Source organism: Nyctereutes procyonoides, unplaced genomic scaffold (assembly GCF_905146905.1).
Source record: "Nyctereutes procyonoides isolate TBG_1078 unplaced genomic scaffold, NYPRO_anot_genome, whole genome shotgun sequence".
In the NCBI taxonomy this organism is placed as follows: domain Eukaryota; kingdom Metazoa; phylum Chordata; class Mammalia; order Carnivora; family Canidae; genus Nyctereutes; species Nyctereutes procyonoides.
Window position 1 is genome coordinate 61,258,014 of NW_026575142.1, and position 72,089 is coordinate 61,330,102.

Consider the following 72,089-nt stretch of genomic DNA (forward strand, 5'->3'; position numbering starts at 1 on the left):
TAATTATAATTTAATTAAGCTGGGCCATCAAAATTGTTGGTTCTCAACTATTTTTGACCCACAAAAGCTGTAAATCTTATATGCTTTTGCCTAATAAAACCATGGATAAATACTTGTCTACACAGTTGTTTTTTACAGATGTGTCTGTACCCAAAACTTTGTCTAGTTAGGCTGTTAATAGACATTTTTTGACAATAAGATCAGAAACTAAGTTAAGGTATTTCTTAAGAAAAATCACAGCAAAATTGCTTGGTGTATAGTAACTTCTAACATAATATTTTCTCTTTAAACCATACATATCATAACTTTCTCATCAGTTACTTGACAATAATAAAAATATGTCTGAATGAAAAACTAAGAAAAAATATCTTTAAGATATTTAAATGAGGAGATTCATTTTTCTAGGATCTATGACTATCAGGACTCCAATGCACACTGTGATTCAAGACATGTCATCATTACCATTAATACCAGCGTTGCTTTAAAGTTTACAAGTTCCCCATTTTGGAAATCCACAATACTAGAAAATAAGACCTGTAATGGATAGAAATGAAAAGAAGGCAATTATTCATTTCATCTTGATTATAAACTTTTTATCATCCCCAAAGAGAAATTCAGATAAGTATGTATATAAATGCACAATCAAATGCTAGAAGACTTTATTGGATACAAATTGTAAAAACTGTAAGAGCACATATCAACATTATAATAACTATAGGGGTAATAGAATTAAGAATGAAAAATTACTTAAATTATACAAAAAAAGTTTTAGTATGACCAAAAAAGGTATTTTTTTTAATATTGAAAATGAGATTTATGAAAAATAGGAAGTAAGATTCATATGCTGACTAGGTTCACAGGTTCAGTGTTGTTTAATCTAGTATTAAAATCAGTGAGAACCAAGAAAAGAGGCCTCGGTAACTAACTCCCTTGTCCGATATAGTTTATCTAGTTAATAAACTACCTCATCTCTTAATTGCCTATTTGGATATTTCATGATATTATTAAAACTCTAAATTGATTTTTATAGTGGTGATGTTCACAGAATTCAAATCATTTGTTGAACTTTAAATCTAGATGAGAACTGTATTTGTAGTAATTTATTAGGCAATTTTTAGAAACCCAGGCTTCAAAATTAATTATATTATGGTTTTATTTCATTATTATATTTTAAATAATTATAATGTAAAGAATATTTATTTTCCATATTTATTTAAAACCACTACTTATGGGATTCCTGGATGGCTCAGCAGTTTGGCGCCAGCCTTTGGCCCGGGGGCGACCAGGATCGGGTCCCACATAGGGCTCCCTGGTTGGAGCCTGCTTCTCCCTCCTCCTGTGTCTCTGCCTCTCTCTCTCAATCTCTCTCTCTCTCTCTGTGACTATCATAAAGTAAATAAAAAAATTTAAAAAAATCACTACTTATTGGTCAAATCACTTTATATTTGCATTTGCTGAGAAATATAGTAATAGTTCTCAGATGGTCTTTTAAAGTCACAAACTGAAGCTAAAAATCATTATTTAAAGGGATGATGAATACATCACTTCAGAAAATTTAGGTTTAAAAAAAGATACAAAACCTATTATCAGTTATGGTAGAATTTTTGCCAATTTTATCTTTGGATTAGCATTGGATTATTCCACATATTCCATGGCTCCAGAATGACTATCATAATTTTACTACCTGCTGACAATAGTATTATACTTTATCTTATTATGTTGCTAGTATTTTATTTACCAAATCTCAGGATTGCTTAAAAAGATAAAGTTAATTAGAGTTCACCAGTCCCTGCCTCTAAGAATTTGAGGTTGATGTTTGGACCTATATCCTTCTTCCTTTACACTATTTTCAGTATGACCATTGTCTTATCCATGAGGTGTTTTGTGATGTTTAATAAACATAACATTCTCTTCTTAAACATCTGGATTTCCCTTGGTTGTACAGTATTTGAGGATATCTCTAAACTTTAGAAACTTAGGGATCCCTGGGTGGCTCAGTGGTTTAGCGCTGCCTTCAGCCCGTGGCCTGATCCTGGAGTCCCAGCATGGAGCCTGCTTCTCCTTCTGCCTGTGTGTGTGTCTCTCTCTGTCTGTGCCTTTCTTGAATAAATAAGTAAAATCTTAAAAAAAAAATTACTTAAAATAGAAATTTGTTACATTCTACTTATTTACTATAGAGAGCTCTCAAACCAGGATATCATCTTTAGCTTTAATGCATATCTTCTAAAAGTGCTTGAGCAGTACTTGGACAATATACCAAAGTTAGGACTCATTGGTTGGGACTGCTTTTCAAAGACTAGTAAAGCTCAAAATAGAGAGGTATTAACATATGAAAACAACTAAAACAACTAAATTTATTCCTTTTCTTAGTATAGTGCCACATAACTTATTATGGAATATGGATTTTCATAGCCCTGAGAATGGTGACTAATTTGGTGGTGTTGTAAATGATAATTGGTAAGGGATTTGGACTATTTAAAATTAAGTACTGTTTTGTTAACAAAGCTTTAGAAGCCATAGGGGCTAACTCAGTGATGCTAGAAAATTTCAAGAAGTAAACACTTCAAATTCAGTTGACCATACTTGTTTTTATTGTCAGAGTATTACCTTCATAATCATTGCGTAGGCATAGGGATAACAAATCTTCTAACTAAGATAATCATGTAAGAATGAACTGTGAACGTTGTTTCCGATATGGCCTGAAAGGCTTCTATTATATCAAATCTCAGATAATAGCTATAAACTGATTTAAGTTTTTTAATTAGTTGAAGGTCCTGGAAAATAAACAGAAAGGGGTATTTTCTATTGATAATCCAACTTTGGAAGAATGAAATAAGATAGGGTGAGTTATCCATCTTGAGAAAAAGTCACAATTGGTATTGCCTAGAATAGCTAAAAAATGCGGGAAGAATCCAAGAGAAGGAACTGGAAAGACAGAGTTTCAAGCCCTCTGTATAAACTCTGTTAGAGTCTCTGGATGACAAATAGAATAAACATATCTGGATAACTCAAAGAAGACTAGATAAGCATAGAAAAATGAGCTGCAATTTGAGCTGCTGCCCAAGAGACAAAGTTTGCAGTTTGTGATTAATCGCTTGTTAAAACAAATGAACAACATATCAACATACTTCAAAGTAATATAGTAGAATCCAGAGTCTCAATAATATCACATTGTCAATGTCCAGGAGGGAACTAAAAAAAAAAAAAAAAAGAATTCACAACATAGGAAGAGCCAGGAAAATGTGACTTATTCTTAAGAGATAAAATACTCAACACAGACTAACCCCTAGATAACATAGACTCAGCAGATAAGAATCTTAAAGCCTACAGTATAAGTATTCGAAAATGAAAGAAAAACATGGTCACGATGATCATAAGGATTGAAAATGTTAGCAGAAAATTGGAAAATACAAAAACCACCAAATAGATATTTTAGAACAGCAAATTACAGTATCTGAAATAAAAAATACTCTGTATGGGCTGAAAAGTATGATGGAAGTGGCAGGAGAAAGAGTAAACATCAAAGGATTATTTATAGTAATTATCCAATTTAAAGTAGGGTGAACAAAACATTTAAAGGTATTTTAAGAAAATCAAACTCAGACAAGAAGTCTTCCTATTTGATGCTAAACATTGAAATAGCACTATTTCCTGGGTGTTGTGTGCAAGTGATGGATCGCTAAATTCTATACCTGAAACTAATATTATGCTGTATGTTAACTAACTGGAATTTAAATAAAAACTTAAATTCTCTCTCTCTCTCTCTCTCTCTCTCTGTCTCTCATGGATAAATAAATAAAAAACTTAATTAAAAAAAACAACTTGAACCTACAAAGCAAAACCAAACAAAACCTGCCTATACAAATAAAAATATATATGGTGCTATTTCATTAAAAAATAACTGGTTAAGCAATATTTATTTTCTGTGACATGTTCCTTAAATCGCTATTCAACAAAACCAATTATTTTATCAATCTTTATATATTTAAATGTTATAAAGATTGTAGGAAAATGTTCAAATATACCAAATAATTGCACTCTTTTTAATATGGAAAATGAAATAGTTTTGGCTGAAGCCAAGAAAAATATGTGGTAAATACTTCCAAGTGCCAAGTACTATTTCCAGATGTATGGAAAATATAATGAATACTAAATTTAATATGAAACTGGAATTTAATTAAGTACTTATTTGATCTTGCATTGCTCTTTTATGTTCTTGTAACCAATTCCTTTCCATTTCTTTTCTTTTTAAGATTTTATTTATTTATTCATGAGACACACAGAGAGAAAGGCACAGAGAGGCAGAGATACAGGCAGAGGGAGAAGCAGGCTCCATGCAGGGAGCCCAACATGGGACTCGAGCCTGGGTCTCCAGGATCACGCCCTGGGCTGAAGGTGGTGCTAAACTGCTGAGCCACCCGGGCTGCCCAACCTTTAAGTTTCTTTGTTTTTAACTGTTTATTTTGATTGATACAATACTATTTTATAACATTATTATTTAATATAATATTATGCTCTAATTAGATAGTCTATATGTAATTTAGAAGGATATTTTTAAGGAAAGCTTTGGTATTCTCTGAATCTCCTTCCATTCCATCCCTATGAAGAAAAGATATATTTTTACTTTCAGCTCAAGTCTTGGAAAGACGTTCTAATGTAGCAGTCTGAGAAAATTATTTGTATCTTGGAGCTTCTGATTTATGCTTATGAAATCTAAAGGATTGGGAACTGTGGCTGGCCATTGGTCTAATGATAAAGAGAGGTTGTTGAATTGGCAACCGCCAATGCTTTTTTTGTGGGCAATGGGGAGAAAAGGGAAAAAAGGATATATGTGTTGTTGTTGTTGTTGTTGTTATTTTCTGTGGATCATATGTGGAGCACTCCAGACAGAGCTGGCAGGAGGTTCTTTTGGATTCTGACCAAGCTGGCTACCCAGAGGTCAAGGAACTCCATAAAAAGAAGCTGGATGCCAGAGGAAGCAATTGTAAGTGACCAGATGGAGAAATTGTGTCTTTCCACATTAAAAACAAAACTGCAGGTGAGAAATGACCAGTGGCGGGATGTCTTCAAAGAACAGTTAGCAGCAGACATAAGAGAAAAAGGTTTAGCAGGAAACACTAGCTGAATCCAAGGAGCCAGAAATCAGCTTGAGATTGTATCAGTCAATAAACATACTTTCTACTTCCTTAGTGTCACACTACCTTATTGCTCCAAACTTAACACAGACAAAAGTGGCATATTAAGTGAGGGAGTGGGAGTAAAGACTCTTAATTTTACTGATTACACTTTCAAAAAAAGTTATTGGATCAAAGTTATGACTGTGGTAAAAAAAAATACATTCCCATAAATACTCCAGTTATAGCCCTCTCTCAGTATTTTCAAATCCTCTGAACAAAATAGTTCATTGGTTAATTCTCTGTCAAAGACCCATGAACCAAATTACTTATTCTGAGGCAACTGTCTTCTGAGTATATGGACCACTGGCAAGCCTTATCCTTTGTAGGATCTTTGCTTTTGCTGTAGATTACTCCAAATCCCATTAACCCTCCACACTTTTCTGCTTAGATCACACTCTCATTTTATAAGCACCTGAAAATTTCATTCCAATACATTAGAATTGTTGTGCTACAATGCCCCTTTGAAAAGATTTTTGTGCTTTTATAAAGTCAGTTTTCTTGACTTTTTTACCTTTTGCTTAACACTACGCTGATGTAGCATTCCAGCCATATAAGAAATTTGCTGAGGTGATTTCTTTTCATCAAGAACACTGTATGTCTTTGGCTTCAAAAACTGACCTACGGTGACCTTGGCCTTATCTTATTAAATTGTTACATCAAACTTTCATCTATACTATTTAAATCATAAGGCTTTAAGTACTGCTCTATTGAGTGCCCCCTCTGATATACTGAAGGTTGACCAGATAGTGTGTCATATTTCTAATGTGATGTTCAGTAATCAGGTCTGTACATTTTTCACAGCACAGTATGAGTCACTTGAGGGAGTCCATTATAAGGAAGTTGAATATATTGATATTGTTACTAATTATAATCAAGTTTCATTAACAAGAGTTAAGGACCAACTAAAAAACATCAAACACAAAAAATATCAAAGTAAAGTCACAATCAGTGATGCTCAATGTACCGCTCAATCAATTTTGCCTTGATTTCTAATGAATTACCCATTATATTTTCTGGGACTTATTTAATTCATTTTCCACTTTCCAACAGTCTTTGTTAAATTAAGAGGACAGTGGTTTACTACATTAATGGAATCAGGAAATTCATGTAAGTTCTCTCAATTTTTTCCCTACCACTTTAAAATTTCTTTTTCTTTTATTTTAAATTCATTTTGCCAACATATAGTATAACACCCAGCGCTCATCTCATCACATACCTTCCTTAATGCCTGTCAACCAGTTACCCCAGCCCCCACCTACTCCCCTTCAGCAACCCTTTGTTTGTTTCCCAGAGTTAGGAGTCTCTCATGGTTTGTCTTCCTCTCTAATTTTTCACCACTCAGTTTCCCCCCTTCCCTTATGGTCTCTTTCACTATTTCTTATACTCCACATATGAATGAGATCCTATAACAATAGTCTTTCTCCAAATGACTTATTTCACTCAGCATAATACCCTCCAGTTCTATCCACATTGATGTAAATGGTAGGTATTCATCGTTTGGGATGGCTGAGTAATATTTCATTTTATATATAGACCACATCTTTATCCATTCATCTGTTGAAGGACATTGCGGCTCCTTCCACAGTTTGGCTATTGTGGACATTGCTGCTATTAACATTGCGGCGCAGGTGTCCCACTGTTTTACTACATCAGTCAGTATCTTTGGGGTAAGTGCCCAGTAGTGCAATTGCTGGGTCATAAGGTAGCTGTATTTTTAACTTTTTAAGGAAACTCCACACTGTTTTCCAGAGTGGCTGCCCCAGCTTGTATTCTCACCAACAGTGCAAGAGGGTTCCCCTGACTCCATATCCTTGCCAATATTTGTTGTTTCCTGTCTTGTTAATTTTAGTCATTCTCACTGGCGTAAAGTAGTATCTTACTGTGGTTTTGATTTGTATTTCCCTGATGACAAGTGATTCTACTTCAAAATTTCTTTGCATCCTTCTTCTCACAAGAATGATTTTTCCCTCACTTTTTAGGAAGTGTGAATTCCATTTCTTCTGATTTTATTAATAATCTCCTTTTCCTTTTGCATGTTTTTTTTTATTCATCCACCAAATCCTCTCCAACTTACAATTTTTCTTTAAGTTTTGCCAACATAAATGAGTTATTGAGGTTTGTTGGCTAAAATTACTCAGTATCCATTTACTTCTAAAACCTTTGTTTCTTGGCTTCTGTCTCCTCCATTTTATTAAATGGTAACCAGGGATTTCTATTCTCAGGCCACTTTTTTTTTTTTGGACTACCAGGAGCCATTGACACTGCTGCTTATTTCCTTATAGTTTAGATCAGCAAATAGCAATTATCTGCTGGTTTTGTTCCTACAACTGATTTATCCATATGACCATTATTTTGTTTTGTTTTCTGGCATACATTCTCAAGTTGCTGTGGTAATTTAGGGTTTCAGATCAAATGAAACCTTAACTACTCATATTTAATTTCCTAAGGAGCAGGCTTCATCTTGTGCCTTCAAGGTTGATATCTATAAGAACACTTCCTATGGGGCCACCTGGGTGGCTCAGTGGTTGAGCACCTGCCTTTGGTTCAGAGTGTGATCCCGGGGTCCTGGGATCAGCCCTGCAGGGAGCCTACTTCTCAATCTGCCCATGTCTCTGCCTTTCTCTATGTGTGTCTCTCATGAATAAATAAATAAAATCTTAAAAAAAAAAAAAGAAATACTGTCTACAGTACTTTCATGGCAAGGGATTCACTTCTGGTGGGCATCTTTAATTCACATATCAGCTTTTCAATGAGGACAATTTAAGAGAGGAATGATTTCCACTACACTTGTGCTAATATTTATGGATCCCTAAGAATATATAAAACATTTTGATGTTATTTTCCAACACACTGATTTACATACTTTTAATTTGACTACTACCTCTGGCCTAAGGCCCAACTCTTGGAAGTTTTACTTTTTTTCTTAAAAAAAATGCCTCAAAAATATCTTTAAACCAACTCACTTGCCTGCTTCTTAAGGAGATATTGCATTTGAAAAATCTGTTTATCATGGAATTTACATAGAATCACTTAAGTTAATGTAAACCTAATAAGATTTCTAAAGGTTTTTTTTTATAGTATCCTTCACATAGGTCAATTAGATGATGTTAGCATATATTACCTAAAAGTTTAACTGATATTTAAAAAGTCAGACCCCTTCTTTCCTTTTACGATATAAAGATCTATAAAATAGCATGCCCAAGGGGAGGACTTTGCAAGTACTATTTATTGATTGTATAAATTTAATAAGTTTTAGATCTGCTTTAAGTTCTATGATAATTTTCAAAACTCACAATCATGAGCCACCAAGAGAGCACTTGCTCTCAAAAGAGTATTAGTGTAGAATCTTTTTCTATACCTGGCTCCTTTCCTTTTGCAGATTTAAATAAATGGGTTATTCAGACTTACAGCACATCACTGTATTTATCTAAACTTATGCTGACTGTGCAGGTGTCATTTGGAATTTTGAAATGCTGATGTGAAGACAAGAAACCTACATAATCAATTTAAAAATCATCCTTCATTATTCCGAGTTTAAATTAAGAAAATAATGCCTAAAGGGAATTCAGACTAAAATCTGCTTCTTGGTCATACTGTTTCCACAGGGAATTTATATTCTATCAATTTCTTTAGGGCATCATCGCCTTAATTTAAATTTGAAGAGATGAAGGGTGAGTTCTTAAAATTACACTGTGTGTTTGCAGAACTGGGCATTTATTATTTTGTCTTCATGGAATATAGGTAAAACGTCCCAAACACTGAAATTGTTTTTTATTCAAAATTAAGGATGAGAAGCCCAGCAAAGCCAATAAGCAACATTCTTTTGATCCATTTTAATATCATTTTACCCATTTTTGAGGCCTCTTCAGTAAGTTTATTAGTAGACACATATTATCTATTGTGATATGAGATAATGAGGTCACTTAGAAAGCTCTAAGACCCATAATTCCATATTTCCTGAGGGGCATATATTATTGGGAACTGGAATCATCTTGCTAGTTAGACATAACTCAATGTCTAGAAAGGATAGTGCCATAAAATGGGTGGAAATCCAGACAATAAGGGATGGCTAGCAAGACATGACAAATTCTTACGAGAGGCTAAGGGGTCCCAGCAACAGGAAGTCTAGAAGGAAGCAAGAAGCAGACTCAGTTGTTAGGCAGCAAGAGAGAAGAGGTACCACAGGATCTGAGCTCAGACACTTGATTCTAAATCAATAGGACAAAAGTGAGAGGTGAGAGAGTGATCCTCAATGATGGTATAGGGCAGAATGTGTAAATAGTGCCCCAGATGTAGGTAAATGAAGCATTGGAGTAACAAGCTGAAAGACAGGGCAAATTAATTATGTATCTTAAAACAGGCAAAATTCAGTTAGAAGCAGGACATGACAAAGAGAGTCACGAGTTTAATTTAAGTAGTCATTTGAATATTAAAATATTTTTTTCTTAAGATACTATTGTGCTCAGATACTTGACATAGATAAACTACTAGTTAGCTCTCAAATATGTATTGATAATGAAAGGTAAAGGTTTGAGGAATAAAGATCTGTATAAGCTATTTTAGTGAAAATGTTAGCATTTTAAATAGCACAACATGATATGAAATATATATGATGAAAAAATACATTATTATTTTTCTCTTAGTAATGGAATTTTATTTTTTTAGTAATGGAATTTTAATTTTTAACAAATTTTACAGTCCTATTTTTGACCTAGAATAAATTTCCCATGTTAAAAGGCAATATGATACATTTTAATAAATGTCTACCTCCATGAAAGCACCAAAATGAAGATAATGCATATATTCATTATGCCCCCAAAGTTTCTAAACCTTTTTTTAACTCCTCCTTCCTGACACTCATCCAATCGCCAAGCAAGCAACGATTTGCTTTCTGTTACTCTAGGTTTGTTTTCATCTTCTAGAATTTTATGTAAAGGACTGTATAGAGTACGTATTCTTTTTTTTATTTTTTTTGACTCCACATAATTATTTCAAGATTTATCCATGTTGTTGCTATGTCAGTAGTATATTCCTTTCAGTTGCTGAATTATGTGAATAATACCAAAAATGTTTTATCCATTTAGCTGTTAATGGACATTGAGGCTCTTTCCAGTTTTAATGTGTACCTATGCTGTGACCATGAGTGAAATACTGGGTCATATGGTATATGTATGTATAATATTTCATGAAACTGCCAAATTATTTTCCAAAGTGGTTGTGTCACTTCCCCATAAGCAGCATAAGATCATTCTAGTTGTTCTACATCATATCAATACTTGACAAAATGAATATATATGGATATATATTTTTTTCAGACATTCTTTTTTGTCTTATGGTATCTCATAATAATTTTAATTTGCATTTCCCTAATGAGTGACAACCTTGGAAATATTTGCATGTGCATATTCTCCATTTGTATATCTTTTTAGACAAAGTAGTTCAAAATTTTTCCCCATCTCTGAATTGGGTATTTTCAGGTGACTAATTTATTCTTAAATGAACTTTAGCAGCTTTGTCCTTCAGAGAATATGTTTGATTAATTGAAGTTGAATTTATTGACATGAAGTTATTTATATGACTCCCTTATTATCATTTTCCTGTCTGTGGAACCCGAAATGATTTCACCTCTGTCATCCCAAGTATTAGGATTCCCTTTTTTTTTCTTGATCATTGTGAAGTTTTCCAATTTTCTTTGTCTTTTCTAAAAACCTGTATTTTTATTTAATTGATTTTATTATTGCCTTTCTTCTACCTATTTCAGTTACTTCTGGTTTTATCTTTATCTTTTATCCTTTTTATACTTATTTTGAATATAAGTAGATCTTTCTGTAATTTTTCTTACCATTAAAGCTAGATCATTGATCTCTGGCTTCCCTCTCTACTAATACAGGTTTCCTTTGTTTTTCTTTTAAATATTTATTTATTTCAGAGATAGAATGTGAGCATGAGTGGGAGAGGGATCCAGAGGGAGAAGCAGACTTCCCACCCAGCAGGGAGCCAGATGTGCGACCCATCCCTAGACTCCTGGATCACGATCCAACCTGAAGGCATATGCAGATGCTTAACCCACTGAGTCACCCAGGGGCCCCCATATACAGGTTTCTGTGTGGCATGAACTATTTAAATTCCTTCCCGTGCATTTTGAAATAGTGTGTTTTAATTTTTATTAAGTTCATAATGCATTCTAATTTCTCATTTTATTTCTTCTTTAACCCGTGGGTTATTTAGTAGTGTAAAATTTGATCTGCAAATATTTTAATATGTCATGAATGTCGTTCTGTTATTGATTTTAATTTAATTACTGGTGATTGGAGAATGCACTTTGCTTGATTTTAATCTTTTTAGATGTGCTGAGGTTGTTTTACATCATGGAATATATTCCATCTTGGTAAATGTCCCATGAGAACTTTGACAATTGTATAATTTTTTATATTGACTTTTTTTAAATATCATTTTTAGAGCATATTTTTAGGGCAGTTAGAGTCACAGCAAAATTAAGAAGCTAGAGAGATTTTTTTTCCATGCACCCCCTGCCCACATATATGCATTACTTCCCCCATTATCAACATTACCCACCACAGGGGTACATGTGTTAGCATCAATAAACCTACATTAACACATCATAATCACCCAAATCCATATTTTTCATTCCAGTTTAGTCTTGGCATTGTACACTTTATAGGTTTGGATAAATGTATAATGACACGTACCCATCATTATTAGATCATACAGAGTATATTCTCTGCATTCTGCCTATTATCTGTCCCCCATTCCCCAACCCCAGAGAACCAGTGATTTTTTTTATCATCTCCATAGTTTTGTCTTTAACATGATGTCATAGAGTTGAAATCATGTAGTATGAAGGCTTTTCAAAATGGCTTCTTTCACTTAGTAATATGCATTTCAGGTTCCTCCATGTCTTTCATGGCTTCATAGCTCATTTCTTTTTAGTACCAATTAATATTCTTTGGTCTGGATGTAGCAGTTTATTTACCCATTTACCTACTGGAGTGCATCTTGGTTGTTTCCAGGTTTTGGCAATTATGAATAAAGTTATAAACAGCTGTGTGTAGCTTCTGTGGAGGCAGAAGTTTTTAACACTTTTGGCTAAATACTAAGGAGTACAGTTACTGGATCATATGGCAAGAATGTGTTTAGTTTTGTAAGAATCTGTCAAACTGTTTTTCAAAGTGGTTGTATCCATCACTTTGCATTTCCACCTAAAAAAAAAGGAAAGCTCCTGTTGCTCCATATCCTCACTAGTATTTGGTATTGTCAGTGTTTGTATTTTAATTATCTAATAGCTGTGTAAAGAGTATCTCGTTGCTTTAATTTGCATTTCCCTCATAATATGTAATGTGGAGCATCTCTCTATATGCTTATTTTGCATCTGTGTATCTTCTTTGATGAGGAATTTTTTAAGGTCTTTGGCCTAATTCCTTTTCTTTTTTTTTTTTTTTTTTTTTTGGCCTAATTCTTAAAGCATATCATTTTCTTGTTCTTGAGTTTTGAGAATTCTTTGTATATTTAGATAATCCCCTTATCAGATATATTTTTATTAATCTTTCCTTCCAGCCTTTGGCTTGTCTTTTTATTCTGTTGATCTTGTCTTTTATAGAGCAAAAGTTTTAATTTTAATTGAATCCAGTTCATCAATTATTTCTTTTGTTCATTGTGCTTCTTGTATCATATCTAAAAAGTCATCTCCATATCCAAGGTCATGTAGGTTTTCCCCTATGTTATCTTCTAAGAGTTTTATAGTTCTGCATTTTGTGTTTAGGTCTATGATCCTTTTTCCTTTTTTTTTTTTTTTTTTTTTTTTTGCCTATGGATGCCCAATTGTTTTAGCAGCATTTGGCTCCACTGTATTACTTTTGCTTTTTAATTTTTTTTTATTTTTATTTGTCACAGATCAGTTCACTATATTTCTGTGGTATATTTCTGGGCTCTCTAGTCTCTTCCATTCATTTGTTTGTCTATTCTTTTACCAAAGTGTCTTGATGACTGCAACTCTTTAGAAAGTCTTGAAGTTGGTTAGTATCAGTTTTCCAAGCTTTCTTTTTTTTTTTTCTATGTCAATATTGTGTTGTATTGTCTGTGGGGTCTGTAGAGATGTTTCCTCCTTGGTTTCTGTTTAAATAACTTGTGTTCTCTTATTTAATCAGGCTAGAAGCTTATTGATATTTTTCTTTTCAAAGAGTCACCTTTTGAAAAAAGAAAAAAAAAACAAAGAGTCACCTTTTGGTGTCATTGATTTTTAACATCTAAATATCAGGAATGCCTGGGTGACTCAGTGATTGTGCATCTGCCTTTGGCTCAGGTTGTGATCCTGGGGTCCTGGGATTGAGTAGAGCATTGGGCTCCCCACGGGGAGCCTGCTTCTCCCTCTGCCTATGTCTCTGCCTCTCTCTTTGTGTCTCTCATGAATAAATAAATAAAATCTTTAAAAAATAGAACATCTAAGTAATATTATTTATTTCAGAGGTTTTCACTATATCATTTGCTTTAACATTTCTGTGTCCCTAAAAGTTTTTTTTAACTCTATGTTCTCTCTCTTATTCATTCTTTCTCTCTGTTTTTCTCTGCAGTCATCATATATATTGATGACATATATAGATATATACATCATATATATATGTGTGTGTGTGTGTGTGTGTGTGTGTGTGTGTGTGTATCCATGTATATAGTAGAACTGATTGTTCTAAATCCATTCTTCTTCCTACACTAATTCCTGGCCTCTCTGCTGGGTTATAGCATTTCTTATTTTCAGCCTTGTTCAACTAGAAAAAGTTGATTAACCTTTATAATACTTATGTGTAATATTGATATGTTTAGATCATTTCACTCACTGAACCTAATGAACTACTAGTACTTGACCATGTGAGGGTTCTGTCCTTATCCAGGACAGCGAATTTAAATCACCTCTGTACCATTGCAATCCTCACCTTAGCATGGCCATGAATGTCGGATTAGGACTTTGGTAGACATCCCAAAGTCAACAACTCAGTCCCTGACCTACTCTCCTCAAATGTGTTCCTCCCACAGCTTGCTCATCCAAATAAATGCCAACTTCCCCTTTCCAGTTGCTCAGATCACAGATTTTGGGGACAAGCTCTTTCTTCCCTTTCTGTCCCCTCTTAGAGCCAATATACCAACCAAATGTGTTGGTTCTACTTTCAAAGTACATTCTTAAACTTTTGACTTCTCACAACTTTCATCTCTATACTTTGACTTAAACCTTCTTGATCTCTTATTGAAATGGTTGAATTAGCTTCCTAACTTGTCTCCATGGTTCTACTGTTATTCCTTTCCAGTGTCCAGTTATCCTTTGAAAGCATTTATGAAAACTAACCACCTTCCCACACCTCTGATCCCATCACCTTCTGTTCTTCTTCCTTATTCATTCTCTTCATCAGTCTGGAAATTTTTAATTTAGGTATTGGCACAGCTCAATCTCTTATTTTCTCCACATTTCTCCTCATATGTTACCTTATGACTGAGGCCTTCCTTAGAGATGATACATAACAATAATCCTATCCACACACATTCTTGGCACAAGTTCCTCTTACACAGTAAGTATGAGATGAATTGTTTGTTTTTTTTTCCAATTATTCACTCCAATTTGGTATAAGAGGATTATATGGCCCTACCTGCTGCCATGTGATTTATAGTATCGTCCTGCAGAAAGAATATGCTTTCGGCCTCATTGAAATCACACTTTGCTATATGACTTGTTTGACCAATGAAATGATAACAGATGTGGTAATATTCAAGTTTGATCAAAGGTTTTACTACCCAGCTTATAATTTTGTTTAGTTTCTTGCACTTTTTGGTCAGCCATGAGAATGCTTCATCCCAGATTGTTAGAGTAGGACTGCATCTGGCCTGAGTTGATATGAGGCACGGTGATTTCAAAATTATTATCACAACCTAACAGTTAAAGCTGATCATCTGGACATACAATATATTTCATATTTTATTTTATTTTCTTCCCTACAAAAATGTTACTAACATGGGGGCAAAGACTTGGTCTGCTTTGTTTTCTCTTATATCCCTGCAACTTAACTCAATGCTTGACACATGGTGACATTCAATAAATGTTTGTATAATGGATAATTAAATAAATAAGTGGATATATATATATGTATTTTCCATATATATAGAAAATGCTAAATCTATACATATGTCTATATAAATGGAAAACACTAAATTTTCAAATACAAAATTAGCATTGTTTAAAGTACCATGCTTTTCAAATTTTTATAGGGTCCATAATGTAGAGATGAGAGCTTTGCACATAGTATGTGTTTAATATAAATTTTCTAAATATAGGTAAATTGATATTTACCATCGGTTTGTGTTAGAGGATAAGAAATTTCAAACATGTTTTTGATTTATTAATGACTTTCTAAAGTAGTGTGAATTTTAATCTCTTTGCAGATTGTGAAAGATATGCTTTAATTGACTCAAGCTGTCTACTGATGATTTGAATACTAATAAGTCCCCTCTAGGCTCATTTTGGAAAGATCATGAACTTTCAGTCTTATTAGACTTTAACAATTAAGATCAGATTTGATTCAATATGTCAACAAAGATGTACTGAGTACTTATTATTTGCAGGCATCATTCAAGGAGCTGTGAAAATAATTTAAAAGGTGATTTTAGATGCATACATATTATCACTATATTGAGTATGCCAGTTGAAAGGTCCAGGATAAACTGAAAAATACCATTATATTTGCACTAATACATGCAGTGAAATTTTTCTTTTACTTCTTGACAGAGACAAGAAAAGAAATTACAGGAAGACTTTCAATTTTCTTTTGCATGGCATTTTTATTTACAGGATTCCAAAAGAGTTAATCATTAGTTCATTCAACATATATTCATTGAGTGTGTATTAAGTTCAAGGCAACCTGCTAGGATCCATGTATTAAGATGATGCAGAAAAAGTTCTTCTCTCAAGAAGTGCCAAAGCAGCTATTTCCTATACAGATATTGTTAAAAAACTAAAGAAAAATTCTGTTTAAAAATATAACTCTGAAACTATAAATCACCTAATTCTAGGCTAAGGAAAGTTAATTTATTTTTCTCCTAATGAAGAGGAAAGAACAATTTGTATAATCAGTGTACATAAATTGTGTATACAAATTCCCCCCAGGGAAGCCAAGCAGGTCCTGTGATGATCAAATGTCCCAGTATACTCACTACCAGCCCCAGGGAACCTCATTTGCTCCTGTACCATATAAATGTGATTATTTTCTACATTCACGATAATGTGAAAAAGTTTGGGAAATGCTGCTTTAGATACTTTTACACTGGAATTAGAACCCCCAAAGGTTTTGGCTAGGAAGTTACATCTATAGTTAATTTATCTCAGAAATGTTACTTATATTTATGGAGAAACAGTATAATAAGCAGCCAAAGACAGGCAACACTGAAATAGGCAACAGACTGCTCTGGGTTTCTCTAAGTCTTCACAAGCTTAAACCTTTGAATTCATGTACTTGCTTTTTACTTCCTTTCTATTTTTCTCTCTGACTTCAAAAGTTTGAATTTTTTGTTTAAAAATTTTAGATCATGAATAACAAATCTTTTACTTCATATCTAAGTACTTCTATGACCTTTAAAAATATACACACAGCCATTTTGAGCATTTATCATAGGAATAACATAAATTAATATATGAGTAAGGTTTTTCAAACTCTATTTCCAAGCTCCTAGTTCCTCCAGAAAAAAAAAAAAAAATATATATATATATATATATATATATATATATATATATATATATATTCCCTCCTGCAGGACCCAACTTCAGGAATGTTCCATTATGCTGGGTAAAACTGTTTTCCTTATTCTCACATAAACTTCCAAGATCTGTAATATCTTAATGTGCCTATAATATTTTATATACAGCATCCAGGATTTTTCACATTTGTTTTAGCATATTTATGTTTTTTGTTTCTTCCTTGAGCACTAGAGCATTTCACAAGAGTAATAATCTTTAGTGAAATACTGTTTGGGAAATATGGATATTAGCCAAAATTGTGAAATTTTCAGTGTTTTAATATTGTCAAAGATTAAATGCAATCCTAAACCCAATTTAGTGATTTTTTGTTTGTTTGTTTGGTGGAGACTGATAAGGTGAATCTAAAATTTATTTGGAAATGCAAAGGGTCAGGAACAGCTATGGTACATTAGTTATCAATTGTCACATTTACAAACTGCCACCAGAGCACCTGGGTGGCTCAGTGGTTGAGTGTCTGCCTTTAGCCCAGGTGGAGATACTGCAGTCCTGGATCAGGCCTGCAGGGAACCTGCTTCTCCCTCTGCCTAAATCTCTGCCTCTCTCTCTTTGTCTTTCATAAATAAATAAATAAATAAATAAACAAATAAATAAATAAATTCTTCAAAAAATTTTTAAGAAGACTTTTGGTGCATTAGTGCAAATACAGACAATTAGATCAAATGACCAGATTAAGAGTGTATAGAAAGATACCCTCACTCAATTTATGACAAAGATGAGACTGGAGTTCAGTGGGAGAAAGGTGCTGTGTATCTGGATTTATCCTTATTTTGGCTTTACTTTTATAAGATCTTTTCATTCAATATAAAATTCTGTTTGAAGTTTTTTTGAGGGGAAAGTTATTTTCTTTAAACTTTAAACACTTTCTATTTGTCTTTAGTCTTCAATATATTTACTAAGCTATGTCCAAGTATAGTTTTCTTTACATTTTTCTTCTTGGGAGTTCATAGCTAATGCGAAACCTGCAACAATCTTAGCTTCAAATTGAGGAAGGACAGTAACAAATTGTATGAAGACAGCAGTAAACAGGGGCAATAGTAAGTAGAAACTATAATTAGTTAATTCAAACTAATCAAGATAGTAATAGTTTTAATAGTAGTAGTCAATTATAACCCTGCAGTATAATAGCAATTCATAAGTCCACATTGATATTAAATAGATAGAAAATATAGAGAGATAAAGTATTAGTCACTACGGCTTCCAAAACATAATACCCCAAGCTGGGTGGCTTAGACAACAGAAATTAATTTTCTCATAGTTTTGGGGGCCAGATGTCTAAAATCAAGACCTAGACAGCTTCTTCTGAGGCCTCTCTTGTTGGCTTGTAAACAGCCATCTTCTTGATATGTGTTCACATGGACTTTTTCTCTGTGCATGTAAGGTCTTTGTGTCTCTTTTCTTATAAAGACAGCAGTCGTATTAGCTTTAGGTCCCACTCTTGGAACCTCATTTATCCTTAATTATCTCTTTAAAAGCTCTATATCTAAATATAGTCACATTGGGAGTTAGAATTTCAATATATGAATATTGGGGGAACATAACATATTGAAGTCCATAAGAAGCAGATGACAAATAAATACATACATATGTACATACGTTTAGATAGTTTACAACCATCAAAGTAAATTTAGGGAAAAACAATCAGTGGATGCTAAATCTCTGAGGGTTGAGATTTTCATGGATAGTAGGGTGTTTGCACGGTCTCCTAGTACATCCCTAGAAACTACTTATTAGTTAGGAGAAAAAGAGTAACTATACAATGAGGAAAACAACCACCTGACTGAGTGATCAGAATTAACATCACCAATGAAGAACAGGGTTGTGTTATGAGTGATACCCTGAAAAAGATATCATATGACTTTTTAAATTTTCTGGTTGAGGATATTTGACCAGAACCTAACCCTGAGGTGGAATCAGACAATTCCAGCCTAAAGAATATTCTATACCACAACTGGTCTGCATTCTTCAAAAGTGTCAGTGGTGAGAAAGACCAAAAAATAATTGTTCCTGTTCCAGATGAAAGAAAAATAAATAAAATGACACCCAGGTGCAACACATGATCCTGAATTTCATCAAAGGAAAAAAAAAACTATAAAAAGAATATTACTGAGATAATAGAAAAAGTTGGAATACAACTATAAATTAGATAAAACTATTATATCACTTTTAGGGGCAACTTGGTGGCTCAGTGGTTGAACATCTGCCTTCAGGTCAGGTTGTGATCCCGGAGTCCTGGGATCAAGTCCCACATCCAGCTCCCTGCATGGAGCCTGCTTCTCCCTCTGCCTCTCTCTCTGTGTCTCTCATGAATAAATAAATAAAATCTTCTAAAAAAAAAAAGAAGAAGACTATTGTATCACTTTTTAAATTCCTGAACTTGGTAAATATACTGTAGTTATGCAAATATTTTCCTTGTTTGTAGGAAATATGCACTGAAACATTTAAGGATCAAGGGGCACAACGCGTGGAACCTGAAGCTCTTCTTCAACTCAGCTAATCAGTCAGACTCACAAGAGCCTCACAGGCCACACTTGGCACCACTGTAATCAGAAGCCACAGGACAGGAATCACAGGCTGCTGGAAGGGGAGAGGCTGACATTGCTTTTTTTCCGGAGCTCCTCACTGCAGCCCAACATTGCAAAGGCTGAGACATACTCCAAATCAAGGTGGTTGCAGGAGCTGATCTAGCTTCAAAGCGTCTAGCTCCGCAGGCCCCTTATCTCTAATAAAAACTCCATTAGCAGTGATTCCAGGGGCCCTGGAAAGGATGTGCCAGTCATAAGAGTGAACACACTCAGGGAAACTTGAGATATGGCTTACTATCAAGGATGCATGCAGCGTATCAATTAGAAATCATTCTTTGCCGTAAACACCCAGTAACACTATTGACATTTCAACATTTATCAGGTAACCAGAAGAACAAGGCTAAGGAGTTCATGCAAGATCAAATTTTCATGCACAGAGAAATATTTTTGCTACAATTTTGATCATGGCAACAAGTGCTCACATGATTCTGAAGGAATAATGATTGTGTGTGTGTGTGTGTGTGTCGTGTGCGTGGTGTGTTCAGGAGAGATAAAATGTAACAACATGATAACAACTGATGAATCTAGATAAGGGTAGATGGGAGTTATCTGTATTATTCCTGAATCCTTTCTATAAGTTTGTATATTTTTAAGGTAAAAATGTCTTTTCACTAGTAGATTGTATTATCAAAAAAGAGGCAAAATCATTAATTTTTGAAACAGCGCAACTTTATTTTTTAAAGTTATCTTTGATAGTTTTTTTTTTTCCCAAGTAATCCAGATACAATATGTAATGTACATTTTCAGGGCAAAATAATCTCTCTTAACTTCTGTGGTTATCTATGCAATGTGCAATTTCTCTAGGATTATAAGAAAGTCCGTTTGCCTTTTTGAAAAATGCTGATAAAAGAGAAAGTATAATCTATTTAGACCATGTAGAATGATGACATTCAAAGAACATAACATGTGCTTTTTAAAAATCTGCTCCTTCTTTCTCTACACTGATTTGAGCATTGTAAATAGGAGTCAAATTTAATTATGCTGTTGACAAAATACAAGGCATACTCTGTCTCCCCAAACTGGTGCAGAAAGTTGCCTTTCAAGCTTTCCTGTCTACAATCTACAAATCATTTGGAATTCTAGACGCTTTCATGGAGTTCAAAAGTGCAGTCCACTTCATTTCTCATCCATGAATATTTGGATTGCCCTTAAAGCTATTAAGGAAAATGAGAATGAAAGCCTACATTCAAGTAGTGAGGTTGGTCGGGGGTGGGTAGTAATGAAATGAGATGAATCCATTTTACTTATGTTGTTCCTCTATCCTCATTACTGATGAAATGTAATGAAAATGTGGTGTATCAAAGAAATACATGTGGGAGTAAAAAAAAATGATGTTCTAAATTCATTTTATATAGTCCAATTATTTAATAATCCCACTTAAATATTTTTGATCATGGAGAATACATTAAGGATTACCACAATACATTAAAAGATAATGATATTTTACATTTTCTTAGTACGTTGAGGTCTTCCAACATTTCATCATAAATCCCTTCAGGAAGCATTCCTTGAACATGTATTACATTTTGCCATGTGAGAAATTATTTAGGAGAAATCAATCCTTCTGAGGTAGATGCTTCCATTCCAATTTTATAGATAAGTAAATCTAAGAGTAAATAGTAAAGTCTAATCAGATAGTACAATGATGATTTTTAATATAGAGAGCAATACTTCTAATTTTCATTGTTTTAATGCATGTCCATTTCCTTTTATATTGGCACTGTAGGACTGCATACTAACCGTATATAGCATAATGCGTGCTGTGGATACTTTGGATTATCTTCAATTACCTAGAAAAACCACCCCTAACTTTTTCAATGACACCTCCTTCTTCTGGCCCTTGTTTAGTGAGATGTGGATGTACATTTTTCATCATTTTGAGTGAGTCAGAGATAGATTCTGTTATTGTGTTATGTTAAAATGCATTTTTAAAAGATTTTGTTCATTTACTTGAGAGAGGGAGCATGAGAGAGAGAGAGAGAGATATCACAAGCAGTGGGGAGGGTTGGAGGGAGAAGCAGACTCCCTGCTGAACAAAGAGCCCACTTCAGGACTTGATTCTGGGACCCTGGGATCCTGACCTGAGCTGAAGGCGGATGCTTAACCGACTGAGCCACTACAATAATGCTATTTAATATACAGCATTCCTTCTTTGGAAAAAAAAAATTGAGTCAACACTATGTCAACATGAATATTATATAACCATAATAATGAAAACTTCCTACATTTCTATAAATTATCAACAAAGTGTTACCACAAATATTACTGTTTATTATCCCCAAATCCATCCTATATTGTAGATATTATTCCTTAATTAAAGGTGAGAAAACTAAGATTCATTCTTGCTCAGACATATACTTAGTAAGAAATAGACATAAAAGTCATATCATATCTAGTTTCAAGTCTAATATTCTTCTCATCTCACCAAAAATAAATAAATATTGTTTTACCTTGAAACTTTGTGAAGTAAGAAAGATGAGAAATTAACTGTCTTATTTCTTCAGGTTAAGGTCCTTAGGAGAGAATAAAAGTAGTCAAAGCTTGAAGACTTGAGAAATTTGACTTTTATCCCAAGATCTACTGGAAAGTTCTTACATATTTAAGGGCTATGTTTATGGCAATTGCGCCAACTTATCCTTGAGTGCTGCCAAGAATTGAAGGAGAGCAAGGAGCCAGATCTCAGAGACAGTTGAATCCTCCTAGACAGGGTGATGAGTGGCTGAAAACATATGCCATTACCACAGAGGATGCTGGCCTGAAAGCTGAGGTAAAGGCAATGACTGTTGGTGATTGGTCATTAAGTACCCCCAAAATTGTGATGAAAATGCTGGTTCTAAGCTTGGCATGTGGAGGAAGTGGATTCCTTGAGCCATGGAACCAGCTAATCCCAGATACACCACAAAGACCAAGCAGTGAGCAACTCAGCACTATCTTTCCTGGACTGGAGAACAACACACAACTTTAAAAATCAATCAAACGAGGTATGTCTTGGAGTCAGTGGGAGCCAGATTTCTTCAGGAAACACAGTTTGAAAGAACTTTAATATGAAATGTAATCCAGGGAGCAAAAGTGAGGAAGATATGTGGTATAAGAAAGGAGGGAGCCAGTACAAAGATGCACGATGCAGTTGGCCAATAATTGCTTGCTCATTCTAAAAGGACCTTCTCAAGAGCTATATAAAATGCATCTTAAGACTGACTCTCAGAGAAATAAAGGAGAAAATTATACACTGTTGGTCAACATTGTCCTCATGGGGCATAAACATCACCAGTGGAGGAAATCCAAGAGCTGCACAGCAAAGTCCCAGGGTGGAAGCAAGAGAAATTTTGCAACATGGATCATATCAACTGGTATGATATGGTATCAACAGGAGTGTTCTTTCTTCTTCCTGAAGAAAGAATACTGTGAGGCCAAGAGCATCTTAAATTGCTCACAAGAGAGCTTCCATATCAACTACTCTGACATAACTCAGACACACTCATATGCTCTATTAAGTCTAATTCTTCACAGGATTGCTGCAAAGGGAAAGGTCCAGGTCAGTTCCTGAAAAAATTTAAAGTTGTTATGGGAACAAATGTTCTTTGCTATATTTGTTTGTGAAGATATTCATCTTTCTTTCTTTTCCACCACCCATTTGTATTTGCTTACACCCTCAGCCAGCATCCCTACTGTCCCATGTTTCTTTGTCTTTATCTCCAAAGGATCTGGGTTTTTATGTGCTTTACCCTGTCAAATGGTGATTGCTTCAATTACACATTTGTCACTTATTCCTCTATGTTAGAACATAGTTTTCCAAGCTCTTGCTGTCTTTCAGCAATCCTGTCTCCTGATGGAAATCCTGCCAATATAGTAACTTTTTTCTGTGCCTGCTGGATTATCAGCATTAAGAACCTCAACATGACCAGGTGTTAGTTGTGGCTTCACATTCAGTAAAACCTTTATTGCACTCCCTTGAAGAGGAAGCTCTAATCCTGAACCTCATGTTCTACTAGATTAGCTGCATCTCGGTTTTGGAAAAAAAAAAAAAAAAAAGCAAATGGAGCCAATTATCACCTCCTTTGCCGTAAAACTATATCTTCTGGCAGGAGACAGTGTTGTGCATGGTACTATGTCAATATGTTAGACTCCCTTGTGACCTAGGAGAGCAAGATAGAGATGCTGGCAGAAATAGCACATTCAGAGAAGGCAAATCCATATCCAGAGTAGAGATCAACTCACAAACCCAGGAGTGAGACAGGCACGGGGCCTGGGCCTGAGACAAGCTGTCCTCAAGCTATACCTGCATCCAGCTAGTCCAAGTCCACGAGGAATGGGGCTTGTGGTTTTATGTGTGTGAATTAGTAAATATTATGAATTTAATGCAGGGTTCTAGGTATCAAGGGAGAGGAGAGAGGCTCTTAAAATCACCGCAATTTGATTTTAAGCCACCTAAAAGGCACTCAAGTCATTCAGTTTTATTTAGAAATACGTCCTTCCTTGCAGTAAAGTATCTTATAAAAATTCAGACTATATTCAGTAATGCTCATATCTATAGGAAGTAATCAAATGGATCAAAGAACCTTTTATTTCAAGGAATAAGGGAGAACATTGCTAGAATTTATATCCTAAACAATCCCCAAAGTAGCTAACAAAGGATTGATGGAGCCCTTCCATAGCTGCTTGGGTATCAGATTTCTGCCCCATTTGGTTATATTTGGACAAATGTATATCTTATGTGCCCATCCCCAGTGATAAGTTATAAAAATTCCCCTGTCAAAGACAGTACTCTGGAATACAGCAGTCACTGATCTTGGTCTCTAAGATGCTGCTCTCCCTATTAGCAAATCCTTCCTAACAGCCAAAGAAACAGGACAGCCTGAGGTGGACGCCCTGACCTTGTTAAGCTCTTGGTCACTCACTGTTGTAATTATGGTTTTCTCTCCGTATTTATCATAAAATCAAAACAACCGGACATTTCAGCAGCTGACATTTATTTTTCTCTACGTGGAGAGTCTTGCTCACAGTAAAAATCAGACCCCAAATGCTTCTCTCACCCTGCTCAAACTCCTTTCCTTAGTGGACCCATTGATGAGAGTGTTGTGGAGCTGAGATACTTATAAGGGTGAATTCACAACTGGAATGAATGAACCAAAGAAAATGCATATGCACCTTCAAACCCTTGAAATTTTCCTCTGTAATCTTAAGAACTGCACTTAATAATTATAGTCATCTGCTAGATGAGAATACATAGATTTATGACAAACACAAATAAAGCTCCATCTTGAATTAAATGTTTCCAGAGAGTCCTGTTTGAAATTGCCCATTTTACTGTTGCTAACGCCATGGTGAATCAAGATGCTTATCAGATGGTGTGAAAAAAAAAAAAGATAGTTTGAAAATAACCTGATTTTAAAATCTGCTGCCATGCATACTTGTTTTAATCCCTGATAGCTGCTTACCATAAGCCCACCATTTTACCTCAAGATTAATACATTTTCAATCAGAATCTTTATACTGTTGCTTTTGTTATTTGTTACTGTTGTTTTAACTTGATGAATTTATAATAAGATTAAAATAGAGTGATGGATGTTTAAAGTAGCCAAAGTGTTGAAAAAGAATACACACATGCTGTGTATTCCAATTAATTTTAAAATTCAATAGTCAGGAGCGTCTGGGTGGCTCAGGCGGTTATGTGTCCGACTCTTGATTTCTGCTCAGGTCATGATCTTGGGGTTGTGAGATAAAGCCCTGGGAAGAGCCTGCTCAAGATTCTTCCCCCTTCCTCTGTAGTTCTTCCTTCCTCCCTCTCAAATCAATCAATAAAATAAAATAAAATTTCAGTAGTTAAAGCAATTGATTTGGGAGCTACAGTGCAAGAATAGACTAAAAGACAAAAAAAAAAAAAATGGGGCTTCCAAAAGCTTGCGGTTGAAATGGGAGCTCTAACAGATGTATTTTACATGAGGATTAGCCTTTGTATTGGACACTTTTAAAATTACAAGTTTCGGCATTAAGAACTGCTTTATCAACTTCCAAATTATGTATGTGCCTTTTTGACATTCTGCTCAAGGAAAACTAAAGGGAAATATTACACTATGCGGTCCACTGCTGTCATTAACTATTGCATGGGGAAGGGAAGTCACTCACATATAAATTCATGCTTCAGCAGACAACATTGAAAGTGTAAAATTTGAACATTAAATGTTGGGCTTTATGTACTATGGGTTACGCAAACTTCCAAGTTCATGCAGCACATTGTGTGGTGCAATTTCGACTGAATAAATGAAATCTCGCAGTTTTAGGTCGGATTTTCAGAGAAGCTGATAATTATGTGAGTTCACACAATTGATCTGCAAAGTGACTCCTTGGAAGCACTAGTGGGATAGTGCCGAAGTGAGACAGAGAAGTGAAGGAAGGCAATACATGTGGTTCATGAACAGATTCTGCTGTGGGCAGCAAAGACTTAATCCCACTAGGGATTTCTGAGAAAGTGAGTATAATCTTACTTTGAGTTGTCCCACCCTCGGGCAAGGCATTTGAAGTATTTATCTAATAACGCCCATCTCTGATTTTTTGAGAGCATTTGAGAAATGCTCTTCATTAACACCTTAGTGCCTTTGGATAACTTTATACATGAGCTGAGAATATTGTAGATAGCAAAGAGGTGTTGGTGCTTTCAGTAGAAGCCATTGACCTGTAAAGAACATAATTTTACATGATATGTAAAGGACAAGATGTAAAAGATCAGTGTCTGCTAAAGAATATGAACAGGACATTGACAGCATCTATTATCCATATTATATAAGGTTATTTTGTTGATATTTACATTTCAAACAGTGTAGTCATATCTCGTCATTTTCAAGGTATCCAACAGATCAACAACATTCCCACCAAGGAGAACAACTTTTCTGACCTTGGGGAAAGAAGTCCAACACATAGAAATTTAGTCTTTGTGCTAAATGTCATTTCAAATCAGTGTTAGAAATGGTTCATTGCATTTTAAAAGGGTGAAAGGATAATTAGTTTCTGGTAGTGAATAATTATTTTTCTTGCTGTTCAAATTCATTTTCTTTTCTCTTGTAAAATTACTCAAAATTTCTCCCAACTTTAGTCTCATGCACTCTAGGGGTAGTGCATGCAGTTTTGAAGGGGGAGATGTCCACTCAGCAACATCTCCTGAGCCAGACCACGTTTGCTTTAAGAATAAGCTTTAGACTCAGTATGAGTCAATGAGAATTAATCCTGGGACTTTCGTTCAAGGTATAGAAATGATCATTTCTTTTCCTTTGGGTGTGAAACTAGAAGCTGTAAACTTAGGATTCATTAGCCAATTTGACGGGAGTCTGAAGTGAAGCCAAGGCAAAACTAAGACATGAAAATTCTATCTTATTTTTTTATGTAATTATTTAATGACACAGGAAAATAACATGTTGCAAAACAAGCTGCTTATAAGTAGGAGTGGAGGATGGCTTCACTTTTGATAAAAAAAAAATTATTTATAGAAAACATGAGACTGGTCATGCACCAAAATATCAATAGTATTTAATATCTGTTCAGTGATAAAATATTCTTTCCTTTGCTTTTGTGTATTTTTTGAAACATGGTTATTTCTAAAACAAAAAAGAAACAAGTTACTGGCTGTCTTATATGAACAGTTACTAAATGCCAGGAGTCCAGCCTTCAAGGCCTAAACCCCAGGGCGGGTCCAGTCGGGGTGACAATGGTCAAGCCCAGATGCAGAGTATCACTCTTTTTACTACTGGGCCACTATTTTTATCAGGCTGTTTCCTCCACATTTGATGTTCTCAGTGTACTTAAATTTAACAAGAGTCTATGAATTTTAATTGGCACAGCAGCCAAAGGATGCTAACAACTTCGGTTTCAAATTGATAAAAATGTAATAACCATTTTGTAGTTATAAAACGTACTAGAAATAAACAAGACACATGAAACATTCAAGTGATGAAAAATTTTAAAAAGACTTTTCTAACAGCATCATTTGAATCCTGAGAATGGAGGCCATTGAAACTCTGAGATGAAGGTCAAACTAGATGAGACCCATCACTGGACTCTTAAGTGTTATAAGTCAATGTTCTCTGTGTTATAAAAAGTTTAAATTGGGTTTTATTATTTATTTTTTTAAAGATTTATTTATTTATTCATGAGAGAGAGAGAGGCAGAGACATAGGCAGAGAGAGAAGCAGGCTCCTCGCAGGAAGCCTGATGTGGGACTTGATCTTTGGACATGAGATCAAGCCCTGAGCCAAAGGCAGATGCTCAGCCGCTGAGCCACCCATGTGTCCCATAAATTAGGTTTTAAATTAGTTAGATTCATAATATTACTATAGGAGAGAAAGGAAAATTAGATCCATTCTTTGCACCGTTATTTTTATTTCTTCAATTTCTAACTTGAAGAACACTGATTTTAATTTAGGCCTCTACTAATAACCAAAACAACTAACAAACAAAAATCCACCACAAAACAAACAAAAAGAGTTCTATGAAAAAAGGATAAGCAAGGCTATTTTTATGACTAGAATCATGGAAAGGTTTTCTTTGCTTCACTCTAGATTGAAACATAAAGGAAAATATTATATTTAAACATTTTTAAACTTTAAAAGAGGCTATGAATAAATTTGAAAGAGTTAACATATTGAGGAAAATATTTCAAAAAGACAAAATGCTAATTTTCTAGAAAAAAAAGAACTCCAAAAAATCAAGGAAAATTGAATGACTAGATATAAAAGTGGCCAATTTATATTTAAAAAAAATACAATAGTAAAGATATAGATACAAATCTAACTAAATAATCACAATTAAATAATTAAAATATATTATTTTAGCTGATCAGGTTTGTGAACATCAACAAAAAATTAAAAACAAGTGTGGCAGAGTTTGGCGAAAAAAAGCAATCTCATTTCTGGAGGATATGCAGTATGATATAACCATTTAGAACAATTTAGCAATTATATATCAAGATCTAAAGCATTCATAATCAAGTCAAGCATTTCTGCATTTAAAAAGTGTCACATGGAAGCACTTGCAATAATTACAAAATGTTCATTTCAATATTGTTGATAATAGCAAAATATTTAAAGGAAGCAAATGTTTACCAGTTGGGAATTTTGTCATGCATTAACAGTGATTTCAATAAACTACTCTTTAATACTTGGAGCCATAGAATTATAAATACTTTAAACTTTAGAAGTAAAATTTACCAAAGAATAGAAAATAAAACACAAAACCAACAACAAGGCATTATATTTAGTGTGGTACATTTGTAGCACACTTATACATGAACGTTTATATATGAATGTAAGTGTAAAAATATAAAGACAAATAAGAATGGTTGTGAAAAATTGAGAAATATACTATAAAATAAATCAATGATTATTTGGCAAGTTATGAAATTATAGCCCATTTTAATTTTACAAGTATGCATTATTATGATTTTATAAATTGTAAACAGCATTGGCATCATTTTTAATAACCAGAAATAGATTATTTAGTTAACTAAAAAGGGCAGTAAAGGGAATTTGCACCCTTACCTCTATGCCAAATGATAACAAATAAACAAGTATTTTCTTTTCAAAACAAAATAGCCCCCTAAGTGTTATATTAGAAAATTCTTAATATAACTAGTTAAACAGTGATTGATTGCCATGCTCCCCAAATGTTAAGCTCCTTGAAATATATTTATTTTTATCAAATAATTCACAAATATAATTTTAAAGGATGAACAGCATTACAGATTTATAAGAAAAACAAGACTGTACTACTTCACAGTGCTATTGTTCCAAAATTTATTATTTTAGTTACTTTGATGTGTTCTTTTTCATATTTATCTCTATTTTTAAAATTATACTATCAGAAAAATTTGTCAATTTAAAAAATGGTATCGATACTATTGTTTTATGGCTGAGGATTTAGTTTACACTAATCCCGTAACCTTCATATCATCTTCCCAGTGTGTGTGGCGGGGGGTGAGGGAGGGAGGACATGAGTGTGTGTGTGCGCATACGTGTGCATGTGTGCATGTGTATGTGTGTTCCCACTGATGGGATTTAGTGGGAGTGACATGGCCTATTTATGGAATTTGTAAGACATTACTCCATTGTCTTTCTGACACTGAGACTGAAGACACCACTGCAATTTCTTTTAATATGATCCATTAATTTTTGTTTATTTTGTTTATTGTATGACCTCTGAAATAGTTTAGGATATTTTCTTTATTTCAGATGGTTTAACATTTTTGATGCTGTGCCTTAGCCTGACTCCTTCCACTTTCCTTCCTTCCTTCCTTTCATCTTTGTTTCTTAAATGCTTGGAGGCTGGACAATTGGTAGGTACTTAAAATACGCAGGTTCTTTCATTAATTCTGGACATTTTAGAAATTATTTATTTACACACAAACTCCCACTGTTTACTTTTTTTTCCCTAAGAGCTCCTATAATCAGATTGGTAGTTGGTGTACACAGAGGGCAGATTTGGGAAAGACTTCCTCAGATACTGACTCTATAACAGATTGTGATGAATTGGAAGTGAAATCCTGGCAAGTGTTCAAGGGCTGATAATCTCCTGCACTCAAAGCTCAGATGGACTCCGCTGGGCAGCAGCCACCTCTGGTCTCTGCAGCGCTGACACATACTGATCCTTTAAACTCTCCACGGGTCCCCAAACTGCCAGTCATTGGACCAGCCTGAAACTTAGCTCAGGAGGATCTTTGACTCTGGCTGCCTTAAGGATCCACGGCCCAGTGACTTTTCCTTTCTTTTTCTGTTCTACATCTAGGGCACTTCCATCTCAATCCTTATGCCTAGAAGTAAAAAAGCCTCATGTAGCTCCTTTTCCCCACAATAGAGGTTGATTTCACATCAGAAAAAAATGTCCCAGAACTTATAAGGATAAAAGCCCCTTTAGCCTCCTCCACCTCCAACTTGACAGAGGTATGCTTTGCTTTCACTGTTAAGTAGAAGTTTAAAGAGTCAATTTCTATTTCAGCCAGAGGAAACAAGTCAGGTAGCATTGCTGGGACTTTTTTTTTTTCCCTATTTCAAATGTTCATTTGAGTGAACAAGAGAGCATGTATGCTTGAAGAGGAAAACTGTGAAGCAGGAAACCAGGGAATTACATATACTGAAATATTGGAACAGGAGAACAGTATAGAAATCAGAGTTGCTAGTACTTACAGAGAAAAAAAAGGCATTGAATTATGGAAGAATTTATAGCACAGTAAACATAAAGCAGCCCACAAATCTCTGAAAGTATTTAAAAATATTCCACGAGTGGAAGTTTTCTTTCTATCTGGTTATTTGCCACCTGAAGTAGATATATGTAACGTATTAACTATGAAAACAGCAAAAGAGCTTCTTTATTAGATATCAGTATATTTAAATTAAATCGAATACCTTCACCAGCATTTCCAAATTTGTAAATAGTATGAAGAGAGCTCTTATGCTCAATTTTGAATTAACAACTTAATGCACTTTTTAAAATGTCTACTTAAAGACACACCCAGTTGTTGAATTTGAAGCTGAGTTGTATCTGTAGTCATAGCCCCTGTCAAATAAGTAAGTTTAGTGGTAAAAACAGAAAGAGTAAATTATTCATTCATAAACCCATTCTTTATTAAATATTCATTAGGCATTTATTTTTGCTGGGCATTGTATTAACCAAAATTGATTTCTGCTCTTATGGAAGTTTAAGTTTTAGTCTAGAGACTTATAAACTCCAATTATGTATAATTTAGATTTTAAGTATATATAATCTACTTACATACATAAACATTAATATACATATAAATACCAATACACATATATGAGAATTTAACTGTAACACTATGAAGAAAAGATACATAGTCCTAAAATCTGTAAAGAGGGTTGCAAATTGGTGACATTTGGGCTGAAATTTGAATTCTAGATGGGCACTACTTAGGATAGGAATCTGTAAACATTTGCAGGATTCAAATTGAATAGAAGACACAAAGTAATTTTCTGTCTGATTCAAGTGTTCTGGTGCCCCAAAGGGGAAATGATTAAAAGACCTTTTACCACTGAGTAGTATCACTTTTTGAAGAAGGGAAGACCTCAGACTATTCAGCCACAATACACATCAAAATTAGACAGTCTCTCTTAACTTTACAAGCATTAGCTCAATGATTTAGAACTTTCTGGTAAAGTTGATTAGGGAAAACCTCCTGTGCTTACCTTGAGAGTAAAGATTCTGCAACAAAAATTCTGTGAAAATTCTAATAAACCACAGATCTCTTTAATATATTTTAAGGGTTATTTTTCAGTAAACATAATTAAAGTCTATGGTCTTTAAGATCCTTCTTTTATTCAGATTATTTGTTGATGACACAAAAACACTAACCAAGCAAATACAGACCGTAGTGTAGAAATTATTTTGTTCAGTAATGCCCACAGTTTGGCCAAATTCCTTTTAGTCCCTTTAATAATCTATTTTCTTTCATGAAGCATACTTTTAAAAATGAACAATGGTTTCTCAGTGTATTAAAAGTGGAGTTTCTAAGTTTGAAGTTTGCCATGTTTAAGCAACAGCTTTTGCAGCTGTATCAGCAAAATCACTGATTTAGAAACTTAGTGCTTCTGACCTGTGAGCTTTACAGTGACTTACAGGCAGTTGTAAAGTTTCTGGCAAAGCAGCCATAAATTTTTCATTGGATATTAAGTTTTCATTTTAAGTAGGTAAGCTTTTATTTAACTTTTCTTTCTGTTGCATTACAGACATCAAACTTACATTATGTGTGTGTGTGTGTGTGTATGTGTGTATTACATAATACGTATTTTAGGTATACGACCAATCACTAACATTATCAAATATGCAACATGAATAGGGATATCAGATAGATATGGCCAGATTTTTCAAAATTTGGGATTTTTAAAGCTAAAGGAGAGGCTATAGCCGATTTTAGTTTTTTCAAAGCTTCTTCAGATTCTAGATCTTCAGAATCTGGATCTCTAGATCCTCTCCAGAGGACGTGAAGGATTATCATGCAACTGTTCTGGCAGAAATTGTGTTTGTTAAGCTGGAATCCACCATCTATAATACTGTACTTTCCCTCAAATTGTCTGTTTTTGGTTTTAAACAGCTAAAGAAAATAGCAGCAGGGTCCCCAAGCCCTTGAAGTATTCTTTGCCATAAACACTGAACTCCTCATAAATAAAAGCAAAGAATTAAATAAAATTTGTCCTTTAGAGGAATTGGGAAGGTAAAAAAGGACAGGAAGGAAAGAAGGGAGGAAGAAAGGAAGGAATTACAGAACAAAGATCAAATACCCAGAGATAAATTTTGCAGATAATTATAGCAAAGTCAGAAGTTAGATCAATTTCAGAGTAGTTATAAGGTTAGGAACTACAGATGGCTAACATCTTACACAAATCTATATGGAGGTTGGCCATCTTGCAGGTTTTGTTGCCCTTAGGGCATTAATAAAAGGACAAAAACTGTAGCCCTTCCCCCTTGACATCGTGGCTTGTTTTTCAATAGTGGAAATAAGAGAGATGAGTTCAGAGCTGCCACTGTTTCTTTCCAGTCCAGCACCAGGTGGAAAAACTTTCTCATAATTCTCCCTAAACAAGATTCTTGTAACAGATTTTTTTTTTGTGATTGTCATTCTTCTATAACTTAAAAATGTTCATATATTTTTGATTTGAGGAAAACCAGAACACGTAGCACCATCACAATTTGAAGGTTTTATCACAACCTGTGGGCATTTGATTGTGCTTGTGAGAAGTCCCAAGACATTCAACAGAACAATGATCCATTGGTATGATAAGAGACGTACCCAAACATTTGGGAAATCTGTCGGCTGCTCAATAATCAATTCACTGAAGCATTGTGTTTCATTTATATAACTGCTTATGTACCCAGGATCTTATTCAGAATCTAGAGGTAAACCATTGTCTGCATCATCACTGGCATTTCTATGAGTAGCTTTAATCTAAGATCTTATTTGTTGCCACACATTTGCTTCCTTATTTTAATTCACACTTTCTTGCCTTTGGTGCTCATTGTAAAATATCCCTTCACATTTTCTCCTTTCATGAACCCGCTTTCATTAACTACAAGTATATACTTAAATAGCAATTATGTTTTATTCATTTCCTTGAGAAAGTCAAGTTAAATATAATTATAATTTGTAATTATATTTCTTCCTCTACATGATTGTTATATACCCTCAGGACTTGTTGATCTGCCCTAGTCCATCTGGCATTATTGGATGTCTCATCGTATATTAAATAATACTAATCTCATCAAAATATATGAGCATGATGTTATAGTATCTGATACTAGGAATCATAAGATGTTTCTTACTGGTTATTTTTAAGAGTAAACATGAGTGTAATTTAATTACGTGAATGCACATCATAACAAAAATCTAACTTGATAAAATATGATACACAAGCTATCCTGTAATATTAAATGTTGTTGGACTGTGTCATAATACGATGTGCTCACCATTCTGGGTAAATACATATTTGAGAGACTGAGTTTCAGAAAGAAATACAATTATTAATAAACTACTTTGGGAAGAAAATATTGCACCAAATTCTAAATTATTTGCTAAAATCTGCAAAACACATTTCAATCGCTGTTTTTACTTTCAATTCCTAATTAAAGTATGTAGCAATTACAGGAAGTTCCAGTTTGTAGTGCCGAATCCTTATTTATAGATAAATGTTTCCCTTTACTGCTGCAAATCTGGCCAGCTGCTATATAAGTATCTGGAAGTATCAGAAGTGATGCCATCTGTTCTTCTGGAAAAGGTATTTCCTTTTGTTGTTTCAGATCACTCTTGTTTTTACTTTACATTTTGTTCATCTGATATATAATCGTGTTAAAAATACTTCTGGAAAAGTAGAACTATTCACACACACATATACACAAACTAACAGCAATGCAGATGAAAAAAAAATGATTAATAGTATGAGTGTGTGTCTGTGTGTATATATATAAAATATAGATATTTTTTCAGTGCATGTGTTTTGGTTGCCTACCATGACATGCCATGTTGGACAGTGGGTATACAAAGATGATTACTGGTAGGGTCTCTCTTCAAGGATCTCAGAATGTAATGGGGCTATAGACAATTTTTCTTGGAGGAAAGCAGAAAATATCATGAAACTGAACTAACTAAACAAAAGGTTATATTTGCCATTATTAGTTTTGTCAGAATTCAGGAGCTATTATATGTCTTTCTTCTCTTCTAACAATTACAAAAAAAAAAAAAAAGAAAGAAAAAAAAAGAAAGTGAAATTACTAGGTATAATTTGGGTATAATGAACTGAAGCAAAGAAATGCAGTCACCTGAGGGAGTCCAAATACCTCCCAAGGGAACTGCAATGCCATTGAACTTCTAATTCATCTTTAGAAAGAATAGATTTATAAAAGGAGAGAGGAAGTGGACTACTAAAAGCAGGGTTGGAAAATTGAGATAAATAGCAGCTCTATCAGCGTTAGTAGGGAAGAGGACATCCTAGCCAGCTAGAAAAAAAAGAATCCCATTTCCATTAAAACGATTCTTATCATTCCCAATGTGGACTTTGATACTTCAGGCAATTTTTAACTGATACTATTATGAATTTCATTGACCTAATCTGTGTGTCCTTATTCTAAGATTACTAATCTGAGCACATTCTTAACAAAATAAAATCCAAACTAGTCACTGAGAACTTCCCTAGGAGAATGTGTCTTCATCTATTATGGGGCAAAATATCATATTGGCTATCACTTTACCAAATATTTGTATAAAACAGGAAGTTCCTGGACTCTCAGTAATAGACCAAGCAGTTTGAAGCTGAGTGATGACTTCACTTAATTTTGCTTATTGTTTCACCGCTGATTTTAGAATTGTGTATGATCCGAAAGGTTATAGATGCACAATTGAACAACGTGAGACATCAGCAACATGAGAGACAAACATAAAACTATGGGAAGACAATCTGGACCAGCCTGGGAGCAGACATTAACACCTTAATCATATTTATTATATGTGCAAAGTGCTTATTGTTATGTTCATGATATTTCAGATCAAGAAGGGAAAAGACTTTTCTAGGAGAGTGAGAACAACAATTGTGACATTGAATATAGCCATCACCTCACTAACTATACATTAGTAATTTTCAAAACTGAGAATTCTCAAATACTGAGTGGGAGAATTCTCAAATACTGATGGTATTTGTTGATTTTGTTTCCTTGAAATGAACTGTCATAATCTACATGCATTATTTTTGCCATTTATGTATCATGTAGGCTACCCCCTTTTCAATGATAACTAGATACCTTTGAGTCATTGGGATTTGCCGAAATTTCCATCTGTATAATTCACCAGTCCACAATTCCACCATTGCCTGATTTGTACTCATCATGTGTACAAATTCTGACCTATTATTTTATTTCCTAGACTTTTCTGTATTTCCCTGCTTGAAATTTCTCCTGTACTCTACCACTACTCAGAAATTAAATGTCACAGAAAGAAATAGCTGAGTCATTTATCCTTACTCCTGATATGAAAATTGTATTCAGTCTAGGATCAAAATATCTTGTTCCAACCACTAATTTTGCTACTTAGAAGCTGTAGGAACTGACATCGACTAAACTCCTGAAATTTAGTTCCTTCCCTAGTAAAATGAGATAAATAATACATTTTTCCACATTAATGTGTCATCATAAAAATAATTATATTCTTTGCAAATATAAAAAGCCCTGCTCAATCACAGGAACCAAATTAGTCAATGGCAAATTGACACCAAGCCACTTAAAAAACTAATAAAAAATTCCATCATCAGGAAGTTTTTCTCTACTTTCAGTTGTTTGTCATAATGTAGAAAACACTTCTACATAATTGACTTAATTTTTTATAAATCAAAGTAATTTATAATTCAAGGTAATATTTCTGTATAAATCAAGGTATTTGCTTATTTATATTCCATCTACCTTCAAAAAGCAAATGAGTGGAGGTACCATAAAAATGTAACACAATAAGATGAGATATTATTAATAAAACATAAAGGCAATTTGTAAAGGAAGAGAGAAGGAAATATATCAGATATTTTGATAGCAGAATTATGCAACAACCAAGCACAAATTATCTTTTAGTCATTCAGCAGTGGGATCAGCCCATGGAGTCATGGGCTCCATTTTTTAAATGCATATGAAAGGCTATTTAGCCAAAATTTAAAACTCTTATCTGCATTTAACTATGTGTATTTAATTTCCCTGGAATTTCAGTTCCAACTAGTGAAATGCTCAGTGCCAGGACAGAGGCACTTGTTTGGGAAGTTGCTGGTAGTAGTTCACGCAAGGGAAGGCTCAGAAGAGACTGGAACACAGTGGGTAAGGCCTGGATTTGCAGCAAGACTGCCAGGTTAAATATCAGAGTCTGCCCTTCCTTACCTCTACAACCTTGGGAAGTTATTAATATCTTAATGCCTGTATTTCCTTACCTGCAAAGATCCTCGGAAAGCCTACCTTAACAGTGTTGTTTTGAAGAATAAATGAGTCAACACAAGCACTTAGAGCCATGCCTGGTCATAGTTACTGTTCAGTTTCAGTGTTTGCTTTGTTTTAAAGTGACAGTTTCATGAAGCAGACTTGCTTTAGAAAAATCCTCTACATAAGTATCTCAATAAAAACAAATGTTTATTGCTTGCCTGCACAGTGCTCTGAGAAAAACCTGTGAAGTCATTTTAAATCTGGGTGCAGGTGCAGTGGGCTAGGTGTGCATGCTAATGAATCAGGATGCATGTATCACCCTGATTACAATTTAGAAAAAAGGGGAGAGAGTTTTCTTACCATAAAAAAGTAGTTTCTGTGGGGTGGGGGGGGGCATAGGGAGTAGTAAGGAGATAATAGTGTAAAATACCCCCCATTCCTGCTCCCGAACATGCAGTTTTTAAAAAATCGAATGATGGAGGCCATGTCTATTGAAGAATGTACTATGGACTAAACTGACTACCTTATCTGAACCATAATGTCTTTCATTAACTGTTATCCCAAGAAACCAAAATATTAGGTTTAATATAAGAGAATCTTCCTTGTATTAGGACTTGAGCCAGCTCTCATGCAACTGTCACAGTATTATTAAGCAGTACCATGTCCTGGACCAGTAGGCCTAAAATCTAGATGCAAATTTGAGTCACCTGGTGAGTTTTTAAATTAATTACTTTGGATTGAGTAAGAAAATACCAGAGATCCTTGGAAATGTATGGTGAAAATAACCCCCAAAGGACAATTCTCAAAGTGGTGACAAGTAATGTAATATCTTATTTGGTATTCCAAAGTTGTTAAGAACTATCAAACACATATGTCCATATCATATTTTATGCAACCCCAAGATTAGATTTTGTCTGAGTTAGCTAAATAATGGCTCAAAATTATAAATCTATATCTAGATAAATAGATAGGTAAGTAGATATAAAGTCAAATATTTTCTGCGTTAATGTGATTTTTCCTGGAATATCTTTATATTGATTTGAAAATAGAACTACATTTCCAATCATACCTATGACTCTTACCTTGATAAACAATGTTTTTAATAATAAAGGATGGGATATTTTATAAAATTAGAGGATTATATCAAATTCACCTTTGTATCATTGAAGGGCTTAGAAATTTATCCAATTTAAAAATTTTCCTTTTTGGAAAAGGAATATCCTTTTTGGATATTTTTTTCTCTTACAAAGTGAGTTGGCTTAAGTAAGAACCAAATGTCAAGGCCATGTTAAATAAGTTTTACCAAAGGAAAAGGAGCAATTAATACAACTGGCAAAGGAAGAATTCTCTCAGAGGTACACATTGCAGAGTAGCTATACATTGAAATTCTAACCACTAAAAAAAAATTACTTTTAAATAGAAATAATAACTTTGGTTGTAACGTGGATTGTCATCAAAAAACAAGAAAGCCTGAATACACTGTGTGCAAAATCGGCCTTTTATATCTTTTAATACTGTGCTTACTTTTTATGGTCAATTAAATTTTGGGTTTAATTTTCAGTTCCTCAAGAACCAATAAATGATGAAAAATAATGAAACAGATTATTTAATTTACTCAGATTTTGTCTACTTATCTTTTACAGTAATTGCCAACTATCTGCTGTTATTCTACATCAATCATGGGTTTTTTTAGGAAATCATTAGAAACAATTATAAAATATATAATATGTATTGAACTTTAAATTTGATCCAAAAATATGTATATTTTTGTATCTTGTCATCAAATTTGTCAATGGTGCTTTGACATTTTCTTACTGGAATAATATCACAGATTTTTATCCTGCATTCAGCCTTCCCCTAGGATTTTAGGCCTACAGTCTCTTCTTATATTGCCTAATCTGTGTGGCATCACTATCCAGTCAGGGTAGTGTTGGTTACTACATTTTCCTGAAGGCAGCCAGTGAGTGAAATCTATTCGCATCAATTTGTTCCTTCAAGTTCCTGGTTTTATTCTGTCTTGGTTAGTTAACCTTTGAAAGATATAATTACTCTGTTTGTGCCAATGTAATAGGATCAAACAGACTGTATCCCCTCCATAAATCTATTCTTTGTGGAAAATACTCACATAGAAATTACTGAGACAGGTAAAAAAGATTCAAGAAAACATTCATCTTCCATATGTGTTTCAATGTTTTGTTTTTTTGTGATTATAGCTATTAATAGTTTAAGTTGTGTAAATCAATAAATAAAATCTTTTTTAAAAATTTAGAACATACTGGGAAATTATAGTAGAAAATAAGTAAAATTTACATAATTATGTTTGTGAATATATTTTATTCATTAGATGTTTACAGAAATGGAGGTAAAACAAAAAGCTAAGTTCTTTTTTGAGTAAACATGAAAGATGAGATTTTTTTGTGTTGTTTTTTAGAGAGGGGCGTGGGCAGAGGAAGAGGGAGAGAAAGAATCCTTGCCAAGTGTGGAGGCTCCATCATACAACCTGAGCTGTAATCAAGAATCATAAATTTAACTGACTGAGCTACCCAGGTACCCCAAAAGATGAGATTTGTAAGCAAACATTAAGGAAAGGGAGAAATTCTGAATTCTGAAGGTTAGAGAGTGTATAAACTTACCATTCTATATCTCTCCTTCTCTGAAGTAGAAGAAGTAGACATTCATGATTATGAGGCTTTGGGTAGAGATCTTCCTCAGCTGCCTCTGCTGAAACCACAAGGAGGAGGGAGAAATCCTAAAGACATTTTTTTTTTTCCACTACAACTCCGTCTTCAGTCCTTTTACATTCTAAACTCTTCCCTCTCGCTCTCACCTCTACCCCAGAGCCTTTTTTCAGGGGTTCCTAAAGAGTAAAATGACCACTGAGCTGATTCAACTGCTCTTAGCCAATTTCATTGTTCCTGGGGGAAGATGGAACAGGGTGAGGGGTGGTGGTGGTCAGTGCTTCCTTCAGTGTTAGACTCTTGGCTTACCATCAGAGCAAGTAATGAAAGATTTAGCTTTCATTTTTGGTTTGTTGCTATAGTAATCACTCACATCTTACAGTTCAGCTTTCTCTCTCCCAGCTCAGCTGAGCTCCTAGCATATCCTTGAGAAAGATATGTATCTTCTACCAAAACATGAAAGTAATGGCAAGGCCAGATCCATTATTCTCTTTGTCAATAATTCTAATTTAAAAGCATTAGGAGCAAGTTAATAACTTCTTTTTAATGTTGATGATGACATTGGAAAACATTAAGCATTCCATAAATGATTAATTATTATCAGTGACTTAGATGGCATAATATTTAAGTCTAAGGAAAATCTAGCTGATGGGGAATTCTTACATTGTATCTTCAGTTTTCTGTTTGCTGTAGCTCTCACCTCCAACAACAAATTATAATTTTAGTAGCATAATTAAACAAAGTGGAAATAAGCCATAAAAATGTATTCAGATATCTAGTTAGTGTAAATACTCTGTAATTATAGAAAAGAAATTGTCACATGATTCTAAAATATTCCCATTTGTCCTTAAAAATGCCATAATATTAATTTCTATGCCATCTTATATTCCACTCTATAGTGAAAAGAAAAGTTAAATAAACAAAATAACAGTAGATGCCAATTCTCTAGATTGTTTAGGAAAGTACCCCATTGCCTAATTGACTCTACTGCTACAAAATAGTTTCCAAGTAGACTGATAATTTTTATTTTTCATATTAGTATCATTAATTCTTCAGGGACCAGTTTTGGCTGCTGTAAGATTCTCCCTTTTTTTTTCACCAATTTCTCTTCATTAATACTTCCCAGGCACAGAAATTGTGCATTGTTATTATCAATCATATTTTACTTTTCACCTGGCTGTACATATATTTCCATAGGTGCAACCACTTCCCATTCTCCAGAAGTGAGTTCCAAACCAAAAGTAGCTATTTCCATGCTTTAGCTTTTGGGATTCATCACTCTGGCAGATTCTTTAAATTTCCCCACTCTCTTCTCATTTAAGATTTTTAAGTTTCTAGGGATATTACTTAATGATAAAGGTATAACAACGCATATATAAAGTACATTTTTGTAAATAGACTAAAAAAAGGATGTTATATATGTTTCATAGGTCTTCCATTTTGGAGAGATCAGTGTCAGCTACAAAGCACTTCTGTGGCTCTATCTCTTCCACTTGTAGGAAAACCAGATCCTTAAAGTTCCTCCAAAGTAGTTTTGTCAATCTAGAGGGATTGGGCTCCAAAAATGAGTCCTCTAAAGATATGACTTCTACTTTAATATTCTATTGCCCTTGCTCTGGATTAGGAAGTTTCTGATTTCTACTGATATTAAAAGTAGAACATATGATGTCAGGATACCCTAAAGGCACCAATGAGTTTGTGCCTCTACCATCTATTCCAAATCTGTAGATGCCGAAGTCTTAAAAGAGTGGGTTAAGAGTATCAATTTCCAATGTTAAGGGGGTGAAAAATAGCTGTAATCACAGCCAGTGTTACTGTTTGGTTGTTAATACACTGACTACCATTCTGCTGAATCTGCTGCCAATCTTAGTCCCACCATTCATGCTGGGACTAATGTTCACACTTTGCACTTCTGGGGTCACACAGACGTTTTATAGACATGGTTTCTTTGGATTTTACAAAACTTTTTGCAAGTGTTCGTATGTTTGTTTTGCAGTTTCTACCACTGCACCCCTTCCCATGAGTACAGGCAATAATACGTCCTAATTATTAGACAGGTACAGCTCTTAGAATACAGATCTTTCTTGATTTGCCATGAGTTATGGCCCAAAAAGAAAGCATCATAAGTTGAAACTATCAAGTCGAAATGCATTTAATACATCTAAAATACTGAACATCATAGTTTAGCCTAGCCTACTTCAAACATGTGCAAGACACACATATTAGCCTATGGTTGAGCAAAATCAAACAACACAAAGCCTATTTGATAATAAAGTGTTAAGTTATCTCATATAATTTATTAAGCAAAGTAATGAAAGTAAAAAACAGAATGGTTGTATGGGTATAGAAAGTTGTTCAGTTCTTTATTGTCATGATTATATGGCTGACTGGGAACTGCTGCTCACTGTCCCTGCCCAGCATCAGAAGAGAGTATCATACCACATATCAGTAGCCTGGGGAAAGACCAAAATTCAACATTCAAAATTCAACGTACAGTTTTTTATTGAATGAGTCTTGCTTTCACATTTTGAAGTAAATGGTGTCAAACTATTACAAATCATGGACCATCTATAATTCCAACCTTCCAAGGTTTATGTAAATTTGTTCTGAAACAAATTTGAGATTTTTTTCATAGCAGAATCCTTGGAGCACACAGAAATAATTAACCATTAATTATTAGTTATTGATAATTATGAATCCCATGATTTTTGGCTTGCTACAGTAAATGCAGTTTTGACTTAAGCTGGGAAATGTGTTACAAAAATGTTCAGATTATTCTATACCCACACTCCCAACACACAAGTCAAATTGTACAATTTTTTTATAACTAGCATTTTGATTAATAAAGTCTCAAGTTTCAAGCTGGAAAATGGCAAAATTAATTCATGATATATTATTTGCTGTCATAAATTTCTTTAAAAGATTATTCTGAAATTTCTATTATTAAATGTCTCCATATGTTTTTAAAATTGAGTACTAGTTACTTAGTATACCTCTTACAGAAGACCATCATGTTTAGATTCATCAAGCATATTAATATATATAATAATATATTAATAATATATTGTCATCTGTGCCTCACATAATCTGTCCCCAATATCTGAAAATAACCTGGGAAAGGAGTAGGTCACTAATATTATTAAAAATTAAAAGCATAAACTAATATACACCATATGTGAATTAATTGATTTCAAATTAAAAAAAAATTAAAACCATAAAATAAATATCTTTTCCTTTCCCTGCTGAACTATAAACCTACTTATCTCTTAATTTGCTAGCCTAGAGACTTTCTAGTCAAAATATACTATCTACAAATAATATATAAACAATATATACAATACAAGCAATAAATAAATAAAAATTACTTCATTCATAAATACTATTCTTCAGCACACTCTATTTATGCATAACCCAAATTGATGGACTTTTTAATGAGCAATGCCAGTTTTAAATCTCATTATTTTACTTTAAATACATGGAAGTTCATTATGAACTCATATTTAACATAGTACCACATAGGTAATTTCCTTTTTTATTTCACTGTTGGCACTTTCCAATATCTTTCTGTTTCTTAAGTAATTTTGGAAATATAGCTGACCTTTGAACAACACTAGTCTGAACTGCGTCAGACTACTTATACACAGATTTTTTTAAAAGATTTATTTTTTCATTTATTTATGATAGACCTAGGGAGAGAGAGAGAGAGAGAGAGAGAGGCAGAGACACAGGAAGAGGGAGAAGCAGGCTCCATGCTGGGAGCCCGACACAGGACTCCATCTCAGGACTCCAGGATCATGCCCTGGGCCAAAGGAAGGCGCTAAACCACTGAGCCACCCAGGGATCCCCAACACAGATTTTTTTCAATAAAGAACTATACTATAAATGTATTTTCTCTTCTTTATGATTTTCTTCATAATATTTTCTTCTCTCTAGCATATTTTGTTATGAGAACACAGTATATTATACAAGTAACATACAAAATGTGTGTTAATTGACTGTTTATATTATCAGTAAGGCTTCAGGTCAACAGTGGTTATTAGAAAAGATTTTGGGAAGTCAAAAGTTATACATAGATTTTCGATTGTGTGGGATGGGGAAGTGGTCAGCCCCTGGAACCACTATGTTGTTCAAGGGTCAACTGTCTTATAGGTTGCATCTTGTTTACCAGAAGTCTTTAATCAAGAACATAATAATAAAATGATCAATGTAACTATACTTGTGTGTTTGAATCTGTATATATTGAACTCCGAAATGTCTTTATTTTTTACAGGGTTACTGAGTTCCCTAGGCCTGCAACATTCTCAGGATTCTTAGCAATGGTTATACATCAGAATCACATTCTGGTTCTAATTGCTAATAACTGCCCTCTACACCGAGATTTCAATCAGGTGGAAGTGCATCTAAAAGTACAAGCTTTGATGAGGCAGATCAAGGCTTATTGAATAGCTTCTTCAGTAGCTGGTTGAAGGCACACATCTACAAGCGTTTACCACTCATCTATAACTTGAGTAGTAACACAGCGTACACCTACAGAACCGCTTTCAAACGATTCGGTTCGACTGTGAAGGTAGTCCACTTTTGGGGAGGCCACGAAGCCATCGAACTACAAGTACAACCCCCAGACTGGCTCAGTTTTGGAGGACGGCTCCGGTTTGGCCAACCAGCTCCAGACATCCTTAACCTCTAGTAGAAAATCTACCAGCACAGCATCCTGCCTCTTTACAAAAGCTTCCTTCCGGAAGAACATGCATCAGGAAAAACATGCATCCCTGGGACACAGCATAAGTGAGCGACACCCTCTAAAAGCAAGAGTTGAGGATGATCATACACTCTGCATGATCGATACCTATTTCTAGAAATGCTCCCTTCTGTTTGTATGTGTTGTATTTAGGATGCCAAAGATACAGAAAACAAAACAAACAAACAAACAAAAAACACACTAAAACTTAGCTAGGTACTCCTATCAGTCTTGTTTTCTAGGCATGCACATTTTGAAGAAAGTGAGAGAGAAGGAAAGAGAATCTAAGGCTAAAGTGCAAATCAGCTAAGAACCAGTACTCCAAATTAGGGACTAATTGCAAAGGGCCCTTTCCATCAGCCCACCTTCTTTCATCATCCAGTTTTACCTCCAAATCAGAAAAGTCTTTTTCTATAGATAGGAATTAGACAGTGACTATCCAATTGGCTCAATGATTTCCATTGCTATACTTTGTGACTGATTTCCATATTGAACCTTTAGCCTCTCAAGACTGGATTTTTTTTTTTTTTTTTTTTTTTGCCCTAAACCACAACTTCTCAAATAAGCCCGTCCTATCCATCATGAGCTGTGGCCTCACTACACTTACCTCCTGCTTAGATTTTCACTGATAACTATTTTTCTCCCACTGTGATGGTCACTATAGTTTTGAGATTTAGCTTAAACTTTAGCGAATTACCTTGCATGCAAAACTTCTCATTTGGTACCATGATTTTCCATATTTTAATGATTTATTTTTAATTTTAAAACTTACTTCTGGTCTTTCTCCCAAAGGACAATCCATTCCTCTCAAACAACAGCTTCTTCTAAACCTCTCTTTGCATCTTTTGTTATTTAGATCCACATTATTGTCAAGCCATTAAACCCATCAATGAAAGAAATAAGAAGAGACATTACAGGAAGAGCATGCAAAAAGCCACATTTAAATGTGGCAGACTGACTGTAAGAAATATGACAAAAGTAATTATTCAACGTATCAGTTTTAAAGATGGTTTTATTTTTCTAAGAGAGGAAAGAATACACAGTAATAGTTCAATCAAAGGTAGTTGATACATTAATACATCAACACTCAACTGATTTCCGTTTGTTTCTCTTTGAATTTGCCATCACCTCTTCATTATTTGTCTGATGACCTGGAACATTCTATTGTTTTTGTTTTTTTTTTTTTTTTCCTCCATTTATCATCCATTCTATTGGAATAATAGTAAATATTATGAAGGTATCTTGTAAGGTTCAATCATAGTTTCCATAATTTCACATTCCATGAAACTATTGCACTTTCTCAAACCACTATCAACTCATGGAGGGTTTCTACATTCTTCCAAATAAGAGTGAAAGCAAACTCCACATCTATCACGTTCTATCATTTAATAAAATGAAATCATTTTAACACTAAGAAATTATATAAACTCAGCATTAAAAAAATAGGATCTTATAAACTTAAAACATATTTCACCTTTAAAAAACCCTCTAATGTACATGGTTCTCATTTAACCTTGGACTTTTGAATATTTTATCATGAACTGAACCATGTGCGTGCAGCATAATATAAACCATAGAGCAGGTGTTCAAGGCTGATTAGTTCTCCTCTCTAATGGTTCAATTAGCTAGAAAATTTCAGGAGAAAAATTATTTTACTTTGCTAAAGATTAAATGTTTTTACTCACTCTTTAGGCCAGTACAGATATAAGCACTTATTTTTATTCTTATTACATTTCCTATATCACATAATGAGACTCAAAGGTGAGTCCTTTGTTAATATTCAGCGTCTCCTCAGACAATTTTTGTTTGAGCAAATGCAATTTATTTTTGAATCTCTATCATATATAAGGAAAAACAATGAGGGTGGAAATCATGATACTCATATTTATGGGACTTTGAAATTTGGTAATTATTATACTTTAATAGAAATATTGAAACTATAAAACTATACAATAATATTGACTATAATTTTTAAGATCTCTTTGAATACAGTGCTTACAATTCTTGGGGCTTCTGGGTGGCTAAGTTGGTTGAGCCTCTGAACTCTTGGTTTCGGCTCAGTCATGATCTTGTGGTTGTGGGATTGGGTCCCGTGTTGGGCTCTGTGCTTGGCACAGAGTTTGCTTCACATTCTGTCTATCTCTCGCTCGAATAAATAAATAAATAATATATTTTTAAAAAAAGAGGAAGAAGAAAATGCATGGAATTATGCTAAATCGTTTAAACAGAAACATGTTAAATACTTCAAGGAAAGACTTACTTGATATTTTTCTTTACAAGAGGCAACCAACTATTCAATGTTGTAATTCAAAAATTCAGCCTCACTTTCAAAAAACAAACACTATAACATTTCCTAACAGGTCATGTTGAGTGATATCATAATGCACTTCTTTTGATTTATTTTTGTCCCTGGTTGTCAATTAGCTGAGTAGAAACTGTCACTCATTGCAGTATCTTAAATTCTATGACCAGAGGTTTTCTAGTATGTCATCTATCAAAACGTCAACAAGAAAAGGTAGAGTTTGTTTTTCTTTTAAACATTTTTAACATTTGGGAATGTGTCCAGAATTAGTATTTTATCTGGTATTCCTTTAAAGTAGGTTGTCCTCAAATAATTTGTTAAGCCATGAAACCATCAAAAGTTCACACAGAGATAGAAGATTTCAGAATATGCATTTCTTTTGCTAAATCAGGAAAGCATTTTTATTTAAACAATCAAAAATAAACCAGTCAAAGAAGACATGAACAAGTGGAAAGATATCCTGTATTTGCAGATTGGAAGAATTAATATTGTTAAAATGCCCAAAGTAATCTACAGATACAATGCAATCCCTACCAAAATTCTAATGGCATTTTTCACAGAAATCTTTTTTTTTTTTTTTTTTTTTTTTTTTAAATCTTAAAGGGGCACCTGGGTGGCTCAGTTAAGCGCCTCTTTTTTTTTTTTTAAATCTTTTATTTTTATTTTTATTTATTTATGATAGTCACACAGAGAAAGAGAGAGAGAGGCAGAGACACAGGCAGAGGGAGAAGCAGGCTCCATGCACCGGGAGCCCGACGTGGGATTTGATCCGGGATCCCCAGGATCACGCCCTGCGCCAAAGGCAGGCGCCAAACTGCTGCGCCACCCAGGGATCCCCAGAAATCTTTTTAAAATCCTAAAATTTGTATAGAATCACTAAAGACCTTGAAGAGTTAAAGCAATCTTGAGCAAGAAGAATTAATCTGGGAGAATTGTGTTTCCAAGATTTGATTACTAGTGATCTTAATGTGAATGACCTCACTGAAATAGAGGGGAATAAAGAAAAGTTATAAATGCTTAAAGAAACCAGAAGGTAGCTCTGCATGTAGCAGATAATTTAAGACTTTGAGAAGCAGAGGATTATAACTCAAAGTTCTTTTATCTGATTTCTCAAAGTATTCATTTGTCAGTTTAAAAGATGTCGTAGTTTGCATTACACTGGGATTCAGACATGAACATGTCCAGTAAATGTTGACCTGGGCTTTGAAAAAGAAGATTTCTCAAAATTCACTGGGTACTTTTTTTTTAGAAGTGATGGTCCTCTATTTTGGTTAGAAAGAAGAGTAAACTGAATAGTGGGTGTGTAATATAAGGAGAGGCAGATTAGGGCTGCCCATATTTAAAAAAATATATATTTTGTAAACAATCTACCAGCTTAAAACTTTAACTAAAGGGTTATGTACTATAATAGAATTTTCATATTGAGAGTTATTTTTTAATCCAAATTTGTTTAACCTTCAATATTCTATTTGTTACTGGATTAAACATAGATCGCTCAAAAATCAGCATGTACAAAACTAAATTCTGTAAGTATCTACTTACAAATTTACTTCTTATTCATCTTCTCTATTTTTAATAACACAGCTACCCAAACCAGGAAACCAAGACATCAAACTTTGGTCATCTTTTAATCAATCACCAACTCATGTCCTTTTTGTTTTCTAAAATTTCCCACAATCTACCCTCTTTGCCTTACTATCCAGCCACCATCTCATTTCAGCCTCATTATTTTTCCCATTGAGTTTCCTAGCTGGGATCCTTCCCTCCAATCTTTCTCTGCTACAATTTATTATCCACTTTGCATCTAAAGTGCTCCAAAAAGAAAATATAATTAGGACACGCCCATATAAAGCCCTTTAAGGGCTCTTTATTGCTTATTGGATAATGTCTTTTATTTAAAGCTATACATACCAGAATATTCAGAAACCTTAAAAATAAGAATTGAACATATTAGATTGTACTCACAATAATTATCAGAGTTAAATCCACAGGCTTTACAACCAAAACATAATGTAATAAATGGTATTAGTTTTGCTACTCTTTTCCTCAAATGTTATGGTCTAACCATATAAAATGAAATATTTTTAATCTTTGAATTCCTTATATTTTCTTACTTTAGAGTCTATTTCATAAATGTTTTTCTATCAGACTGAAAGAAGCATCTCAAATGTATAAATCCCATTCATGCTCAGGTCTCAGCCTAGATAACACTTCTTTCAGGGGATCAGGTTGGTATTCCTGACTAGAGACTCCAGAACTGGATTGTTCTGGAAAAAAAAATTAAAAACAAACAACAAACACTTCTCAGCACAATAAATATCCTCCATTATAGCCCTTCTATCTTTTTATTATAATTGTTCATGTATCTCTCTTAATCTTCCACTGGTCTCTTAACTCAGTGTTTTTCTTCACTATATCCCAGGACTTAACATATTTGCTGTTATGCAGAGGATACTCAAATGTATTTATTAAATAAGTAATTGCTTCAAGGATATTTTATCTTTCGACTATTGCATTTTCATGTCAACCTTTAAAAATATTATTCTTATTTAATTATTAATATATTCATGTTTCCCTTTTACTCATCCTTGAGTTTGATTTAAGCCTATTTTGGAATGGACTAGTTGGAAAAGCTTTTCCACAAATCTTGTTTTAACATTAGATATTTGCAGGTTCTTTGTTTTGGGGAACTTTTAAAAGTTAGTTCACCCTCAACTTTTCAATCAATATCTGGGAGATAATAGATACCTCTTCTGAGATCTAAAAACGGAAGACAAGAGAGCATGTGGCATTAATACCACATTGCCTTGCCCTTAGCTTGTCAATCAGCTAATGCTTATTCGTCTAGTAGGACCCATCTGCTCAAATGCCATATCAAATAGAAACTCAGCTAGTACATGGAGTTATGGACAATAAATCCCTTAAGAGTGGACTCGTGTTTCTGAATCAGAAGACAAAATTTGAAGTATGTTAGAAGTTAACTTTGATGACCCTTTTTCTATAACATTACCTGACTCAAAGTGCTTTTCAAGACATTTACCGGAAAAAGCTATGTTAGCTAGAGTAGAATTCCTTTCCTTTATGTATTAGTGCAGTCTGGTCAATGAACAATATATATTGATATGCTTGATCACACCATTCAGAGTGGCATAATTTTTAAGGTAGCAATTACCAGAGAATGGAAAGCCAAATAATGTATTTGATTATAATTTTTTTTCTTCCACGAACTACCTATGTAACTTTGGAACTGTTAGTCAAGCTCTCTATGCCACAATGTTGTAAGCTCTATAATAGAGTTAGTATGTCAGATTTTAGCCATGATATTACTTCTCATAGAAAAGTATCTGTTTTTAACTGAATTGTGTATTTCTAAATGCATATGTTGAAGCTCTAGTCCCTCAATGTGACTTACTTGGAAATAGGGCCTAAAAGGAGATAATTAAAGTTAAACAAGGGCATTAGGGTGGGGTCAAGATTCAGTAGGATTGGTATTCTGATAGAAGAGACACAGTGGAGCTCTTCCCTTCTCTTCCTGTGAGCACTCAGAAAAAAGCCCATCAGAGGGCACAAGAAGGAGCCCTCTGTATGCCAGGAAGGAAGCTCTCACCAGAAACTGAACTCTGCTAGACCTTGATCTGGGATTCCCAGCCTCCAGAAATGAGAGAAATACATTTTTTTTGCTAAAGCCACCAGGTCTACAATATTTCATTATGGCAGTTCAAACAGGTTAAGACAATAACCCTTTAGATAAGGAAAAGTCTCGTTTAATTGTCCCCACTCAGAGCTGTCAAAACAAACATTCTGTGTTGCAACCATTATTATCCTCACTTATTATTGAGAATAAATACAAGAAGTGTTTACACTTAGCCTAAGGTTTTGCTGTGCAACACTCTTTGAAATATGGAATTGATAGGTGATGCTGGGCAACTATGTATCTTCCCCTGTTATCAGGCTTTCCCAATTTAGTTGATTCATTTTCCTTCCACATTGAATTTAGAAAGTGGTGCTAATATAATAGACTCCTGACATTTGGGGCACATATCTGAAAATCTCATATCTTCAAATACGTTAATCCCAGATACTGTATACTTTCCTCCTATTTAAAAGAAAAGCTGCAATAATTTAAGATGATAGCAACAAGAATTGGTTTGAGAAGCAGACTCTGAACTCATTACTTGTCTCAATTTCTGCTACTAATTATAGCTCCACACCAGTTCCCCAATATCATATCTCCACAAAAAAATTACTACATTATCTCTTAAACTCACCTGTGACTACTCAAATTCATGAATGCTAAATCTGTAAATGCTAAGGATTTATGTAGAAAAGCATTTTGTACAGTCAACACTTTAGATTTTATTCATTGTTCCATCTCATCTCCAATCAGGGACTAAGAGTCTATCCATAGCCCATCTTATAAAAATCATCCAGCTATTTTTAAATTTTTATTTAAATGCAATTAATTGGAATATAATGTATTATTGGTTTCAGAAGTAAAGGTCAGTGATTCATCAGTCTTGTATAATACCCAGTACTGGGCAGCCCCAGTGGCTCAGCGGTTTAGCACCGCCTTCAGCCCAGGGTGTGATTCTGGAGACCTGGGATCGAGTCCCACATCGGGCTCCCTGCATGGAGCCTGCTTCTCCCTCTGCCTGTGTCTCTGCCTCTTTCTCTCTCTGTTATTCTCATGAATAAATAAATAAACAAATCTTTAAAAAAATACCCAGTACTTATTACATGACGTGCCCTCCTTAATGTCTATCACCCATTTACTCCATCCCCTCATCCTTCTCTTCGGTGATCCTCAGTTTGTTTCTTATGATTAAGACTGTCTTATGATTTGTCTCCCTCTCTGATTTTGTCTTATTTTTTCCTCTCTTCCCTTATGATCCTCTATTTTGTTTCTTAAATTCCCCATATGAGTGGGATCATATAATAATTCTCTGAATGATTTATTTCACTTAGCATAATATCCTCTAGTTCCATCCACCCATGTACTTGCAAATGGCAAGACTTCACTTTTTTTTAAATGGCTGAGTAGTATTCCATTGTGTGTGTGTGTGTGTGTGTGTGTGTGTGTGTGTGTGTGTATCTCACATCTTTTTTATCCATTCATCTGTCAATGGATATATATGCTCTTTCCATAATTTGGCTATTAAGGATGCAGATGCCTCTCTGGATCACTACATTTATATCTTTGGATAAATACCCAGTAGTCCAATTACTGGGTCATAGGATAACTCTATTTTCAACTTTTTGAGGAACCTCCATACTGTTTTCCAAAGTGGCTGTATCAGCTTGTATTCCCACCAACAGTGTACGAGAGTTCCCCTTTCTTCTTTTCCTCACCAACATCTGTTGTTTGCTGACTTGTTAATTTTAGCCATTCTGACCAGTGTGAGGTCATATTTCATTGTAGTTTTGATTTGTATTTCCCTAATGCCAAGTGATGTTGAACATTTTTCCTTGTGTCTTTTGGCCATTTGTATGTCTTCTCTGGAGAAATGTCTGTTTATGTCTTCTGCCCATTTCTTGGTTGGATTATTTGCTCTTTGGATGTTGAGTTTGATAAATTCTTTATAGATTTTGGATACAAGCCCTTTACTGATATGCCATTTGCAAATATCTTCTCCCATTCTGTCAGTTTTTTGGTTTTGTCAACTGTTTCCTTTGCTGTGCAAAAGTTTTTTTTTTTTTTTTTATCTTGCTGAAGTCCTAATGGTTCATTCATGCCTTTGTTTCCCTTGCCTTCGGAGACGTGTCTAGTAAGAAGTTATCATGGCTGAGGTCACAAAAGTTGCTGCCTATGTTCTAATCTGGTATTTTGATGAGTTCCTGTCTCACAATTAGGTCTTTCATCCATTTTGAGTCTATTCTTGTGTATGGTGTGAGGAAATGGTCCAGTTTCATTCTTCTGCGTGTAGCTGTCCAGTTTTCCCAATACCACTTGTTGAAAAGACTTTTTCCATTGGCTATTTTTTCCTGCTTAGTCAAAGATTAGTAGGTAATAGAGTTGAGGGTCCATTTATGAGTTCTCTATTTTGTTCCATTGATCTATGTGTCTTTTTGTGCCACTACCATACTATCTTGACGATTACAGCATTGTAATACAGCTTGAAGTACGGAATTGTGATGCTACCAGATTTGGTTTTCTTTTCAACATTCCTTTGGCTATTCGAGTTCTTTTCTGGTTCAGTAAAAATTTTAGGATTATTTGTTCCAACTCTGTGAAATAAGTTGATGATATTTTGATAGGGATTGCATTGAATGTATAGCATAGATATTTTAATAACATTTGTTCTTCCAATCCATGAACATGGAACATTTTTCCTTTTTTTTTTTTTTTTTGTCTTCAAATTATCTCATGAGTGGTTCTATAGTTTTCTGATACAGATCCTTTGGTTAGGTTTAGGCCTCTTTGGTTAGATTTATTCCTAGGTATCTTATAGTTTTGGGTGCAATTGTAAATGGGATGGACTCCTTGATTTCTCTTTCTTCTGTCTCATTATTAGTGTATAGAAATGCAACTGACTTCTATACATTGATTTTATGTCCTGCCACTTTGTTGAATTCACATATGAGGTCTAGCAATTTTTGAGTGGAGTATTTTGGGTTTTCTATATATCATTCTCAATGGGGAAAAACTAAGGGCTTTTCCCCTAAGGTCAGGAACACAACGAGGGTGTCTATTATCACCATTGCTGTTCAACATAGTACTGGAAGTCCTAGTCTCAGCAATCCAAATTGGCGAAGAAGTCAAACTCTCACTCTTTGCAGATGACATCCAGCTGTTTTTAAAAAATGACTCGTCTTCAAACTCCTAAATAAAACACACATGTTTGTAAAGACCAGTAATTCCACTTGGAGACTTCGTTCAGAAGTGGAATCATCAGATTGTGATTTTAAAAATTAATTCTCACCATTTCCCTCCAAATCAGTTTTTTTTCTAAAAATCTTTATCATATGTATTAAGAATCATTTATATTTTAAAGTACATATTTTCTAGTATTTCTGGCTTAAAAATACATTTCTTTTAGGTAAAAATAAATAGAATAAAAAAACTTCCTATGAAATCCATCTCTGAGCAATTATATAATTCATACTTGTATATTACTACTATGGAAGCATTTATAACTAATCCTCATCATTTATAACAAGGTTTATTTTTTTATAATTCTAGATGTAGCTCCTATAGTATCCTTAGAATGAAGTGCCTGGTAAGGTTACTGTTAAGATTTACATCAAATAAAACTTAAATATCATATTTACTGCCTAATACTGAATTATAATAGAATTCTGAATTCATACTGCCAACTATGAGGTGAAGATGAAAGCAAAAATGCAGGTTTCTTATCAGACAAATAGAACCAGGTAAACTATGGACTCCAGGTAGTTAGCTGAGCTCAAGGAGGCATGATGAATATATATGGAAAACATAATGTCAACAGCAGACTGGTCATTTATTTTAGCCACTTATCCTGGTTTCACCTTTTACAAATAATTTCTTAAGTTATAATTTAAATAATTCTCAATGTTGAATGGATTGACATCAAGACTGAAAAATAACTATTGTTTGGGTATTAAATAATGCTGATGCTACTGTATACAACATTGGAAGGGATCATAAAGAAAGAACACATCAAGACAAGAAGTTTATTTCATTGTTACTGAAAAATTAAATTCAAAATTTGAAGCTGTGGTTGGAATCAACTGTAAGGCCAAAGCATATGGTACTGGCAAAATGTAGAATCTTGGGAAGCAGAGTTTACAGATCCCAAGCACAGCTTCTTATCCTAAAATCCTCAGTCTCCTAAGGAGAAAATGGGCGGGTTTCAGAATATCTGGAAACCATCTCAAATTGTATGCAAAATCTGTGTGCAAACAATTTGAGCACATGAACTTAAACAATAAACATTTGAACGTTTCTATAAGAAGAGAGTGCAATGGATCCATAAAATTCATTAGATAATCAAAGGCATCAGTAAACTGACATAGATGAATAATAACATGCACAGCCCAGATAGGCAGAAAAATTTGAATATTACAATTAGGGTCAGTGAACAAGATTTAAATAAGGGCACCTGGATTGCTCAGTGATTAAGCATCTGCCTTTGGCTCAGGTCGTGATTCCAGGGTCCTGGGATCCAGTCCTGCAATGGGCAACCTGCCAGGGGCCTGCTTCTTCCTGTGCATAAGTCTCTGTCTCTCTCTCTGTCTCTCATGAATACATAAAATCTTAAAAAAAAAAAAAACGTTATAAATAAAATACAAGAGAATAAAAAGATTACGAGCAAGAGACCAAAGATAATATCTCAGAATATGCTATTAACTTCTATTAACATAGAAGATGCTATATTTATGTTTCTATTTATATAAATATTTATATTTATGTTGATTACAAAGTTTCAGATAATTGGACTATATTATTATTTTAAGCATTCTCTTTAATGTAGGTAAAGCAATACTTCTAGATTTGCTTAAGTGCAATAAATGGCTGGAAATCCTTATGACTAATTTTCAAAATATAGATAATTATAACCATGAGGACACTAGGAAAATGAGAAAGATTGATTCCTATTAAGATAAAATGAATTTAATCCTAGATTTAGCTAAGACTAACTTGAGTGCCCCATTCATCAAATGTCTTTTCATAATTATATACTAATACACATTGATTAAAACGTATTATCTCTCTATTACCATCCAAGAAATTACACTTTTCTATCTGTAAATATGAATTATACCAATCTGGAAATTGAGGGGGGTTTTTGTTTTAATTTGAATTACTAATTATTTGTATTTTTACTAAAAAATAATAGTGACAATGGACATCAAAAGGAGAACTATGAAAACATTCTTGCCACAACTTTGATAACCCAGATGAAATAAAACAATTTTTTGGAAAATAAATTCTGTCAAAATTCACACTAGAAGAAATGGATAATCTGAATAAATCTATATCTAGAAATTGAAGAAATTGAAAGAATAAATAATAACCTTTCAAACAGAAGTACTAGAGAGTTCACTGGTAAATGCTACCAAACATTTAAGGAAGAAATAAAACCAGATCTTTACAATCTTTTCCAGAAGATAGAAGAAAAGAGGATACTTCCTAACTCATTCTATGAGAGAAAATTACCTAATACTAAAATCAATAAAAATATAAGAAACTATAGACCAATAGTTCTCATGAAAATAGATGTGAACTCTTTAAGAAAATATTAGCAAACTGAATCCAACAATGTATAAAAAGAATTAGACACCACAACCAGCGGTGTTTATTGCAGATATGTAAATCTGGCTCAAAATTAAAAAATCAATTACTATGATCCATAATACCAACAAGCTAAAGAGGAAAAATCCCGTGGCCATATTAATAGATGCAGAAAAGTCATTCAACAAAATCCAACATGTGTTCATAACAACTCTCAGCAAACCAGGAATAGAGGGGAACTTTCTCAACTCGATAAAGAATACCTACAAAAACCTACAGCTAACATAGTACTTACTAGTTAAAAACTATGTTTCCCTTTCAGATCATGAACAAGATAAGGATATATCCTCTCACCATTCCACCACTGGGTATTTATGCGAAGAAAATAAAAACACTAATTTGAAAATTCTATATATGCATTCTGTATATAATTCTATACATGCATTTTAAATATAATACTATATATTCATTCCATATGCATTGCAGCATTAATTACAACAGCCAAAATGTGGAATCAACCTAGTGTCCATTAATAGATAAATGGATAAAGAAGATGTGATATATGATATAATATACAGTGAAATATTACTCTACCTTTATAAAAAGAAAGAAGAAAGAAAAAGAAAAAGAAAGAAAGAAGGAAAGAAAGAAAGAAAGAAAGAAGAAAGAAAGAAAGAAAGAAAGAAAGAAAGAAAGAAAGAAAGAAGTCTTGTCATTTTCAACAATATAGATGGACTTTGAAGGTATTATGTTAAGTGAAATAAGACAGAGAGCAACTAATACCATATGTTTCACTTGTACATGGAATCCAAGAAACAAAACAGATGAATAAAAAAAAAGATAGAACAAAACAAGACTCATAGATACAAAAAACTGATGGTTGCCAAAGGAAAGGGGGCTTGCAAATGGGTGAAGGACATCAAGTTATAAGGTAAATAAATCATGGGGATATAATATACAGCACAGGGAGTAGAGACGATAATATTGTACAACTTTGTAAGGTGACATCTGGTCACTGGATTTAAGATCATTGTGTAATGTGTAAAAATGTCACCATCTTATACACCTGAAGTTAATATAATATTGTATGTTAATGATATTTCAATTTTAAAAAAAGATAAACAGATGGCAAGTAGAAATAACCAAAGATATTTAATATCATATGCCATTAGAATTGAAAATTAAAACGAGACACTACTATTTATCTTTTACAGTGGCCTAAATCCAAAACACTGGTGGTGAGAATGTGGAGCAATATAAACTCTCACTCATTGTTGCCTGGAATACAAAACAGTGCAGCCTCTTTGAAAGATAATTTGGTAGAGTCTGATAACACTGAGCATATTCTTACTACACAATCCAGCAATCATACTCCTTGGAATTAATTGAAATGAATTGAAAACTTAGGTCCACATAAAAACCTGCACATGGTTGTTTACAGCTGCTCCATTCATAATTGCCAAAACTTGGAAGCAACCAATATATCCTTCAATAGGTGAATGAATAAATAAACTGTGGTCCATCTGGACAATGGAATATCAATCAGCGCTAAAAAGAAATGAGGTGTCAAGTCATGAAAAGACATAGAGGAATCTTAAATTCATGTTACTAAGTGAAAGAAACCAATTTGAAAAGTTCATACTGTATGATTCTAACTATATGGCATTATGGAAAAGGCGAAACTATGGAGATTGCAAAAAGATCCGTGATTGTCAGCAGTTAGTGGGGAGGCAGATGAATGTGCAGAACTGCAGGATTTTTTGGACAATGAAACAATTTCCTGTGATACTACAATGGTGGATACAAGTCATTATATTTTTGTCTAAAACCCCGGAATGTACAATACCAAGAGTGATCCTTGACTTTGGACTTTGTGGATGATAACGATTTGTCAATATAGACCCATCAATTGTAACAAATGTACCACTCTGAAGCAGAATGTTGATCATGGGGAAGTTGTGCATGTTTTGAGGCAGGGAAAATACAGGAATCTTTTTTCCTTTCAATCAATTTTGCTATATTCCTAAAACTGTTCCAAAAAATATTATATTAAAAAAGTAATAATAATGCCATCTGATTGTCCTAGTATTGGATCCATTTTTTATTAAGAAAAATTTTAGGTGTTAATTAATCTAATAAGTAATCTAATAATAAAAACTTTATTTGCAAATAAATGAGAAACTAAGAGGATAAGAAATTTGCTAAAAATGACATAATTTGAATCTTGTGCAAAAAGTCCTATAGTCCATTATTTCTTTTTCCATTAATCCATGCAATAGCTTTAAATAGAACTACTATAATGTGAATAGAAAACATATTTTCTAAGTATGATTTAGCCTTTATTTCCATAGTATTCTTTTTCTTTTTATGTGTGTGTCTTGTCTCTCCATTAAGTAAAGGATTTTTTATCAGAAAAATTAATTTTTAATCAGCCAATCTATCATTTGCCCTTTGTATTTTTGTTTGTTTTGGAAAGACAGTGGATATTTAAAATTATAAATACTATAAGCTAATATCTTTATTATGATTTTTATATGCTTATAATAAATAGAACACTGTAGTGGTTGAAAATTTCTAGATATGGACCCCTGGGTGATTCAGTGGTTGAACTTCTGCCCTCAGCTCAGGTCATGACCCCGGGTATGGTATTGAGTCCTACATATGGCTCCGTGTGAGGAGCCTGCTTCTCCCTCTGTCTACTTCTCTGCCTCTCTTTCTGTATCTCCCATGAATAAATAAAATCTTTTAAAAAACTCTAGATACTATATTTCTAAATAGAACTTAAATGAAAATTATGCTAACAAAATATATTAATTTCTTTAATATATACCAAATGATGCAAGTTATTTTAAAGATTCCTCATAATGCATGAGATTACCAGTCTATAATATTAGTCATAATCTATTATTCTAAAGGAATCCATTAAAATTCATTTTCTTTTAGTTCTTTAGCTATGTGGAATTGATCGAGTGGAAGTAATATTTTACATTACTGTTAATAAGGACTTTATCTTCCTAGAAAAAGGAAACTTTTTGAAATATTCTCTCCAATTAGTCATATTCATTGTGACAAAAATTTAAAAACATCCAAAACATTTTTATTTATTATAAAAAGATTAGGGAATGTGTGATAATTTAGAAGCTTATTGTTACCTGAAAGACACAGGAAGATAATTAGATCAATGAACCCAGAATCGTCAATGGGAAACTTCCCTCAAGATGGTAGAGAAAAAGGAAATTCCCTGACAATCCTCTTCTCCATCCACATGAAACTCAGCTGCTCTTTCTTGGCAGAAACTTAGGTACTTTATGTCACAGATTTTCCATTCTTCTACAAAAAAGAACAAAATGAATCTCCTAATTAATCTGCAAAGGGAAAAAATTGAATTATATTAAATTAAAACAAATTAAACCTCTTAAGTATAAACAAAATTATATTTATACTTTTACACACTACCAACTTCCAAAAAATCTTTGCAATGACTTATAATCTATAATTCTTCTACAAAAACTGGGCTTCCTTTTTTCGGAAATCTACCAGCTTGTTAATATCTCTTAAATCTGTGAGGACTTTGTCATGGGGGCTCAAAGCAAGAGATTCTTAATAAGATATTGGACAATGTCCTAGGTGTTCGCTTTTTCTAAAAAGCCTACTTCTAGGCTTCAAGTAAAAATCAACTATGAATTCAAATTAATGCCTACATTCTCAAATCTGGTTTAGTTGATCTTTCATTCTGAACGTCCCTTCTCAGTTTTAGATTAAGATTGAAAAAAATAATGAAAATAGTTAACTATTGATCCTCTTTATTTTAACTTGACAATTCTCTCTGTCTCTGTGTGTGTCTCTCTCTCCTTTTTGTAGGGGCATGAGTTCTTTATGAATTAATTTTATATTTCAAAGGCCAGGAAATTTTATATGGAAGTCCCCTTTTGTCAAAACAGATGAGATTAAAATAGGTATTGGATGATGGTTAAAATATGAAAAGGTGAGTTCTAGCTCAACATGGTGGATGGAACACATGAATTTATTTCTATTTACATAAATTGTACCAAAAGAAAAGATAAAATCCATTAAAAAAATCATAGAGGATATTGGGGAATAGTCATTCAAAAAAGCATAGGAATTTGCTGAATTCCTGGTAGATGGAACACACGAGTAGCTGCATCAATGAATATAGAGCAGAAGAAATCACAGCCCAGACCCTTTACAATAAAATCTAAATTAAAGGTAAACATTGTCAGGTGTGGAAAAGAGTTGCAGGAAAAGAAGAGGAATTAAAAGATTATCAACACATATAGCCAGTCTTTGTATTTGCTTCAACTTGCTGCCCTCTTACCCACTTGAAGCCACTGACAGGAGAAAGTCAAATTTCTCAGAAACATTTAAGCTCTTTGTATGTATTCAGATGCTTGAGAATAGAATGTAGAAAATGCAAACCATCCAAAAAGTCATGGGGCATGGGGCAAGGACTCAGTGGTTAGGAGAGAGGCAGGGAATAGGATCTAGCAGAGAGCTCTCTTCAGAAAGAGACTGCATGATAATGCAGCAACTCCAGGAGTAAGAAAAAACTGAGAGCCAATCCTTTGATTTCATAGATAAATCTAGCTGAAAAAGGAAATTTTAAACCTAAAGGGCAAACTTACTCTCTATAAAAGGAAATTATAAACCTAAAGGGCAAACTTACTCTCTATATATTATTCGACCTAATTGTTATGATTGGAAAATCATGGAAGCTGAATTACCAAGTTTGCAAAGAATTGAGATGAGCCATGGAAAGCCATGGGCTAACCAGATAGACTAAAAACATGAGTAGACTTTTCAGCATAGCAGGAAAGTAATCTAGCTGAATGTTGGATCTGGGTGATATAAACTGGTGTCCCTCCCTCTATCCACCCCATTCCATGCCTAAAAGAGACAAAAGGAAGTAAAACTAGTATCTCTGGGTGCCTACGACTGGAAAAGCCCTTACATGTCACAGCTTGCTGAGTCCACCATACAGAACTGCACTTGTATCTCAAGAACACACACTTGGAATTTAGGAACATTGGATTCTATTGGTATTTGGTTTCATTTTCCTACCGGCACCCCTTAAAACAGCAGAGACTTAGAGCAATGAAGGTAGGGAATATCATAATTATTTCATTGCACCAATTTTGACTTTTTTGTGTGTGTGTGAATGTAAACCTATTTCTGAGCTTCCCAAGCCAACAGCCTTAAAAGTACGTTATTCTTTTTTTCCTTTTTTTTTTTTTTCTTTTTTCCAGAAGGACTTTCAAGATGTCTCTTTTAGCCAGGAATCTTCAATTTAGAGCAAATTACTTCAACTCAACTCGTAATTTTTTTTCTCCCCTGTGTCTCTTTCATTTACTGGTTACTTTATCTTCACATCAATTACCTTAGTTCAGACTCTTTTTTTCTCTTCACACCAGAGCCCATTTGCTTTTCCTGACCCTGTTCTTAAAGTTGAAAGCATCTTAAGACACCATTTTCTTCTTTTTGTCACTTTAATTCACTCTTCACAGAACATATAATTTCAACTTTTGGCCAATCAAAATGATTAAAATTGTTCTTGCCTTCAGCTTATGCCCCAGAAAGAGTAAGAGCAGGGGAAGGGGCAGAGTGGGAGGGTTTTGACCCAGCCAAACCTTTATACTTTCTAATTTTTGCCTTACTGAATACTGACATCTTTTAGGCAAGCATACTGCCATTGTCATCATTTTTAAAAGTTGGCTTCAGGACATACGGTGACTAAATGTTAGACATGGTTTGTAGATGAGAGATGCTTTCATTTGCACCAGTACTTTCAACAGAGGGGCCTATTGCTCCCCACTCATCAATCATAAAATTTATTTTGGGCAAATATTTTTGACCTGAGAACCTATGGGCCCATGAAAGAGTTTTATATTATCTACAAATACCCTGAAAGAACATGCAATTTTTTTTTTTGTAGCTGTATTTCAATGGATGTGTTTATTCTGGAGAAAAAGTCCAAAAATTCCATCAGAAGTTTAGGAAATTTGGAACTATTTAACACAGCCTATTATCCACAGAGCATCTTAGAGGGTGCCTGGTGGTTCAGTCGATTGATCAACTGGCTCTTGGTTTCAGATCAGGTTATCATCTCAGGGTCGCAAGATAGAGCCCAGGGTTTGGCTCTGTGCCAAGCATGGAGTCTGCTTGAGATTCTCTGTCTTCCTCTCCTTCTCCTTCCAACTTTGCCCCTTCCCCTGATCTTGCTCTTTCTCTCTCTCTCTTTCAAATAAATAAATAATCAAAAATCTTTAAAAAAGAAAACGAATTGTATCTTAGATGTGAATTTCAAGTGTCTAAATCGTTTTATTTCTGTTACCCTGAAACAAAATAAAACTGTTTAAAAATGATAACAAATTATTCGAAAGGAATTGGGCAAAAATAATAAGAACAAAATGAATATTTTGTGATCTCAAAATAATATATAAATTAAACTTAATATTTCATAATGTACACACATTGTGTCACTTGTCAGAATAAAATTCAAGAAAGTATTTACTCTATAGAATAATTTCTCACTTAAAGTTGAATACTTAAATATAGATTTTAGAAATGCAATGTTTAATCTTTAAAAATCTAATAAACTGAGATAAGTTTAATAAATATGTTCGATATACAGAAATAAGGGTTCAAAATAGTTACAAATTTTTCCTTTAGGACAATGTTTATATTTTCTCATAAAATAAAACAGAATTTTCATGTCTGACATTTTGCCTACCTCATATCTCTCTTCTTCCTATAGATGCCCTGTTTTTACCTTCCACCTTAATTGTTACTATCACAGAAAGCTAACTCTGATCCTATTGTCTAAATTTAGTCATTTTTGAAGATTTCCTTTCACATTCTCTTGTTTCTTTCACTAATCAGAATTTCTAATTATTTTCTTATTTTCTATTGCTTATTTACCTTATTAGACTATACTTTCTATAAGAACATGTTTCTTTTGTTACTACCATATCCCCAAAAATCTATCACAGTGAATGACATATCTTAAGTATTCAAAAGCTTTTTTTTTTTTTTTTTTTTAATGAAGGAATAGGTGGTTTAGTTTATGGTCTTACTATATGATGACCAAGTAAGTTTCTTTGTTCTGGTGTCCTAGGGTCTGTTTTCTTTTACCTGACCTTTTCAGGCCTCATCCCAAAAGGTGTATTACTTCTTTAGTCCATGTCCCACTGGTATTTGTTTTTGCATTTCCTTTATATCCAGTATACTTGGCAGTCCACTATGGGCTCCTATTTCCTTGGATGCTGGGCCACCTGGATGGCTCAGTGGTTGAGCATCTGTCTACCTTTGCCTCAGAGTGTGATCCTGGGGTCCCGGGATTGAGTCCCACATTGAGGTCCCCGCAAGAAGCTTGCTTCTCCCTCTGCCTATGTCTCTGCCTTTCTCTCTGTGTTTCTTATGAATAAATAAATAAAATCTTAAAAAAAAAAAGAAGAAGAAGTTTAGGATGCTGCCAGTGAATGTCAGATCAATCATGTTTAGGCACTTTCCCAACTTTGGATACTTTGCCCATAATCAAGCTTTGGTTATTTTGTGACTGCCTGTGATGTCCTGAACTTGATTTGATTGATTAGAATGCTCTGCTCATTCTTTATGTTCTCTGTGTTAACCTCTGGGTCATAGTATGGATCGGCTTGGGATCTTGCTTCTTTCTGCAAACTGCCCGAGCTTGTCACATTTGTGCCTAATTCTTAGTGAATTGGACTAGGAAGTACTTTATAGGATTTTAGGAAGCCAGAATTCGCAAACTCTTCTGATTCCTTTTAAATATATTCTGTCCCCAATTCCATAATTCTAATTTACTAAAATGCTTGTTAATTTTATATCTAGGATGTAGGTAAGCAGTGAATAGTATGATCACTGCAGTTCATCAAGACCTATGATTAATGTGTGATCTGAACCACTCCAACTGCAGCCCCTTAGCCTTGTTTCTCAATGTCTATGCCATTTGTCTCCCTCAACTGCAGCATCTCTCTCACTGCCCTCTGACAAGATCAAGAACTGACTTTAAACTCTACTTTCTGGGTCTTTTGGCTACCAAGTCTCATAAACTCTCTTGATGTAAACATGTTCTAAGTATCAAAGATAAAACAGTGAATAGCTCGGTTGATTGCTTCAAACACCGTGCTCTCTCCAGCCAGGAGTTACCCACCCATTCCTCCCCACCCTACCTTTATTCAGCCAATTCCCATTTGTTTTCTGAATAATAGTTTCTTGCAACAAAAATTCCACTGAACGGTTTCTACCTCAACTATCCTAGCAAAATAAACATCTGCTTATCTTACAAGCATGAGTCTTATAATCACCTATAAATACTTTTAGATTTCAGATTTATGACTCCATGTTACTTTGAACTTCACACAGCAATTTGTTGTATATAATTTCCTGCATTTTCCCCATATACAACTTTAACACATTGTCAAAATATATGACTTTATTTACCTGTTAGAACACAACTACATGATTGCTGTTATAAGAGACCATAAAAAAAAAGCAGTTTTCATTTGATTAAATTGGGGGGGGAGGGGGCTGGGGTGGAATGAGGAGAATTCCAAAGCTGAAGGCAAACATTTCTAACTAGTCAGCTATTCATCTTGACTCCAAATTGTACTTCAAAATATACAGCTGACTTAGTTTATTTCTGTACTGCTATCAAAAGTGCAAACTCAAATACATAAATAACAAATTTGAATACTGGTTATATTGTTTACAACTCCAAGTGACCTACTGTTCAGCTGATAATTTAGAAGAGAACACAATCTAGATGGAATGCCTGACCTGAATTTCCCATTAAATATTATTTCCATATTTATTATAATGGATTTACCATATTTTAGTTACATTATCCATATCCCACTCTCATTAAATAGATAGATAGATAGAGAGATGATAGATAATATTTTGTATTATGAAGATTAATTGACATATAATAATAACTTATCAAACTAGATTCCTTAAAAAGAATTCTCATTTCAGGTTTAATACGAGCTTTATAGAAGTTTTCCTTATCTTATCTTTATTAAATTAATATCCATTTTTAATACTATCGATTCTCAACAACTGCTTCCCATATGAATGTCTAGAAATTAAGTAACTACTACATCTGGTGGTTTACTTCATCCTTTCCCTCGTGAAAACAGTTCATGTCACAATAAGTTGATGCACCGTTAATTCCAACAATCAATGAAGATCTGTTCCAGCCATCTGTGATGTTGTAATAAGAATTCATCCATGCAGGCAATGCCCACTGAGTTGCAATAATTTGATACGTTATCTGAACTTGGCTGCAACACCTAAGGTGACAGATTTAGGCATTGTGTCATCCAGTACAGCTTTTCCATATGGGAAGTGTCTGTGGATATACTAAGCAAGTAGTCTATCTATCATTTTGCAAAACAAACAAGTGTTTGATCTAAATTATATGTAAGTCAAGTGGCCCTAGTCTATTTTTTTAATGGAAAAACACCTAGAAAATCAATTCTAGATAGTATTACAGAGGGTAATTTAATAAGAAACATAGGACATGAAAAAGCTAATTTTAGATAACATCTTGCCTTTCAAAAAAAAGTTTGAGACCTATAGCAGCTTATATACTATATAACACCATAAGGAATGAGTCTTTTCATGTCTCAAAAAATTCATGTCTCTTTGTTATTCTGAAGAACAGGAATGTAATGTTATATCTATGCTTTCTTACTGAGAAAACAATTTATTATATTGCATGTAGGTTTGTCAAAACTATCAAATTTATTTGGCTGTTAAAATATAGGCAACTAAATCACAAAACATACACAAAATACATAGGGCCTTGTGGAAACACTGAAGTAATTCCAGGCAACTTCAGTTTGGAGTATTGTTTTACCAGACCAAACTCATGATCCATTCACCCTATTTCCTATCTCTAAGAGATGGCAGCAGATCTATCTATTTGAAGAGTTCATGAAAGATGTCAAAGTTGGATTGAACACTGAAATTCCTTAACTTATTAACATATATTCTAACATCAATATTCATGAGTAAGTCAAAATACTTCAAGCAGGTAAATTAGTATATGCAGGAGCAAATATACAGATCAATTAGACCTTAAGGAGAGTAGAGTCTTGTAGGAAGAGAAAGGCAAAACATAGAAGGAAAACAGATGGAACTGAGGACTGATTTGCCTTCCATAGTACTGAAGATGTTTGAATGTCTTGTGTCGTGTGAAGCTCTCCTAGTTTCCCCAGAAGTCAGGTCCCTATTTTAGTAAAGCAATTATAATTAGAAAATAATTTTCTTGTAATGTAAACATTAATTAGTCTAGAGTTCACATGTGATTTAATTAGTTCCATTCAGCGGAAAATTTGAGTAGGAAATTCAAAGGTGATTGCATCACACAGAAAAAGTGTCAGCTAGAAGAAAGTATTGGATGTGGAAGGAGTTAACTAGATCTAGTTGATCTACAGTTAATTAGAGTCGATTTAACCAGAATGCAAATTGAAGAGAGCTGTGATTCTTGTATTTCTTGTGTGTTCCACTATCTTTGGTAAAAATCAGAAGTTTTGCCTTCATTATTTTGTCTGGCCAGTCCAGTATCATTGCTTTAAAAAAAAAAAAAAAAGATGGTACACAGCTCTCCTGTTTCTCTAAACAGGGATTCAGATAGACCCTATTTCTAATCAGACGTCATTGACCTTGCCAGGGAAAAATAAATATGTTCAGAAAATCATTCCAGTTTTCTGAGGGAATCTAATCAGGAAAAAATCCCTACTTTATTTTCTGAGAAGCTTAACAAAATCCTTCTGTAATTGATAAAGACAGTGGTGGTCACCCAACCTAACCTAAGCAAGTCATTTTGTTTCCCTGACAATAAGATTTTTAAAAGTGTAAAATAATGTGGGCAAATGAAAATATAAAACCAATTTTTTTCTTTATAAATGTAGCATATGGTCTTAATTGAGAGCCAATAAATTAGAAACCACATATAGTTTGTCATATGTAAGTACCCCTGACACCCTGCTATAGCTTCTTTCCCACTGTTTGTGTTTTCCTGGGTTTGAGTAATATTTACATTGTGTAGCAACTCTGTTTTGAAAGTCACAGTATTTAACATTTTAAGGGTTCTCTATTGTCCTACAATAAATTAATCTATTTAACTTTGTTTTGACTGGTATTTTCTTAACATATCTGAGCACATTAAAAACAAAACAAAACAAACAAACAAACAAAAAAAAACACCACTTAACCCTGACAGAAAATGTTTCACAGGTTGTCATTCAACTAAATGCGGCTATAAATTATTTTTTATTAAGATTTTATTTATTCATGAGAGACACAGAGAGCTAGAGACACAAGCAGAGGGAGAAGCAGGCTCCCTGTGGCAAGCCCAATATGGGACTGGATACTAGGTCCCCGGCATCACGACCTGAGCCAAAGGTAGACGCTCAACTACTGAGCCACGCAGGTGTCCCAACATGGCTATAAATTCTTCTTTCTTTCTTTCTTTTTCTTTTTCTTTTTTTTTTTTTTTTGGCTATTAATTCTTGATGTATGATATACTTTGCTCATATTCTTTCTTAAACTGAATAAAGGAGATATCAAATTTAGTAGGATATTGGTCATTATAAACTGCATGGAAGCTTCCATAGAAGGTTTACTGCAGTAGCTGCTGGAAACAGAGATGAGACTAAGAGAATTTGTTTGTCATAAGAAGCATCTCTTTCAAAGAGTGTCCTAAGACTGCTTTAGCCAATTGGCAAAATGTACATTGCAATATTTTTACAAGAAAATCATGACATTTCCTTTGCTAATTAGCAAAAGTTCCTATGTAGATCGGTAGCTTGAAAAACTTAAAGTAACATCTCTCAAGTGAGGTATTTCTGATTACACACTGACTATTTTAAAGGGCAAGTAACCCATCGGAGCAAATTAATTCACATGGAAGTTTACCTAACCTAACACACACGTGCATACGCACACAATGCGCATTTACACACATAATATAACATTGCCAAACCAAAATATCTTTACCAAAATTACAATAATAATAAGTGCTATTTGGCCATGATAAGCAGTTGAGTAACCTCTCCAGGGAAATTATGTTGAGTGGAATCTTGCTGTCCACCACCACATAGATTTCTGTCTAGACTGTAGACAATTATGTATTGGCTGCCTTTTAGTCTAGAGTCTATCCCCGTGAACAAGATAATGGAGGTATAGCACAAACAGGATACCTTAAGCATAAACAACCTCTAATTGTCACTTCCTTATTTAGTCTCAGAAATTTCCATTAGAAGAGGGCTTTGTATGTGATTGCAATCCTAAGGCTATCCAGAAAAGAATGATGTAGGATAATAAATGTCTTGGTAGGTTTACTACAATATTTGATAGAAATGTGCTCATTGGTGTATGTAATCTATACCTTTGATCTCATCTTTGAAAAGAAGAGTCAGTCTTGACATATATAATCCTGTTATCTCAACAATGATTAATATAAACTTTCTGGAAATGTTTTAAAATTATACTACTAAGATAAAAAGAAATGCTGTCACTATCTAATCATGAGTCTAATTTTTTTTTTAAGATTTTATTTATTTATTCATGAAAGACACAGAGAGAGAGAAAGGCAGAGACACAGGCAGAGGGAGAAGCAGGCTCCATGCAGGGAGTCTGACGTGGGACTTGATCTCTGATTTCCAGGATCATGCCCTGGACTGAAGATGGAGCTAAACCACTGAGCCACCCGGGCTGCCCATGAGTCTAAATATTGTGGTTAGCATTGTTTGAAGCTATGTGAATACATCTTTATCAAGTACAATTGTTGAAGAAAATTGTCACTTAATTGAAATAGAATAAATATAATTTTGGAATTTTTTTTCATCTCTCAGGTTCTACTTAAATCCATTCATCAAGAGTAAACAACTCTTACGACGATATAACTGTTGGAAATAAAATGATTACTGTTTTGAATAGGAAATGAGCTATTCTTCATTTTCCTTTCCCTTATACACAGAATTAATATGAGGAAATGAATCAAGTGCATAAGGAAATTCTGAATATACTTAAAATTGGTATCTAATCTCTTTGTCTTTAATAATTCATGGGAAAGCAAGTTGACACAAAGTATTTGGTTTAACTTGATTTCATGAATATAATAAAATTATGAGAAGACTAGTTTATTTCAGGGCCTATGAAATAAAACAATCAAAGATCAATTATTACTTGGGGTATTGGCTTCCCCATTTCCTAATTACTCATCACTGCCAACATAGTAGTCACTTGATAATCGTTTGCTGAAAGATTAGAATCCAATTACTCTCTGCCACTACGAGCCCTTATTTTGTGTTACTGCTGTCTGTTTTAAATTGTTATCAATATCACCAAGTGTGCTTTTCAATTTTACACAGAAAAACAAACCAAGTCTAATTTAAGAAGCTCCTTAGTAGGAAAGAACACACTAGGCACATTTCAGTACTTAATATTTATCCATGATCCTAAACGAGTGGTTTATATTTACTTAAATCCAAGCAATAGCAAAACATGTTAATTACAAAATATCATCCTCCAGTTAAATATAATAAACGTTGCAGGTTCTTGGTTACATTATCCTTTTCAGCTTGAATGGAAAATTCATTAAAAATCACATTGTCACAGTTTGTTATAAAAGGGAAAGTTTTCAAGAAGTCATAAATCAGAAGTAAAATATGGCAATTATGCTGTTACTGTGTTCTGGAAGAAACCTGTGAAATATAATACCCACAGAATAGAATAACAGAAAGAAATTTTATCACATAAATGAAATTGAAATGACTGAAGAAAGGTTAATAAATTTTATTGATTTTTATAAGTATACATTACAAATTGTTTTCATTTGTCTTTTCACTGGGAAACCAAACCCCTTAAAGGTAGGAAAAAAGCTAACAGAAACTTAACATAGAACATCATATTTTTTATATGAAGAACCACATGGGGATCCCTGGGTGGCACAGCGGTTTAGCGCCTGCCTTTGGCCCAGGGCGCGATCCTGAAGACCCGGGATCGAATCCCACGTCGGGCTCCCGGTGCATGGAGCCTGCTTTTCCCTCTGCCTATGTCTCTGCCTCTCTCTCTCTCTCTCTCTCTCTATCATAAATAAATAAAAATTTTAAAAAAAACTTTATTAAAAAAAAAGAAAAGAACCACATGCTTTTTTAGAGATATGAAGAATTGTCTTTGGGGGGAAAATACATAACTTTATACAAACTTTGGTCACATTAATCAGTGCATTTAAAAATAGGCATATTATTAAAGTCTGCCAATTATAATAACATACCTAGAGAAAGCCATTTTACTAAATTGGTGTTGAAAATTGGTATGAATGAAAAACAACTTAAGTGGCACCTGAATTACCGAGAGAGCATAAGAATTAAACAGAGAATTCAGAATATCTCAAAATTTAAATTTCAAATGATGAAACTCCTTAAAAAGAAAGACTTGTAACTGCTAAAGTAAAGCAAGCTCTATTTGTTCTAAAACTAATATATATACATCTTAATAATCTTGTCACTTTTATTATCTCTCACATTCATAACATCCTGTAAACTAAGTTCATTATTGTCATTTTAATAAGTGAGAAAAGTGAAGGCCATGTGAAGAAACTAGAGATGGTGCTGATGTTCAAAAACAAATCTTTTGGCTCCAGATCCAAAGGTAGCCTCCAAATTGGAAGAGTTAATTTTATTTTTATCTGTTCCTATGGTTTTCTGCTAGATTAGCTCTGACCAGAGGGTAGTATGAGATTTTGTTTCTTACCTTGGTGTTTAATGAATCAAAGGTTCAACAAAATTTTATCCACTGTAAACATACGATACTTGCACTTTATGTACTTATACTGTTCTTCAAAAAATAAACAAAAATAAAATGAAATGGTATTTTTCTTCTTCCTTTTTTTTTATTTAAAGGTTTTATTTATTTATTCATGAGAGATCCAAAGAGAAAGAAGCAGAGACACAGGCAGAGGTAGCAGCAGGCTCCATGCAGGGAGCCTGACATGGGACTTGATCCTGGGTCTCTGGGATCATGCCCTGGGCCAAAGGCAAGAGCCAAACCCCGAGCCACCCGGGCTGCCCTAAAAATGGTATTTTTCTGATTTTTCTTTCCATTCAGAGTAAATGTCAAAGCATTGATTACCTAACCCACCTCATCCCTCCTGCTTTATTTTTCTTCCCCAATGCATACTTTATTTTTCTTCATGTAATTTCTCACGATGTATTATGTATTTCATTCTTTAAGATAATTATATTACCCCACTAGAACAGGAGTAGCACATGCCAAGAATATTTGTATGATTCATTCACTGTTTCATCCCTGTTACAACCCATGCCTGCAACACACTAGTGCTCAATAAATACATACTGAATGAAGGGATGAATCAGTCTAATAAGCAATGGAGAAAAAATCCACATCATTGCATTGAACTCATGCTACATTCTTATGGTTCTACTATATTCTATGCAGTCTTCTATGAAAGCAACACTCACATTTCATCGTACTATTTTAATTGAAATTTTTGACATAATTACATATTCAATGTAGTTGTAAGAAATAACATAGATTCCTTGTACACTTTACTCAATATCCCCCAATAGTAATATTTTATAAAACTATTATATAACATTACAACTGAAACACTAAAATTTGTTCAATCCACTGATCTTAGACTTCACCACTTTTAACTTTTAACACACTTCACTTGAGTGTGTGTATTTAGTTTTATGCAATTTTATCACACTCTGTGTTCATATATCCACTCCCACAGTCAAGATACTGAACAGTTTATTACGTCTCTCTCATGTTGCCATTTTATAAGCATACCTACCTCTTCCCACTGACGACCACTAATCTGTTCTCCATTGAATTATTATTGAATTATTATTTTGAAAATATATATAATCGGGATAAGGCAGTTTGTAACCTTTGGGAATTGGATATTTTCACTCAGCATAATTACTTAAAGTTTCATCCAAGTTGCTACATGGGTCAAGAGCTAATTCCTTTTTATTGATGTATATGGTATTCCATGGTACTTACAAACAACGGTTTGTTTAACCGTTCACCTTTTGAAGGACATATGGCTGTTTCTAGGTTTTGGCTACTATGAATA